Genomic DNA, 72,089 nt, shown 5'->3' with positions numbered 1-72,089 from the left:
CTAACAGGTAATGATGGGAATAAAATATTTGGAATAAGAAAAACCAGAATAAAAAAAGGATAAAAGAGAAATCTAGTAAATGAGAAAGATGAAGAAAACTTGTTACAATCATAATAAAATAAATAAATATAATAAATATAAAAATATATTTTAATATTTGAAATTCACACCGAAATGTTGGTAATATTAAAATTCTTTGAAATTCAAAACTGGAAAAATTTCAATAGAAAACAATTATTTTTATAAGTCAATATAATTCTACAAACTCTTAGATTTTCAAGTTTTATTTGTTAAAATATTATTTGAAAAGTAAATCCAATTTATACCCAGATTTATTGTTCTTTCCTTAAAAGAAATATATAGCAATGCTTATTCAAAATAAATATTTTATTTCTTAATAAAAAAATATTGCAAACATTATAATTATCTTACACATGTAAAAAAAAAGGTCTATTATTTATTATAAAAATACATCACGTTTGAATCGTATCCAACTATTTTTATTTTAAAAATGTAAAATAAAAAACTTAAAAATTTGTTTTTCCTATCATAAAATACACGGGTTCTTTACCTGGTTGGTTTAAAACCCAATGTTATTGCTTATTCAATTTCCATATCATTTTAAACATATACATTTTCTTAGAATGATGTGATCTGTTGAAATATTATTAAGTGTTGTGTTATGGATTAATTTACTTGACAATATATGATGTGTTTTATCTCATTCAAATTTTGGGAAAATGTGCAAAATGAATCGAATTATGTTACAATTTTTTTTTGAACTAGAAAACTAAATAAATATTTTCATTTATTTTATGCGCAATTCTCGAATCCAACCCAATCTAACCTGTAAATGAATGGGTTGATTCGATTTAGTTTTGGTATTAAAACTACAAATTGGAGAATAAATCCAACCCATTAAAATTTAAATTGGTTGGATAATAGGTTATGCCAAATCAGGTACAACCCAATCGGTATACGCCCCTAATAAAAGTAAAAGAATTTTTTGAACATGGCAAATAGTTTTCATTAGCTTTTTATTCAATACATATTATTCTCGTCCATACATGATGACTATATGGTAATATTACATTATTTATTTGCAAATTTAGGATCCTAAATCATAACTACTATCTACGGAAGATGGTAAGAAAGCACACCAACACAAACTATTAACACATCGTCCGTACTCTTTAAACTTATCACACTATTGTCGACAATCACCGTCAAATTGGCATTTTGGCTGCCAATCAAGTTCCCTACCTTCCGATTTCAGATACATATCTGCACACTCAAGCATTATATGTGGATATAAGATCAGTCTTGTATGTGTAAGGTAAATGATTTAAAGCATAAATATGTTTTAAGTAAACATTACATGAGGATGAGAAAGCAAATAATATTGACTATATTAATCTACAAATATCAAACCTTATGCAATGATGAAGAAAACCAATAAGAATACCATTGTCACATTAATAATCCTTTGAAACTCCATCTTGCACATATAACATATTATTCTGTATGGAGGTCTGTTTATAAAGACTTAACTTAAGACCAAATTTTGACCATAATAAATATTTAATTTAATTCTTTAAATATAAATATAAAATAGTTTAATTAAACAAAAGAATACTTTACATTCTTTCTTTATATTTGAGATATCTCACCTTTTCATAGTTAGAACAAGGTTGGTCTTGACTGGGATGTTTAGCTACATAAGGTTTGAAAAAGTTAAATAAATTGGTCATTTGAAAGTAAATTTAGTTGAATTTGATCTATATATAATTCGATTAAAAATACTCCAAGTGTGGAATTCTATGATAAGCAAGAAGAAATTCTCCATGAGCCTTGTCTATAATTGTTTTATGCAGGATAATCCCAATGTGGATTGGCATCATTTGGTGTGCCACAATATTGCTAGGCCGCGTGCCAAAGTAATCTTATGATTGGTTTTTCATGGCCGTATGTCAACTAAAGATAGGCTTAGCAAAATGGGAATGTTGCAGGATTCGAGATGTGAACTATGTGGCACTACTACTGAAACTTTGGATCACATTATGTTTAAGTGTAGGCACTCCGTTATAATCTGGACAACTATGTTACCGTGGATGCAAATGATTGATACTAAGAACATTGATCTCCAATGGATCAAGAGATATACTCATCGCAATGGATGGAAGCAAGGCTTGTTCAAGGCTGTTGCAGCAGGGACTTTATATGGCATTTGGTCACAAAGGAATAAGTTCATTTTTTAGAAAGATACTTATATTTATATGCTGATAGAATTACAAAGAGTATAGTGGATGCTATTGTGTATAGAGGTTGGATGGATCCCAACTATAGAAGTAAACTAGCTATGTTGTTAATGTAATTAGGTTGTTTTTATTGTCTTTGGCTCTGGCCATAACTCTTTGTAATTTGTTCTTTTGAAATATAATTCTTTTATTTAAAAAAAAAAGAAAATGAGATTTTATGTGTGTTTGAAACAAGAGGCAGGGGCCTCTACTTATAGGAAATATTTGTGATTTTGTGGGGAAAATATCAGACCATTTGGTTGATTCAAACAAAAGTTGTGTCACTTTGATTCTTGATAAAAAAATGAGAAATGTATGGTATCAATGGTACATGCAATGCTTTAATCAAGACTTAGGGTGATTCTTCTGCACATTAGGGTGTTGCTTGTTGGTTTTGGATTACTTTTAGTGCAGATCAAACAAATTAGAGATTCAATTGTTAGAATATAGGATAAGTATTTCCTTTATCGTTTCCTCAGGGATTGATGCGATATTACCACCGTTCTACAGTTTACTGTATTTTGAGTTAAGGTTGAGTAAAAGTTTGGTGACATAAAATGTAAAGAGCGTGAAAAAGTAAATAAAGACAATAAAATAGGGTTTGAAAACGATTTGAGAAAACTGTGCCAAGATTAGTGTTCATTAGTTTGCTTCATATGTATTCTAATAATCATGTATATGAACCTATTAATGATTAATACAACCATGTATCCTCTCGACACCGTTTATCTCTAAAGCAATATCGTGATTATTATCATATTAACCGTCAGATGATCTCTCATGCCGACAATCAACATGATAATCTTAAAAGCTTGATACAAGTGATTATCAACTACAAAATCTATCTCTAGAGTTTGTTTATTGATAGATGAATATCCTTTAGGTCAAGATTTAAAACATATCTCTCAATAGTGATCCAAAACAACAAATATAACATAAATAACAAGATATTCACCATATATTAATCATCAACCAAGTTCATATACAAAAGATCAAAGAAAATACATATTTACAAACTAACTACCTCTAATCTTGACACAAGATGAAACTTAGCTCTCCATAGTCATGGAAGCTTCAACAACAAGCAACAAAACAATATTTGGTAGCATCAAACTCAAAGAAAGATGAAGGAAGATGCTTTGAAATCTTGAAGATTCACTTGAAAATGGTTTTTTCTCTTCTCCTTTCTCTTGCCCTAACTTGTTGTAAAAAGTGTGTTGTTATAAAAGTAGGTAAGAACCCCAAAATATCATTCTAAAGTGCCTAAACACAAGTGACCAAAAAGTAGGTCCGCTAAGAGGACATCCCAAAATATCTGTTTTGTCTTCAGGTTCCACTAAGTGGACTCAACTTTGGATTTCGCCTCTGCCAAGCCTCGCTTCAAGCGGGGTGATGAAACTTTGGATGCATAAGCGCGCTTATGGTTCGCTTAGCGGACCTTCTGATACAATTCTTCTTCTTTGAGTCTCCAAACCTCCTTCCAAGCTTATTCCATCAAAGTCTTTCATTCCAAGCTTGCCAAAATAATCCATACCTATAAAAAAAGTAAATAAAAGTCATAAAACCCAACTTATGTACAATCAAAACAAAATGTTATTTATTTACATACTATTACTAAAAGGAATCAAACTTGGTGAAAGAGTTAAGAAATACCACAAAATCTATGAACAAAATATGCACAAATAGGATTCTAACATCAATGCAAGAGTTGTTGGTGATTAAAGTCACTTTTCCAAAATGGAAGTGTGATTTTTATGCTTGAAATGGAAAGAATCAACAGTTAATGATCAAATCTCTTGGGTAATGCTTCATTAGCTTGTGTAAACTTTTGATTATGGATAGATTTGGAGGTTTAGAGGTCTGCAAATCAAAATTATAAGGTATGATATGAGGATTGGATCATAAGGTTTCTAAAAGAATGACCTAAAATTCAAGAATGGAAGTCCATCTTCATCTCTTCAAATCTCCAAGCTCACAAATGCTCTGGAGGAGTTCTAGTACTTTTTAGAAAGCCCTAAACATCCTCTATGTAATACGGTGAACTGACTTTATCGAAAATGTCGCGGTTAAGCATGAGTCGTCATCGACTTTTATTTTATCCAATTGGAAAGGCTAAAAGAACAGGAAAAGACCTTTCAAAGATTTTGAGTTCGGGGGGTAAGTTATACAAAGGGAAGGTTTAAAGCACCCTTTGTATCCATGGTTATCCATGGGCTCTTAATTGCTTAGCTCACTTGTTTGTAAAAATGTTTGATTTGTTGGAAAAGATTTTCGAAGAAGAACTTTAGCTTGTAAATAAGCGTAGTCTTTTTGAATTTGATTTAAAAAGAGTGAGAAAAGAGTTTTGAATTTAGAGCAAGCAATTAGTAGCAACTATCCTAAGTTTTGAAAAATCGTTCTTTTAGCTTTTCGGACGAAAGGGTCTATCCATACCATAAGAGGGCAGGAAGTCTTTCAGTTGGATATTGAAGGGTCATCGAGTTATCGTTCGCCATAAGACTGTCCCATGCCATAAAGAGGGCAGGTAGTCTAAGGGAAGGATAGAATAGTCATTTAATATCTTTAGGCATCACGCGAGGATACCTTAGCAATGGGGACAAATCATCATCGACCGAGGCAGCATCGAGGGACAAAATTGATGATGAATGAACTGAGGGCAACATTTGCTTTAGGTATTCTCGGAATCAAGGGACTTGACTATTTTAAAGCATAATTCGTAAGGCAACAAGGCAGCAATTAATAAGGCAACAGGAAACAGGAGGGATTACCCTAAAGGTGTGTGGGTGCAACAATCACGTGAATTCAGTTCGATTATTAGTTATCCTAATTCTGTTAAAGGCTTGCGCTTCCTAAGATTACTAACCACGCAGTTTTAAAATAAGCAAAAAGTAAAGGCAGAAATTAAAAGTCCTACGCTATTACAATAAACACCTGCGGGGATGGGGGAAATTAACAGACGAAAAAAATAAGAAGGATCAATAATAAGTTTTAAACATTGAATGCCTTGATTCCCTCGAACCTTCGATTGACCCTGAAAATTAAAATGAAAATAATAGGGCTAAGTGTAAGAGGGATTCATTAACAGATGAAGTAAAACCTAATTGAACCTATAAGGCAAAGATTAAAAATAAAATGATGTTTAAAACCTAATTGAACCTATAAGGCAAAGATTAAAAATAAAATGATGTTTAAAAAATAACATGATATTTAAATAAGAAGGGAATCAGAACCTAGCTTTTTGATTAGTATGGCGCGTAATCGGAGAATCTTGATTAATCCTGAAAATTTGAACAAAGACAGAAAAAGGTTAGCGCATTGACTGATCTAAACCCTAATTGATCACAAACCCTAAAGGTTTACAAACCCTAAAGGTTTTTTAAGAAAACTTATTGTGACCCAAAAGGTTTATAAGGCTAAAAATGCGTTAATGGACACCACCTACCAACAAACAAACCTAAGGCCGTTCAGGATTGATAAATGCCTCGAGGTTAACAAATATTTAAAATTAATTGATTGAAAGTATATATAAAAATAATAATTTTCTTATATAAAAAAATAATATAATTATTATTTTTTAATGTTTATGAGAAAAATCGAGTGTCGATTAAATTAATAATTATGTGAAATTATTATAGTAATAAAAACATTTAAGTAAAAACAAAAGGAAATAAATAAAGGTTTAAAACACAAAATAAAATAAAAAGAAAAGTAAATAAAGAAACTTAGTTGGGCAATGATCCGGTGTGGGAATCCTTTGAAGGTCCACCATGGGCCAACGCATTCTAAGCTCTCAGATCCGGAAGCATGGAGATCTGGTAGTGAGATCGTGGGGGTGTACGGTGAGGCTCCTAAGCGTGAGGCACACAGGATCTGCTGAAAGAAAATTCATAAAAAACACAAGCAAGGGCCAGGGATCGAACCCTGGACCCTTCGGTCACTGAAACACGCGCGTTCCACACATGCTGCGTTAGTTTATTTATATTAATATGACTTCGAAATAATATATACAAAAATGTAAAGCACAGGTTATTTGGGCAAACCGAGTCAAACTGGGGCCTATTGTAGTGGCGCGTTCACCAATGAGGAAAGGAGAGAGAGTAATGCTTTGCTGACCATCCAATAAAAACAAGTGAAGAAGCCACGCGTGAAAGTCCATGTTTCAACATCACTATTCATCTTCTCTCCCATGTTTCCTACGAAATCACTTGCAATTTTTGCTGCAGCCATACCTGCGGATTCCCCATGGTTTCATAGCTTTTTCTTTTGTCAATTGAAACCTGCAAAATAACGATCATACAAAACAAAAGACGACCGAGATTACATAAATAAGGTCCCCTGAGTAGATTGGTGGGGTTAGTTTGGCCAGAAACCTCGTGCATCATTAAAAACGAACACCTCCATTGTTGGTGCCCTAACAATGGTGTAATTCGGTTCGGCCCTTAAAACTCCATGCCAGTGGTTCAAAGCTCTTCTATTCAGCACCAGGAACTCATACAAATGATCAAATTGAACTGAAACGCGTTATATAGTTAGATGCGAAAAACAGAAATATTTATGAACATGATGATCATGGGATGAATGCTTCAAGTCCTTGCGCATGCTGCAACTCATAACCACTTACTCTTCCTCACCTTCAGAATGGAATAGAATCAATTTTCGGCTTGGAGACTGATTGGAGCGATGGATATGAAAATTCACCTATTCTTGAATATTTTGAACTTGGAAACTCTAGTCTTCCTTGGCCAATTTTCGTCCCCTATTATGCTGCTAATGTTGAGTATATATAATAGACCAATTTAGGTTAACACATGGGCTTGGACTCTTGCTTGCTTGGAAAGAAAATTTTGTGTAAAAAAGCAACTAAATCTTTCTATTTTTGCCCTAATATTGTATCTCTCTCTTTCCAATCCATTCAATCACGAAATTAGATCAATATCATGATGTTTGGATGATTGGATTTGATTGGGAAAGAAATATTTTGATTAAAATTAATTTTCTATGTTTTATAATGTTTTATTATCACTTAAATGAATTAAAATCCAAATAAATAATAATAAATATTATAAAAATAAAATAATTAATTAAAAGGTACTTTAAAGGCCTATGATCATGTTTAGAATCCAAAAATTGGGCCCAAAGATTCAAATTATCAAAATCCATCACTTTCTCTTTTGTGCATTTTCTCAAAATCGCCCAACTTGTACAAGCCTCAACTCATTCAATTTTGATAGTATGAAGATGATCTAAGACTTTTTGGAAAGCCCAAGATGTCCTCTATAAGCTCCTTTTGGTTTCATCTCAATTGAGTCCACCATGTTCAAGTTATAAGCTTTTGAAAAAGATGACTTTTTGTTGACCTTTTGGAGGACCTGTAATGTATTGGCTCATATCTCTCAAATGGTGCATTTTTAGACTTGGCATGTGAGAGGAAAAGTTGTAGAGAATTCAATTTCCTTCAAAATGAGCTTTGGACGGGAAATTTTTGATGTTCCATGTGGAAGTTATGGCTGATCAAAGTTCAGTTGACTTTCTCCTATACAAACCCTAATTTAGAAACTTTTTGAATTGTTGATTTTTGATCTTTCCTTGATGAAACATGATCAATTCTTGATCAAATGGTGAATGATACTTCAATATGAGGATCTTGACAAAAAAATCAGGAGTTTTGACTTTACTTTGACCACAGTTGACTTTTAGGTTAAATTAGTCGACTGTTGATTTTCTGAACAATTGAGTGACCAATCCTTTGAATTGAAATGTGAAATATATTGAGCCACATAGGATGCCTTGGATCCATTGATTCACTGATTTTCCTTTGAACAACCCAAACCCTAGTTTCTGAGCCTTATTTAGGAGAGTGTGTCTTGGAGCTTTGTGTATTGACTTGAATTTGAATAGGAGAAATAGTATGGGCAAATTTTGGGGTATGCCACTCTACAAATTTCATGTTTGGTGTTTCTTCAAAATCTTAAGAAATCTTGATGATAAGTGGCCTTAAAGATGCTTACTTTTGAAGAATAAAGCTGTCTCTTTGTAAAAATTTCCAAGTGTTGAAAAAGTCAACAACTTTGAAACTTCATAACTTAAAAACCACTGATTTGTGAAAAAATATTCACATTGACAAATTTGTAGATCTTAACTTTTTATTCTAATGAGACTTTTGAGCTCAAAATTTGGCCAAATATTGAAGAAGTTACGATCATTTAAAGTTTAGTGAAAAACATGTATTTCTTCATGAAAAAGTCAAAACCCTAATTGTTGACTTTTTTATTCTTGATTGATTTTATTAATTTTCTTGGTCAAATGACTTCAATAATCATATATTCATGATTTTGATCTTCAAAAGTCCATGGTTGACCAAATTCCTCAAAAGTCAAAGATGATCCTGAACAATTAACTTTTTCCAAATGAATTGCACTCTTCTAAGTATCAATTGAATTAAGATCTTACAAGCAAATGGATATTATGAGTGGATTATAATGAGGCATTGGAGATCCTTGAATCATTATTTGATCAATGGAACCATGCTTTGACCAAAAGTTAACTTCCTAGAGTATTAGGTCAAAAACCTTAATTGTGCACCAGATGAATTTGAAAGTTATTGATCTTGAATTGAACCACACTTGGGATTGGATATTGATGAGGGGAATCACTTGAGAATATTTGTCCATCTTGGAAAATACCCTCTGAAGACTTTCAACTGACAATAGTATGTGGTCGATATTCAAAGTTGTTAGGGAGAATAGTGATCATTGTATTTTGATGTAACCTTTCCCTTAAGTTACCATTTTCTAAACTTTGTAATGCTCCATGGAGTCATGCCATTCACAAACTAACATTCCATTAATAAAATTTGAGCCTTATCTCAATTTATTGGAATTCTTATCTTTTATTCTATCTTGTAAAATGCTTTTAAAATTAAAGGTTTGAAACAAAGTTAATATCGCGTTTTCAAAAGATAATTGACAAAATGTTTGCTTTAAATTCATGAATGCGAAAGGAAATGTTGATCTTTTTCCCCAAGGAAGTTGACCCTTGAAGTGTGAAACCAAGTATTGATGAATGTTATCCCCCGTGAAGGAGCTAAGTATTGATGCAAGTGCCTCCGACTAAATACAGGTTTTCTTCTCGGAATGTATCCTTTCAACAGGTTTTCTTCTCGGAATGAATCCTTTTGCAATTAAAGATTAATTTGAGAGTGACCTCTCTTTCTCTTATACCTTTTACAGAAAATGCTACGACGATTGGCTAAGTACCTGGTTATACTCTGGTGTTGTTATTTCCACTGTTGTCATCTCTGTTATATATGTGTCTGTTTTGTTAGGATATGCATAACATTCATTCATACATTCATATTTTCTCTATATACATGCACATGTTTGCATTTTCTAATACGAAAAACTCTTATGCTTATCCTCTGAGTGATGTCTTTACTCCCTCCATTTGAGCGTCAACTTTAGGTAGAAATATTCGTATCCTTGTGTTTCCCCAATAAGTTTGTTCCTCATGGGAAGATTTTGTTTTAGCTTATTCATCTATCTCTGGATATGATGAGTCCCCATTTGAGATTTTCTTCATTGGCAAATGTCTTATTTGGAAGTCTCTCTCCAGCTCAGTCTTGGATTGAACTTTGTCTTCAGCAGATATGATTATTTGGATCTCTCTAGGCAGTGAATCTTGGACTGAAAATGCATTTATTTTGCACGATTAGAGACTTTGCTTCAACAAGAACCTGTTTATGGTTCCCCAAAAAGTTGGATTTATCCCCTATAGTAGTTATTGCGGATACTTTCAGATTTATTATTAGACAGCAAGTGGTGCTCTCTTTATTTGAGAAGCTTGTATGTCCCAGAATTTCCTCTTGGATGAAGATGACAGTCTCAATGAAGCGGTCTATTAATTCCCAGTGAAGAAGCTTATTTTCCCCAATGGATGGTTAATCTCTTCAAAATGATAGAGATAGTTCGTGGTGAAGCTTGTTATTTATCCCCGATTAATGGTTAATCTCTTCAAAGATGATGGAGATAGTTCGTCGCAAAGACCTCACAACAAATGTTTACCTTTTAAGGAGTTTGTCTGTTGCCCTTTCTAAGTAAAAGACTTAGTCAAAGAGGAAGTAGAATCTTGATATATGGAAGCTTATTTTGGAAGTTGTATCATCTTCGGCTTATGCCATCACCTGTTTGATGGTAGATGATATACCTTTTCCCCTATGAAGTTTTTCCATACCACTGTTATGGTAGTAGATGGATTGTTCTCCCTATAATCTCACCTCATCTTCGGCTTAGCCTACCTCTGTTATGGTAGTAAGTGAATTGCTTTTTCCTTATATCACCTTCAACTTAGTCTATCGCTCGTTCGATAATAGGCGATATATCTTGTAACTTTGAAGTTCTTCCACCTTTGACTTAGCCTATCACTATTATGGCAGTAGATGGATTGTTCTTCTTGGAATCTCACTTTGTCTTCGACTTAGCCTACCACTATTATTGGTAGTAGATGACTTATTTTTCCATATATCATCTTCGGCTAGTCTATCACTCGTTACATAGTAGATGATATATCTTGTAACCTTGGAGTCTGTCACCTTCGACTTAGGCTATCATTTGATAGTATGTGATCTTCCCCCAATAGAGTCATAATTTTCCCCAATGGAGTTATGATCTCTCTAATATTTTGTTTCTTCTCCAATGAATCTGGTCCCTTTTCTTCTGTTCTGAAGAAAGGATGTTCTTTGTTGCCATTCCCCGTGAAAGTCGGAGTCTTGCATTCATATCATATCATGCATACCTATGGTCTCTTAGGGCCCAAATTGTGTTTTATTTTGTATTTAAGTCCCTCATATCACGTTTAGACAAAGATTTTAATCTTCACCTCCCCGGATAAAAGAAACTTAAATAGGGGCAACTACCATACATTAATTTTTGACCCTAAGATCCCAGTTCATTTGTATTGAATCTAAAATAGTGTGATCATCATCATCATCATTCACTTCATATAAAATAATCCATGCATCATTCGCTAACCTTAAAATATACAAAAAATATATTTGCTTGTTTGCTTGTTTCACAAGATAGGTGATTGATCAAGAAAGCTCAAGCAATTAGGGTTTTGTGATTCACAAATGGACTCAAGCCTCTCACGTGATCAAGTGATTTCCCTCACCAATATTCAAGCTCAAGAATTCTTCTAAATCAATATCATCAACCTTCAAATTCATCTGATATACCAATTAGAGTTTTGACATAATTCTCTAGGAAAGTTGATTTTTGGTCAAGGCATGGTCTTGTGGCTCAAAACATGATTCAAGTATCTCAAATACTTCATTGTAGCCCACTTATATCATTAATTTGTCTAGAAGAACTTGATTCAATTGGTATTGAAGATAATGCAATTCAATTGGTAAAAGTCAAATGTGCAATGATCAACTTTGACTTTTGGAAATTTTGGTCAACTATGGACTTCTAAGGTCAAGAATCATGGAAATATGATTACTTAAGAAATTTGATCAAGTTTAATCAAGAAGATTAATCAAAATTTTCAAAAGTCAAGATTAGGGTTTTGAGAACTTTTCAAGTACTCAACTTTGGAAGCTCGTAACTTCTTCACCAAGTCACCATTTTTCATGCTCCAACTTTGTCCTTGAGGAGGAATTCTAATAAAATGCAAGAATTTTGAGTTATGAAGTCATGAAGTTGGTGTCTCAATTGCCAAAACTTAGGCTTTGTTTGTGAGTTTAGAGGGGAAGGGAAGGGAGGACTTTAAAAAATAGGAAGTATTGGGTGAAAAGAATATAAAGATTTTGGTTGGGAGGATTTTGGAGGGTTAGCTTTTATTTACAACACCAAAAACCCCCTAATTTAGGGGAACTTAAATTTTGTTATGAATGAGGGTTTTGAAGGGGTTTTGGAGGACTTACATAAATTTTCCAAATATGTTTTATGTTGTTATAGTATTCTAAAAATTAAAAATATAGTAATGATAAACATTATTTTATCATTCTATACAAAATCATTTTTTTTATATATCAAATATTTTCCTATATTTTTAAAAAAATCATTTTCGGAAGCCTTCCCCTCCCCTCCAAACTCGCAAACAAAGTCTTAGGCTATGTTTGGGAGTTTGGAGAGGAGGGGAGGGAAAGGCTTCCGAAAATGATTTTTTTTTTAAAATATAAGAAAATATTTCACATTTTTTGAAAAATTGATTTTGTATAGAATGATAAAAGAGTGTATATCATTACTATATTTTTAATTTTTCGAATACTATAACAACATAAAAGATGTTTTGAAAATTTATGTAAGCCCTCCAATACCCTCTAAAGTTCTCATTCAATATAAATTTTGAGTTCCCACATATTATGGGGTTTTTGGTGTTATGAATAAAAGCAAACCCTCTCAACCAAAATCATTCAATTATTTCCACTCAATCCTTCTATTTTTTCAAGGCCCTCCCCTCCCCTCTCCTCCAAACTCCTAAATATTTTTTCAATTTTTAACAATGATCCCTTGTGAATTCAAGAAAACATCAAGCATAAAAGTTTTAAAGAATGTTTTGGACTTTCCAAAAAGTAATAGAACTCATTCATAGCATACTTGAGCTACAAGATTCGAAAAAATGAAGTTGAGGTTTCAAACTTGAATTATAGGTCATTTGCAAGACATGAACTTGAACAAATCTTCGACCAAAACTGTATATCTCTTGATTACATGTCACATTACTTACAAATCTCCCTCTAATCAGAAGATTACACAAACTTTTGAGCCATTATCCAAGTGATTAAGCTTTTGTTCACAATATCATTCCATTTTTGACATAAAGATGACACCTCCATTTCCATAAAGAGGCTTTAATCACAACAACTTTGATCTTGAGCCCCTACATTGTTTGTTTTGATCACACCCCAAAATTAAAGTAACAAGCTACCTCCTACATCTCAGAAGAGCCTCCACGATGTTTAGAAAGCATGCATGTTAAGCTCTTGGAACCATAACTTTCAAATTGCTTCTCCATGAAGCAAGCCAAGTCAACTTGAGCTTGGGGACATACTTTTGCTCTGATTTTTCTCCCACAAATAAAAAATTGTGCCTATAAATAGATGCCCCTGCCTCTGAATTCAAACACACAAGAAATCACAAAGTCACTCCCACTTGAAAGCTAAAAAATTTCATTTTGCATAAACTTGTGAATTTCAAGTTTTAACCAAGTTTCCTGTAAAATCAACATTCAAACACCTTATATACACTACATAGAAGCTATTCAAACCATTGTATTTCATTTGTAACAGCCACACCATCATCCTCCATTCTCACTTTTGGTCATTTGCAACTTGGTACGGGTAGAGCAATTCAAGCACTCTCGAGGCAAGCAAACAATTCCATTAGCTTCACCTAAGTCCTAGGAAGGTGTTAGGAGCATCAAATAATTTTTGGAAGTGCTCTAACACCATAATCAATTCTCACTTTAGAGGTAAGTTGCTCTAACTTCAAACTCCATGTTAAGAGTATCATTTTGAGTAATTCTCGATTCTATGTTGTTAAGCGTCATGTGAGGATCAAAAGCCCTCAGTTAACTTTCATTTATTCATCATGATCATCATTTAATTTTGTTTTGAAATTCTAGGGTTCATAGTGTTTTTCTGCAAATTAGTGAGTTACAATTATAACTAATTGATGTTTGATACATGGTTAGATTCGTGACTAAAAATTGAACAAATTTCATGTTTACAGTTTTGCATTTTATTGAGTTTTGAATAAAATCGTATTTGAGAAACCATGGTTGTCCAAGGTTGAAGATGAAATCTAAAATTGAGTTTTTGGACTTTGTTTATATTATATTTATTTTGAAGCATTTATATATAGGATGAGGGTGTAGCACCGATGGTCAAGTAATGTGTTTGTATGCGTGAGGTCCGGGGTTCGATCCCCCCCAAACCTTTTTCATGTTATTTCTTTTTTTAGGATTGTAAATATGTTTTGTTATTTTTTTCTTTTTAAATGGACTTAGTTATCACCATTGACTGTGACCCAGTGGTTAACCTTTTCATCTGTGAAGCATAGGGCGTGGGTTCAAATCCCCTTGCCACCAAAACCATTTTTTAATCACTAGTTTATTTTATTTTATTTTACAAACTTCAATTATTTATTTAACTTATCAAACTAATTTATTTTTGCTTGATTTTTTGTACACTCTTTATTTGTGTTGTATATTTTAAGAATACATTTTAAAATCCCAAAAATATTATTTATTTAGTCATCTTTTAATTAAATCAAAATAATAGCTTTTTATACCTTTTAAAGGTCTTTTAATCAAATATTTTTAAAAGGGTTCCTTCACCAAATTGGTTGTTTATACTTATGTGATTCCCTTAGGGTTGAGTTTAGCCTCTTTTGAGGAAGATACCATGATCCCCATTAGTTTTCACTTAGGGTTTAGTTTTTCCCAAGTGAATGGATTTAGTTTGTACCTAAAACCCTAATCTTTGATCCGTGATCTTTTCCTTTGATCTTGATGCAACACCATGTTAATATTAACTTATTCATCATTGCCATGATCATACATTGTTTATCCACATGTACTGATTGATCCATATACTTGTATTGTATACCTTCATTATATACTTTTACTTGATATATACATTGTTGATTAACCACACATACATGATATATTTGCCCATCCATACTCATCCATTTGATCATTACATCATATTCACACATACATGATATGATCGGCATTGAGGTATGCTATCTTATTCCATAACTTTTATACTTGAGTTTGTTTGTATACTTTGATATCTTTGTTTATACCTAACATACTTTGATTGTATCCATGATACACATACTATGTCTAACCCACCACTTGAGATGCTTACCTTAATGATTGCTTGAGATGCATGACTCCTCATTGTTATTGAAATCCAAAGGAATGGGATAATATTGACTAAAATTGTCAAGGTAGTCACTCTCTCTCCCTTCTCTTTTACTTTGTGCTCTGTATTGTTAAAGCTTATCACTTCCCCTGTTTTAAAAATGGTTTTTTTTACTATTAAAGCTCAACCACCACTCTTGTAACTTATCCTTGCCTTGTATGGTTAAAGCTTGACACCTTTTAAAAACTTGCTTCGTATAGTTAAAGCCTAGCATTTTAAAAACCTATTGTGTATTGTTAAAGCTTAACACCCAAAAAGACATTTGCCGCTTAGGCTTTTTATTTTCCTTTTTAGGGGAACTACAAATGCTCTGACTTCCCTATTGCACTTAAGGGGTATGTAGGCACAAGATGCGATATTTTACCGAGCACACACAATAAAATTCTTTTCTCACCATCACACTCTATTTCACAAAACAAAAACAATAAATAATAGCATATATTTTCAAAGAGGTTCCTGCAGATTACTACAGTTGTAAGGGGTGTTAATACGTTCCCCTTGCATAACCAACCCCCGAACCTAAGATCTTTGTTTATTTTATTAGTTTTGATTTTACAAAATTCCTTGGGTTTTGTTTCGCTCTTTTTCCCATTTCCTTTGAAAATAATAAAGCGCGGTGGCGACTTTAACTAAAATATGAGCTGGGTCAATCCAATGGCCTCAATCTCAATTTTTCACCACTACATCAGTCATCTTAAAGTTTTTGGATCAATGTGTTTTAGACATGTTCTTGGACAAATGAGGAAGAAGCTAGATGATCAAAGTCAGACCATGATGCTCATAGGTTATCATTTGACTGATGCATATAAGTTGTACTAACCAAATAATGATAAGATGGTGATTAGTAAAAATGTTCTTGTGGACGAAAGCAAAGGGTGGAATTAGATTCAGGAGTCAGGTCGACATATGTAAGAGATAGTCCCAACTTGGCTTGAAGAAGAAGAAGACCAACAAGCTGAAGTCATAACCAATCGAAATGAAAACCACCTAAGCAGAATGTTAGAAGATCGATTGAAGTAATAAATGAGTCGACATAGCTAGATGGATGTGAGAGATTTCCAGATCAAGCACTCAATAAAGATGGTGACTTAATAGGAAAAGTGACGATGATGATTGAATCAGAACCAATCGATTTGCATCAAGCCATGAGTGATTCAAATTGGTTAATAGCCATGGAAGAATAACTCAAGGCAATCGAGAAGATTAAGACATGAGAGCTTATCAAGAAAGCTAGCAAGAAGCCAATTGATGTGAAATGGGTTTACAAGTTGAAACGAAGGTAAATGGTGAAATTGCCAAACATAAGGCAAGACTAGTGGCGAGAGGTCTTATACAAAAACTTGGTATTAATTCCAGCGGAACCTGTACACCTGTTATAAGGTTGGAGACAATCATAATTGTTGTCTCAACTACAACATACATAGGGTGGTAGATACATCAATTGGATGTAAAGTCGGCATTTTTGAATGGACCTTTGGAAGAAGAGGTCTATATCATTCAACCACCAGGATTTGAAGTCAAAGTGCAGGTGTCAAAGGTGTGCAGATTAAGGAAGGCTCTATATGGTATGAAGCAAGCCCTAAGGGCTTGGAATAAGAGAATATATAGCTTCTAGTTCGAATCAGGTTTCATAAAGTGTGTCTCTGAACATGGAGTGTATATCAACGAAGCAGACAAGGTCATTCGAATAATTTTATGCATGCTTGTAGATGATTTGTTAATTACAGGTACAGATGAAGCATAGATAAAAATAGTCAAGTCGAAATTAATGCAAGAGTTTGAAATGTCTGACCTAGGGAACTTGTCATATTTCTTAGGAAAGGAGTTTAAAGACACGAATGAAGGAGTGTTCTTGCACCAGAAGAAGTATGCTTAAGATATCTTGATAACGTTCAAGATGAGCAACTGTAATGCAACTGTCACTCTATTAGAGACAACAGAAAAGTTGAGGAAATATATAAATGATGAGTTTGTAAGTGCAACACTGTACAAGCAAATCATTGGGTCCTTGAGGTATCTATGAAATATAAGGGCAAACATTTGTCAAAGTTTTGGATTACTAAAAAGATTCATGGAGAAACCCCAAGAATGTCATCTCATTACATTTAAGAGGGTGTTGAGATACATAAAGGGTATACTTGATCATGGTGTGCTGATGCCAAGATAGAAGAAGACAAACACATATGCAGAGGTATATGGATACACTGATTCAGATTTCAATGGAGATCAAGACGAGAAAAAGCGCATTACAGTCTACATATTCATGATAGGAGGCACTCCAATCTCTTTGAGCTCAGGGAAACAAAGCATTGTGGCTTTGTATCATGTGAAAATGAGTACGTGGCTACATCGTATGGAACATGTCAAGCAATATGGATATATATGATGCTAGAAGAAACCAAAAATCATGGAACCTAAGAAAATAAAATTGTTTGTCGATTACAAGTCAGCTATCGACCTAGCCAGTCATCCTATGTGTCATGGTATAAGTAAACACATAGAGAGGATGTATCATTTTCTCATGGATCAAGTAAATAAATGAAAATTTGACCTTGAACATTGGAAGACAAAATGACAACTACCTGATATACTCATCAAACCCCCGAAGAAAGTCAGGTTTGATGAGTTAAAGAGAAATGTTGGGATGAGAAATATCAAAAACATGAATTAATGGAGTTAGAAGTTGTAATTCATTGTTTTGTAGAAAAGACTGTATTCGACCTAGTCAAAATGTAATTTGTATGTTTGAGGCTTTGACTACATGTTTTTGGCTTGAACCATAATTGCCTATAAATAGGCATGTAATTGTAATTTCAATATATAATTTTCGTAGTTAACTGTTTTTACAATAACTTTAATAAAATTCATTTTCTCTCAATATAGTTTCACACTCATTCTTTCTTTCCATTCTTCTTCAATCTTCGTGAAACCCTAATTGTTACATCTGTTCCAACATTAATTACTATAGTCAATATTCAACTCTTGCATCTTGACTAACTCCCCCTGTTCTTATGACCGATTAGACCTCTTCTAAAATAATATTGCCTTTATCTCAGTCGTCAATATTCAACTCTTTAATACCACACAATTTTTTATCATTTAAAATTCTAATTGATTACATTACATCATTTAAATCTATTTCCTTCCTCAAAGAAATAGAATTATCCACTAATCCATTAATATAATTGTAGATTGTAGTGTGTAAATGTTTAATTAATTTCACAAATTCTTATATCATGAAAAATTAAATATTTTTTACCTACAAAATTACAGTAATACTGAGTACATCTTTATTTATTTTGTCTATAATTTCAATAATGAATTTATTCCATTTTAGTACCAAAAAAGAACACAAAAAAAAAGTTACTGCTCACTTGACATGTCAAAGCTGTGAAGAACCAAACCCTACTCTAACCCCCTCCTTCACCGTTCTTCTGGCGAACAATGACGACACGTATAGCGCCGGGCGTCGGTGCAAATCTACTCGGCCAACACTCCGCCGAGAGAAACCAAGACGCCACTGCTTACGTCGGCAACCTCGACCCTCAGGTTCATCTCCACTCCTTTCTCTAACCAAATTCGTTTTCCATCCCTTTCCCGCTTCACATCTCTTTTTCTTCTTTGCAGATATCAGAGGAATTGCTGTGGGAGCTTTTTGTTCAAGCTGGTCCCGTAGGTACTATCTATTCTATCATCACATGTTCATTTTAGGGTAATTGAATACACATAGATTTAATTTAACTCGTTATTCTCTTTTTTCTTTTATTTGATTCAGTTAATGTGTATGTTCCAAAGGATAGAGTGACTAACCAGCATCAAGGTTATGGATTTGTTGAATTCCGAAGTGAAGAAGATGCTGATTATGTATGTATTGTTGTTTATTATTGATATTTATATGCCCCTTTTACAAACCTAATTGCTTGTTGTTGCTTACTGATTCTTCTTTTGCAGGCTATCAAGGTACTTAACATGATTAAACTTTATGGAAAACCAATTCGTGTAAATAAGGTATATTTATATAATTTATAACCTTATTATAACGACACTGTCTTTACTTCTTTGTGTGTGTTGGGGTATTTAAGTATGATGAAACCGACTAATGTAGGGATATATTTATGTGTTTGGTTCTGATTTGAATGGAATAAATTATTTTATTTCATTCTATTCTATATTTATATATTGTCAGAGATATAGCTTAGTCGTTCTATAAAATGTGTGCACATGGTATTTGTTATAACTTAGAAGTTGGTAGTGTGATTAGAATTTGATGCTTAATCAATCAGATTCAATACATTCAGAAAGAGAACCCTACTTTTCATTTCTCTCTTTCTATCAACTCTGACAAAGATAAATAAGGATACAAAGTGAGTAATAAATTGATTCACGATGGCCAATAATCTCAATTACTATTGCTCTTTGGAGGGAATGGGAGTTCGTGTATCTGGGGAGTTAATCTTAGAGATTTTTAGACTGGGTTATCTTTTTGTGCCGTTTTGCTTGTACTAAAAATAGATACCCTCATTCCTCAGAGGATGGAATCATTGTTATTGCTAATGATTTTTATGCGTACAAAGTTCTAACTACCGAGCAATATGCTGATATTCATCTTTTATTTTCATAATTCTTATTGTATGTCATTCAGGATGTCCTTTTTACAATTGAATATTTCATTCTTCACAAAGTAATTAATTTTTCATGCTTACAATATTTTTGTGTGAACTCTGTACTACTCTGTTCAAGTTCTGCCGTATACATATCTTATACTGTTGCCCTTGTTATTTGCGAAGGAGGTATTTGAGTGTCTATGCTACTTGGTTATAGAGTACTGATTTACTATTTTTTTGGTTTTAGGCATCCCAAGATAAAAAAAGTTTGGATGTCGGGGCAAACCTTTTCATTGGCAATCTGGATCCTGTAAGTTACCAAATATGCAAGTTTTTCTTTGAATTTTTCATCTGTGCTAGGCTTTGAGATGTAACAAGACTTTTAATGTTTCTGTTGCAGGATGTGGATGAGAAGCTCTTGTATGATACTTTCAGTGCATTTGGAGTTATTGTTACTAATCCAAAGGTTTTACTCTTCTAATTTATTTCATCACACTTGATAGTGTAACGGTTGTGTCATTTAAGTAAAAGTATCCTGCTAGCAGCAGTACTGCTAGCAGCAATAGCTAATGCTTTTCACACATTGCCAGATTCTTTAATTCACACTATAGGCATCAATATCTTGTGTATGAAGCGAATTTAGCAAGAAAACCTTGTTGGTTTTCTGAGAATATAGAATTTACATGATATAGGCTGACTGAAACTACCCTAGGAGGAAAAAAAATGAAAGAATGAAGAAATTATTTCCGGACCTATGTTAGGTAGGCTATCAGGATGCATTATTACAATTCGGAAAGTACAATCAAATCAAATTACAAAGTTTACCAAGCTAATTCTTATCACTTATTTCTCTCCAATACTTCCCTCAAACTGGTAGTCAGTATTAATCATTCTTGGCTTGCCCTTACAAGAATTTAAACCCAGGTTTTGATAAGGTTTTTCAAGAGTATATCCTCCTTCTGATTTCCTTTTGGAATGTAGATGTTCTTATACACGTGAATCAATTTCATGTTTGATAAAACTCCTATCAATTTTGATATGCTTCATTAAGTCACTGGACAGGTTTAGGAACAGGGTTTATTGCTGATTTTCTCTCAATGTATAGCTTTATATCATATATTTTTCGCTATAGGAAGTCCGATCTTATAGGAGTCTCAATTTAAAATGATTCAAAGACTCGATGTTCTATTACCCTGGACTCGGCTTCAAAATTGCTCCTTGCTTGAATGATTGTTTTTAGTTTTTACTCTTTAGCGACCCCATTTAACAAGGTTTCCACATTCCATTGTGAACTACCTATCTTCAGTTAATCCAGTTAATCAGCTTTGGCAATCAGTGTCTCTTGTTATGCTTAAATTGAGTTTTCCTTCTTGGATTCCCTTGAGCTTTATGGTCAGCTGTAATTAAATTCCTTTTAGTAAGAAACTGAAAAAAAGAAGCTTATTACTCAATTTACGCTGTATAGGTAAAGTTGGGACTTTTAAGTATATGTCAATTTTCTGTCATTATTCTACTGGACATGCATCCGCCATGTTCTTGGAGATTGCTCTAGTCCATCCTAATGGGGATTTCTTTGGTTGGCAACCTTCTTTACTATACCATTTATGGGCGTTACTGTATTTTGAACAAATCCTTTAAAAATGAATTCTCCTTTTTTCATTTTCTGACATACAGAATTTCATGATAGGTTGTAGCTGCCTAAATCAGAGTAAAGAATGATATGACATGAATCCTAACCTAGGGGAGTTAGCAATCATATATTTTGGAGATAACAATTCATATACAACTAGTCTAATATCTAGTGCTATGCTGTATGGATGAACACATTAAAATAGTGAAAATCTAAATTACATAAATATATCATCTTAGATACTACCTCCTTTATAGTATAATATTTCTTAAGGTTAAAATTTTCAATCATGATATTTCTGACATAATACAGTCACTTGATTGCAGATTCACAAGATTATATTTCTTAAATATACATATTAGCACTAACATAAAGTTGTCAATTTAAAAAATTAGTATTCTTAAGCAAACTCACGTATAAGAAGTTCTACTACAATAATTCTTCTGTTGGAAACTTAACAGGCAAATCTATCAAATAAATTAGCATTTTAGACAATAAGAGAAGTAAGTATAGAAACTCAAATATATTTTCTTTCGATTCAATACATCAGTTCCGTCCTGCTTTCAGAAAGTTAATCCTCTTCTGAACATTGTTCTTGTTAAAAGTTCAAAAACCATATATATGAACTGTTCCAGGTCAAGACATTTGTCAGTCTGCACATGAATATTGAATATTCCCCCCCAAAAACATCAATATCTAATCGGTTCTTGATACATCATATAAACAATATACAGCGGAGGCAATAAACTTCTCAAAATAACTGGGGAAGGGGCAAGTTATCATTAATAACATCGGCACTAATGGTCATATTTACAAATTGTCCCTGGTGGGATTTGTATCATATCCCTTGAGGTTACAAAGTCAACCTCTTACCACTGAATTGACACCTCTTGAACTTAAAACTTCTTAATGTCAGATTGAGGTGATAACAGCTTCATTCATTAGCTGTTTGGGTGCGCGCGCACACACATAATCAATATGGTGAGGCCATGCCAAAACTAAAGGGAGTGAGGTTTAGCCACCACCATAAGAAACAAAATATTCAATTGTTCCCGTTCACAAAGACCAACTGTTAACATAGGGCACAGTGGGGCTTACGATTGGAATTATATATTTATTATTATTATTATCCATTCCCATCTAAATTTCCAGTAGTTATTAGGGAGGATGCTTATGGTGCTAGCCTGCCTCGCGCTGTTTGTTAGTTTGTAATTATCCCTTATTAATAAAATCTATTTGCTACAAATATCTCAGTTATGGGTTTAAGGATACATACATCCTGTCTTCTTGAAAAAGGCATAATTTCTTTTCTTGTTCATTCTCATATGCCGACACTCAGGAGAGACTATATCAGTAGACTGAAGTTAGCAAACCACAATTTTTAAGGCTACCAATAAATGTGTACATGTTTGTATTGAATTGGAGTTTGCCTTGGGGAAGAGTTGTTGATGATGGCTGTTGCCCCTGCAAGGCTGCAACCCTTACTAATCTTCCTTGTAGTTTAGAAAATTTTGTATTAAGGATGCCATCTTACATCAAGATCCATTAGGCAATTTAAATTCATTTGACCATTCACCACTAATATTTGTTTTTCTAACAGTAAGACTATATACCTCATTCAGAGACCAAACTTGAAACGTATTTTTTATCTTAGCTCTTACTTCTTAGGAGTTAACAAATTTTAACTCCCAAACGTCTGAATTGGTTCCAAATATTCAACTTGGAAACTGATTTCCATTACCTTGTTGGCAGTTTTCTCCTTAAGGTGTGACTTCAGCAACATTTATTTCCTCATTAAATATTAAAATTTGATTAATTGTACCAGTTATGAACTTATGATATAATACTATAATTAGATATAAATAGCATGCTTACAAATAATATAGTTACATATTTATAATACAGTTTTCCCAAATTTGTGAAATTTTAAGTAGTTTTCATAAATATAATTTTCCACTTCATCAATCAGGTCTTTATTTGCCCTAAGCAAAGGTCAAAATTCCCCTCTTCATTGGGGAAATTACTCCTAACCCAATTTAGCTAACAATCAGGATAGAATAAAGAGATTACAGTAGTCAAGTTGCAATATTTATAGCTAAAAGCATTAAAAGTTACTTACTGCTTAGATTCTCTCTACTTTTTGTTTGTTTAAAAAGATCTAGTCTAGTATCAGGCGGATGACTGCTCTTTGAGCACTTCTGCACATTTTTTAGGCATTATATACCCTGATTAATTGCATTATCACAAAATAATAATCTCAGATATATCACATCTATAATCATCTTGCCCTTTAAACACCTGAGGTAGGTCCACAAATTTTGGCTAAGTGTGTTATCTGATGGATGGAATATTTATATATTGGATGATTCTACTTTCAATTTTAATTGTGTTTATGTTCCTACTCTTCAGATCATGAGAGATCCCGACACAGGAAATTCCCGAGGCTTTGGCTTCATAAGCTATGATTCATTTGAGGCATCTGATTCAGCTATTGAGGTATGACTTGGTTTTTGAATCATATGTAGAAATGTTGTGAGGTCAACCTTTCGTTCTTTTGTTATACTCATTGTTATACAGCATGAATGGATTATAAATTGAAGCTGACTTACAGGAGTATATAACACTTGGCAACAAACCAATATATGGATACATGGGTTACAACCTTGTATCCAATCATTACCTCATAAATTATAAATTTTAAATTATTTCCACACCCATAAAGTTTTATATTTGACTTCAATATGAGGGTTTCATGATTCCAATGGCTTCATTTGATCAATGGCAACTTTCGTATATTTCTTGTCTTCAATTCAAATGATAATGAATTGTTTCTCTATTTGATAGGCAATGAATGGACAGTATCTTTGCAATCGACAAATTACAGTGTCATACGCTTATAAGAAAGACACTAAAGGTGAAAGGCACGGTACTCCCGCAGGTGAGCCCGTTTCTTGCAACTCTATTTTTGGGATCAGTTAAAGTCTTATGTTTTCACTACTATCTTGGCTATCTTCTCATATTTCTTGTATGATGCAGAAAGAGTTTTGGCTGCAAGTAATCCAACTGCACAAAAGAGCAGGCCTCATACTTTATTTGCTAGTGGGCCACCAACACTTCCCAATGCTCCTCAAGCTAACGGTACCATTCCTGCTCCAATGCCACCCCGCCCCTTCGCTAATGGCGTTGCCCCACCTCCTATTCCTGTCATCCACCCACCACCTCCTCAAGCCGCAGCCTTTCAGCCTATGCAGATGCCACCACCTGGACAACAAGTATGGCATCAACAGCAGCAAGGCCAACCAATGATGCAACATGGAATGCCTCCTCCAATGCAGCATTTCAGACCACCTCATGCAATGCAGATGCCACCGCCACCACCTCAGCAAGGTATTCAGGGACCTCCAAGGCCTCTTCCACCACCGTCAGTAATGGCAGGCCAGCAACAGTCTGTTTGGAGACCACCACCACCACCTCAGCAACAGGGTGGACATCCTATGGGATATCCTCAGTCCTCAATGCCGCCACCACCACCTCCCAATCATCATGGAATGCGACCACCTTCAGGTTAAAGAAATGTAATTCCTATTAGAATGTTCCTGACCACCATCATCTGGAATTTTGCCTGTTGTTAGTTTTAGTGCGTTATATTTCTAACTACAGTGGTGCAAATTGATCGTAATATTAAAGTCCGTGATAGTCAAAATCATTTCCAACAAAAAAGACATTTTGAGTTATTGCATCTTGATATCTTTCTTTATTTTACAGTTTCATTACAATTTTCATCATGAATTTGTTTAACCTGTTTAGCGTTTACACTTTCTAAGGAGGTTTAAGTATTTTCAACATTTTAAAGAAGATAAAGTTTTGTATTAAAGTACAAATAATATCAAGAATAAAAGTATACTAGTTGACTTCAAAAATGAAATAAATCATGTGATACCCGTGATAGCTTGTCAAAGACCCCTTTTGGACATGATCATGTGATATCTGTAAAATGGAACATAACCTCCTATGTAGAGCGCTCAACTGCATTTTTTTTTCATGAAGATCGTGATGGATATAATGTAGTTTATTTTTATTAGAATAAATTTAGATTAAGAAAGAAACATCTCATGCAATATCAAGAAAATTCAGTTGACACCTATTGAACGAACCCAAAATTTCCGGACAACATAACAAGCAAAAAGTAAGAGTATGATCACCATTCACACTCTTACAAGTTCTTACTTAAACCAAAAAAATAATAACCATAACAAAAACTTAACAAAATTAAAAAATATCAAGAATCTCTGTAATGAAATTATTACAAAGTGGACAATTTCCCTTAGCAACCATAAGCTCCCTGGAACACATCCTACAAAAACTATGACCACAAGCTGCCATAGCAGAACCCTTATGCTTCACCATGCAAATACAACAACTTTGTTCCAAGGCACTTCCTCCATTTTCATCATCTTCATCTTCTTCATCATCATAATAATCTTCATCATCACTTAATACATACCTCGCCCCTTCCAACCCCATTTCTCTATCAGTCTCCTCTAACAAATCCATCAACGACATCATCGGTTGTCCTGTCCCACCCTCCTCTTGTTCCTCCGAAGCAGCTTCTGCCGCTTCCTGAGCAGCCACAGCCTCTCTAGCCGATAATGCCCTACCCGTCTTCTTGGTTTCATCATCATCATCATCCTCGTCATCGTCGAAGCTGTCTCGAAAAGTCACCACACGGCCTTTTCGAAAAGGCTCCGACGATGGCATGTTGACGGAATTCTTACGTGAAAGTTGCGGTCGGAGATGTCCTCCTCCACTGATGGGATTCTCAGGGGAATCTGGCGTGAAACGAGTTGAACTCTTGCGAGTGAATTGTGGTCTGGAAACTGGAGCGTTGGATTCTTCTGGCGGAACGAGGTCGTCCACTTGGTGAGTTGTCGTCATGTCTGAGTCGTGGTGAGTTTGGATTCGGACTGAGTCGTGACGACCGAGCTGGGAAAAGGTTCTGCTGTTTGGATTTTGGATGGGAATGTCTGAGGTTGGAATGTGAATTGATGATGTCCAAGCCGAGCCTGCGCGCTTCAGCCGAAGCTTGTCTTTAAAGGCTTTCCAAGATCTTAAAAATCAATAAAAATGAAGTATTAGTATTATTTTTCTACAACATATTTTGAGTTTCATGTTGCATGGTTGAAAATACGTTAGTTAGACGAAATCACAAGTGTTGGTGTCAGTGTCTAACACAGACTCTTTTTCCAGAGGCGTCAGTGCTATAGAGTGTTTGAGATACCTTCGATCTTTTTTGTTGGTTTGGTCTTCTTTGATGATGTCAAAGAGGGTTCGGCTTTTAGGAGATGGTTCGGCTGGCGTTATTGAACCGGGTCTTTTTTGATTGGCTAATATGTCATTAAGTGTCAAACCGGCTAGCTTCTCTCGTCGGCTATCTGTACCTGTCATTTCTTAATAAAGTCTTCTTTTCCGGCGACCTGCAAATATTCAAAACACAGCATTGTCTTCTCATAACCTCTAAATTATAACATTGATGTTCCAAATGTACAAATACAAGCAAACAAGAACAAAAATATATACATCGAGTCCCCGAACGGATTGAGCTAGAGGTGACAATCAAAAGCTATTTATATCACCACTTTCATCCAATGTTTCTTTATTTAGTTCTGCAAAAACATGAAAAAAATGATGAATTTAATAGAAAAAAGAGTGTAAAGATCTCACATTGATAATAGAAGGATAATATATGAGTTTGCTAGATGAGTTTGTCACCTTCTATTCTTCTTCTTCTTCAAATCATATTCTACTATGAATTTGCTAATTTTAATTAGACGTGAGAGTTGGAGTAAGAGAAAGTGGAGATTATAGAAAAGATGGTTGAATTTTGGGCAATGTAACGAATTTTATGGGGAATCACATCTATCCAATGTTTGCGGGGAGGTCTTGAAATCTCCTAAAATAATTGAGTGAGAAGAAATATAACAAATCATACTACTATTGCTAGTGATGCACATGTTGCATGCAAGTACATGCATAATAATTGTGGTATAAAAAATGAAAATTGATTAATTTACATAAAAATATCAAATATAGATGATTAATTATATACACATTTACTCTCCTCTAATTATATGTATAACTATCCTTTTTAATATTTTATTTTATTCTCAAATTTGTCAATTTTCTTTCATTTTGAAAATTAAACATATTTTTAATTAATTTGGATCCTGATTAAGTTAATTACAATGTTAATTAAATGATTAAAATATACAAAATAATAATGTAGATAAAGAAAATGTTATGTTATGGAATCAAAATTAAGCGTATGTTGATGAAGAGGAATCCTGAACTAGTGTTGTTGATCAGCAATATCGTGGTGCGAGGGTGGACTTGTAAGGTTAGCACATCAATACCTAGTCAGTTGATTATTGTATTAAAAATGGAGATTCGAAAAAGCACCTTGAATTTCGTGTGAGATTGTTTTTATACCTTAGATCATTTAAAGTGGATTGACAATGATTTGGGTCTTAGGGCCTGTGACCAGTCCAGAATAGTTGCCTCTAAGATTTGCTGGACAGTTATTAGTCGAGGAAGTCTTAGCAGTCGTGGTCGGCCTTTAAGGATGTTGTCCGCTTTGAGTCAGAAGTGGAAACGCTTATGGTCAGTTGCAAAAGTAATAATGACAAGTGCATTAAATGACTTCACATCATTGAAAGGTTTTGTTGCTCCTTTTTGACATGCAATTTGAAGTGACTAGTTAGGATATGACGAGCTTATATTGCACTTGAGTTTGAAAGTTTTAAGATAGGTTTGAATCTAGAGAGAAAGTGTTTGCGAATGAAAAAACACGCAATAGGTTTTTCTCAAGGATTGTGAAAATTATAAATTAAATACTTATAAAGAGAGAAAGGCAAAAGACTTAAATAGGTGCCTGAGTTTGGGAATAAAAATATGAAAAATTAATCACATAATTTGAGTCAGGATCCAATCATAGGATTTGAATCGGATAAAAGAGTGATTTGAATCAAAGTGATAAAATGAGAATTAACATGCATAATTTGAATCATGTGATTTGAATCAAGAAATTATAAGATTCAAATCACACAAACAAAATTGAATTCTAATCATTTTAAATAATTAATTCGAATCAGCTTAATAATGATTCACATCAAGGAGTTGTGATTCAAAACACACATACCCTTGATTCAAATCATGTTATTTTTACACCAAAATTCAAATTTACTTTTTAACCAGGATCAAGATCCTCTCCTGTTTTTTTTCCCTCCTGTCCCTTTTGCCTTAATTTTAGCCATCTGATTTATCTAATGAATGAGAAGAAAAAGTTTGTATTAAATAATTGAAAAGATCAGACCATTAAATTTAATCCAATGGTCTTGAATCACACTGCAGAGATGAGCAGCAGGTAAATGGCAGGAGGCAATCTGTTTCCTTTTAACCATGGTTAGAGAATTCTAACTTTTGACATAAGTCATACATTGTTGACTTTTGATCAATTGTTAAAAAATATTGTACTATATTTTAACTAAAGAGTGAATGAGGGATAGCCGCGAGATAAATCTACTACGATAAACGATAAAAGCCATAAATCAATAATATCTAAAATACAATTAAAATATCAAAACACATGTGAAATTCACTATTATCAATGGAGAAATTTTATAAGTGAGTATGAAAATTGGACGCAAGGCAAGGGCAGAGGAAAAAGTGTTTTTTATGAAATATTATGTGTTATCAAATGAATACAATGCCTCATTTATAGTAGAACATTTAAATAAACGAGAAAACTTTGGAAGTCCCGGATCTTTTCCATAATTAATTAGGCTATGACCATAATCGATAATGACCTAGAAAATAAGGAAAGATTTGCGAGACCAAAAGCATAATCGATTATTAGGTCTCCATAATCGATTACCGAGAGAATTTCTCCTCATAATCGATTAGACAAGGGCCATAACATACTATAGGCCAAGTTTCGCTACATAATAGATTATAACAACATCCTAATCAATTATGATTTAATTTAAAATGTTTTTATCCAAAGTGATTTTCATGAGTTTTTGAAAATAGTTAACAATTAATAAAGGTGTTTAGCAAGTCTATGTATGATTTTAGTACTCCGAGAGTAACATAATCAAAATACAAATAGCGAACATTTAGCAAATATGTATGTTTGTTGACGTTGTTCTTTAGCATTTGATTCATATAGAAAATTTCTTTGCCAACCTCCCAACTCTCTAGCCCACCTCTGGTGAAAAACCCAAACTACCCCTGACTTCGGAAATGCATTTCCGAAATGTAAGAAAAAGGTGTTTTCGGAGATGCATCTCAGAAAGCGCCTTTTTTTTTGAAAATTTTAACTTATTTCGGAAATGCATTTCCGAAAACACATTTTCGGAAGTTCATTTCCGAAATACTGCGCGTTTTGCAGATTAAGCAAAACAGCCCCCTCCCCCAAATCATTTACCCTAATCTTCTTCAAACTCAACCCCAAAGAGATTTTTGTGCAAACCAGTTCCAAGCTACCTCAAAGGCTCCATCTACTTGCTCTATTACATTCTAAAGTCCTCCAATCTATTCAATAGGTAAGCATTTTGATTTTAAGATCTATGATTAAAATGTATATTAGGATGTTTACAAATAGCAAAAAAATGTATTAGGTTAGGTTTATAGTGATATTTAGGATGTTTAGAATGTGTATACATAGGTTTGAATTTTGATTTTGGGGTCTGCCATTGAAGGTTGCAGAAAAGCTCTGCGCAGGGGTGTTTCGGAAGTTCATTTCCGAAAACACCTCCATCCCAGTTTCGGAAAAGAACTTCCGAACTGTATCAGAAGTGCATTTTTTTTGTTTTTTCATTTGTCTCGCATATTAATCGATTTCGATTGTTTACAGGAACATGTCAGGCAACCAGACAGCACGCATCAGACAGGGCAGGGAGTCCCAAACTGCGTCGGCTAGACGCGAGCGGGCGGCGGCGCAGCTGGCGTCGACCCAGGGACGGGGCCGGGGACGCCGTGTGCGCGTTCCACAGGACTTGGTGGAGAGTTCATCTGCTTTAGGCTCTAGGAGTAGGCTGGCTCGGGTATCTTCTTCCCGCCAGCGAGAGGAGGAGGATGAGGATGAGGAGGAGGTGATACCGGATGTTGACCCTCCAGTCGGGGAGGAGGAGGAGCAGGAGGAGCAGGAGGTGGATAGCTATCCGGGAGGGCCTTTTGACACTTCCCTGCTGATTCACTACCAGGATCACGTCGCTCGGCGGATCTGGGAGGGAGAGGTATTTTTTTTAACTTAGCCGTTTATTTGTCACCATTTTTTATAATTTTACCGTTTATTTCTCGCTTATTTGTTTTTTTTTTTGTAACAGGAGAGAGAGCCATTGAAAATGGTGAACCACTCCAGGAAGATTTTCGGTCTGTTTAAACCAGCAGCTCAGTGGTTTAACGACCATGTGCGAGGTTCAGGGCTTAGCGGGCTCTGCATGACCGGGTACACCACCATCAGCACCGGCATGCAGGGGGCATTTGTGGAGCGCTGGCACAAGGAGACGTCTTCTTTCCACTTGCCGGTGGGGGAGTTGACGATCACCTTGCATGACGTCCAGTGTCTTCTCCACCTGCCCATCAGGGGGTGGCTGTTGATTATATATTTTTTGTTATCGGATTGTATCTTTAGCACACTATTTTTATTTTTTTCGGTTTGTATATATTATTTTCATCGGATTAGTATTTTTTTTTGTTTATTTATCATATTAGTATTTTCAGTTTATCTATTGCTTATTTTATTTGACGTTTACGTTTAATTAAAATGCGAGACTGTTTTAGATAAAACATAAAAAAAAAAACACAGTTTCTGCATAATTCGGAAATGAACTTCCGAAACCCCCCAAAATCTGAACAAAGGTGTTTTCGGAAGTTCATCTCCGCAGACACCCCCCATGAGGTGTTTTCGGAGATGCACTTCCGAATTAAGGAAATTTTAAAAAAAAAAAAGCGCTTCGGAAGTTCATTTCCGAAGCAGGGGTATTTTGGGATTTTCGCTGGGGGTGACCCCCATAGGGAGGTGGCCAAAGAAATTTTCTTCATATAAGTCAAACATAAAAAATTTCCTGTTTTTTATTTAATTCAATCTTTTTTCTTCATTTGATGATGTTTATGACATCTTTCTTTGATCCCATTTATCATCACCAAATCCCGTTATGCACATAGAACCACAAGAGTGATATCGACATAAATCAAGCTTTTGCACATTTCTTTGAAATATAATTAAAAGACTCCAAAAAATACATTATTAGATGTAAAAGTTTTTAAAACTAATGTAAAATATTATAAAATATATATAAGGATTGAATGTCATCAAATATTTTACACGGTCTTATATTCTCCGATATTTGAACCTTTGCCACTTTGATTTTAACCAATTTTTTTAAGGTTAAAAAATAGTCATATAGTGGATATATACATCATTTAAAACTAACTCAGAGACCTAAAAAATTGATTGTTAGAGTGCATTTTCATTTTCACATAAATATAAGTAGAAATTATTCTTGATAGCAATTTAAATCAATGTTCTAGAAAATTGATTTCAAAGAAGATATGCATAATTCATTCAAAATAAAGGAAACGAGTACATGAATTTATCATTTAAAATTTCCCTCTTAATGTATGAAACTCATGATGTTGTGGTTTGATCACTAAAAATAAGATTGTCTTTTTATTGGTTTTGAAAAAAAAAAAATTATTGCAATAAATATACATCCTAGTCTTACATGAGAATATCAAAAATATCCATGGTGATTGGTGAATTGATGTTCGTGCATGAACCCATGACTTGTTGATTAATACCAAAAAAGAAGAAAAAAAATGGTCCCTTTATCTCCTTGACTTGTCTGGCTCTTGCCCAACCAACTAAAAAGTCTAAAGCAATATGATGATCCAAAACCTAATGCATTACCAGAAACTGAAAATTCATCAACCTAAGCTGGCTTGTAGTAAAGAAGCATTGCGTAGGAAGCACAAAGCAGTAATGAAATTCAAACACAGGGGACCATTCTCATAAGTCTATAAACTCCAAAACCACCTACTTTCATATCCATAAATAAATACTATATTTATTCCATATCTTTGGTACAATAAATTTCTTGTATATTGATTAAAAAAACATTATGTTTAATTATCTATTTTTTTAAAAAAACTTTAGGTTTTGGAGTAATATGAATTGCATTGGAAAAATGAATAGATTAATTCATAACACTTTGATACAATTATTTGAATGCACTAAAAATTTGGATCAATAGACAAAAAAAAACAATCAAAATAAAGTACATAAAATAACATAATAATCTATCAAAATTGAAAATAAACCCACAACAAAATATAAGAATAAGAAGATAAAATATAAGAAACACTAAATATTTTTATCCAGTTTGATCAAACAATTATACTAAAAGAGAATTATAAATGATTACAAATTAGTTATAAAAATATAATTACTCAAGGTTTCAAGAACAAATCTATTTTCTACTTAAGTGTTTCTCAACAACACAATATGCGCCTCAACCTGAAGCAATGTACTTTTGGGGTAAGGGCAGGCAAATTATTAAGTTTTTATTTGATCGAACGAGGGATACAAGCAAATCCGAACAAATGTGAAGTGATTCAAATGAACTCATCGACTTCGAAGAAACGAAGAAGGAGGTTTAGAGGCTAAATTGAATGTTGACTTCTTTGAATAAATTTATTTCAAAGTCTGTACAATACGCTTTACCTTTTTACCGACTGTAGATGTAAAAGACTATTTTTGAGAGGACAACTAATTACGAAGAAGCATTTAAATATTTGAAAAAAAGGTTGACCACAACCCCAGTACTTACCAACCATCTCTGGGGTAAGTCTTTTATATATACTTAGTTGTTTTCGAAGAAGCTGTAAGCGTTATTTTGATTAAAAAATATGAAGCCTACCAGAGACCAGTGTACTTCATCTCTAAAGCCTTGGAAGGGGCGGAAACACAACATCAGAAGATCGAAAAGATAGCCTTAGTGTTAGTAACAATATCGTGCAAGCTGGGATGATACTTCCTTGCTCATTCCATAATAGTCCGGACATATTTGTCTCTAAAACAAGTGCTTTATCGACTAGATTTGGTTGCGTGTGTGAGGAAATGGGCCATTGAGTTGTTCGAGTTTAAAGTGTCCTTAAAAGAAAGGAAAGCCCTGAAATCCCAATTGTTTGCTGACTTCCTAGCTGAAATGACTCTTGTACCTCCATAGCCAAATCGTACATGGGTAGTTTTCATGAAAGGATCATCCATCAATAAAGGAAGTGGTGCAGTTGTGATCTTAGAAAACAATTTTGGTTTAGTAGTGGAAGTTCCAGTAAGGTTTGAGTTTCCGACCACCAACAACCAAGCCTAATATGAGGTTGTCATTGTCAGGATCACACTCGCTGGAGAAATCGGGGCCAAATGCATTAAGATATAAACATACTCCCAATTAGCTCTTTTCCAAATGAGAGGAGAAGCCCAGGTGAAGGACCCTTTGCTTCAGAAATACCTCAAGCTAGATGCTAGAAAGCTAGAAGAATTCAAAGAGTTTGAGATTAATCATGTGCCTCAGTAGGAAAACATCTGAACCAATCTCCTATTTAGGTTAGCCAACGCTAGAAACCCTGGAATTAACCACTCTTTCATTTAGGAAATCAGAAGAAAAAATCAAGCGTAAAAAAAAGGGGAAATCGGTGGCAACTTTGATTAACACGACTCCAACCTCCTAGATGATCCCGATTCAACAATATATCGAGTTTGCAATCCTTATGACAAATCCATCTGAAGCAACACTGGTTAAAATAAGGTAAAAGGGTACACCGTGGTCGGAGGAACTTTATACAAAAGAGGCCTATCCACGCCATTGTTGAGGTGCTTGGGAAAAACAGAGGCCGATTACGCCATCTATGAATTGTATGAAGGAATTGTTAGCTAACACCCGGGGGCAAGAGCATTGGCTAAAAAAGTTTTGAGAACGAGGTACTACTGGCGAACCATGGTCTAGGACACCCAGAAGTATGTGAAAACTGTGATCAGTGTCAAAGGCACGTCGATGTCTTCAACAACGCGACCATCGAGCTACACATATTAATGTCTCTTTGGCCATTTATGCGGTGGGTAATAGATATCATTGGCCCATTCACTGTAGCACCGAGGCAACTCATGTATCTTATCTTTGCGGTAGATTATCATTGCAGCAAACGTCAAAAAATTATTTAAGAAGAATGTACTATCAAATTTTGAATTTCCCGAGGTCGTTGTCACAGACAATGGAACACAATTCATAGAAAAAGACTAATCAAGATACATTTTGTGTCGTTAGAGCATCCACAAACAAACATACAGGTCGAGGCTCCTAATCGAGTGGTAGTAAGAGGCTTGAAGCAGAGGTTGGAAGAAGCCAAAGGCAATTAGGCAGATGAAATACCACATTTCTTGCGGGCTTACCGTATTACACCATAATCCACCACGGGATAAATTTTTTTCATTTAATGTATAGGATAGAAGTTGTTATCCTGGTAGAAATTGAAGAGCTGAGATAAAGGACAACAAATTCATTGCTTGTAAAAAGAAACGCAAAAGCTATCAGAGAAGAAATTTACCTTTCGGAAGAAAAGAGAATGGTAGTCTCCTTCACCAACGACGTTGTTAAACAAAGCACAACTTTGGGATACAACCACAGTGTCTATCCCCGAGAATTCCACATCGTAGATTTTGTGCTTCGGAGGACAAACATCAAAAAGAAAAATGCTCAGGATGGAAAGCTAACTGCTAATTGGGAAGGCCCCTAACACGTGCAAGCTAGCACTAGAAGAGGGGCACATCTCTTACAATCCCTCGAAGGAGAGTAGATACCAAGGACATGGAATGCCGCTAAGTTGAAAAGGTATTATAGTTAATGATTTATTTTAATTTGAATCTGGTATAAATTTGAATCTGTGTCTGTTATTATTCCCCTATGACGATCTTTAAAGTCTCTCATCTTGCAGGACAAAAAATATATAAATTCCACACATTCTTGCGTATATGATATAGACTAAACACATTCTTGAGTATCTGATACGGCTTAAAATGCATTCCATGCATTCATGCATATATGATACAGACTAAATACATTATTGTGTATCTAATACAACTTAAAATGCATTACGTACATCAATGTGTAATTGGAACATCCCTCCCCTTTGGGTCTAGCCAATCTAAAGGCGTTATTTGGTGGAGCCCTAAGACTTCCACCTTGATTTGAGTCAAACCTCTGGGTCAGAGACGCGGATCCTTCACTTGGACGAGGAACAATCCTCTCTGACACGGAGCACGGGTCAAAGGTACAACCACATCTCAATAGATACGAGCCCCACTATTGGGCGAAGCGACATCCAGAAATTCTAAACACAGTGTATCGACATAATAAGCCAATTATAACAAAACGAACAACGAAACAAAAGTCATTTGATATATCAAATTACAGGTTACATAAGGATTATGTTAAAGAGCAGGTATCGTGAAAATCTCAAAGGCCAGACACTAGGGACTCCATTTTGTCTAAAATATTATTAAAGACACCATTTTTTGGTCATCATCAAAAATATTTTGCAATTGGTTACTCAAGGTGACTAGTTCTTCTTAGAGAATCTTTAGATCCTTAGTCTGACAAATTTTATTCTCCTCAAGTTCGGATATGAGGCTCTAGGCCACGGATGATAGGACCTCTGACTCGAGGTTTTTCTATAGAACCCTCTAGTCCTTCTCTACAAACAGCTTCTCAAGTTCTGTCATGCAATTAGCCAAGACAACAGGGGATCCATATTATTTCAATTCATTCATGAAAGAAGAAACTTCGATCAAGCGAGTATGTAACACAAAACAATTCCTCTCCAAGATAATCATATTAGCATTAGCCATATCATCGCGAGCCTTCGAATCCTCTTCCTCTCCAAAAAAGGAACAGGGGAACAAAAGATCCATATGAACGACTGCTAGCTGGTTCAAAAGAGGGAGAGGATACAGTGTGCTCAATAGATTAATTTTTCTTTGAAAACAAATTTGATGAAGAAGATGAAGATCAATGAAAATTCAAAATATATTTTAGCGATTTTTTTTTAATTCTGTCATAAAATTAGATCTAAGTCACGTGACATTCCACGTCAGTACTACATTATCTTATTTATTTTTTTGAATTATGATAATAAAATGAACGCGAATTTAATTTATGAGAAAAAAAAAATATTGAAGATAATATAGCATATTATTTGATGTTTTTTTATGAGAGATGGGTAAATGTTCCAAAATAGTTCAAGTAAAAGTGAAAAAAAAAAATCTTACTCCCTCCGTCTCATAATAAATGTCCTATTTGAGCAATGCGCGGGTTTTAAGAAAATGATTGGATGTGTTGGTTTTAGTAAAAAAGTTAATGTCATTTACTAGAATACCCCTATTAATAGTAGTTGAATAACGTGAAAGTTACTAAATAGGGGTATAATAGTGGAAAAATAATAATGATTGATGCGTTGAAATTGTAAATGGACAATTAATTTGAGACAAGGAAAAAATGCAAATGGGACACTTATTATGAGACGGAGGGAGTAAATGGTTTGTTTTTGTACAAGAGACTACAGCTAGATTGGTCCCATATTACATAGACAAAAACACCATTAATCCCAAAATCATTAACTTTTTTACTTTTGACTTTGAGTTCAATTTTTCAAAATCAGGTTACCGTTTGAATTCTCCCCAATTAATCCAATGTTCCTTTTTTCAAGAAAGACACAAGTGATTTCAAATAGTAGTAACACCAATCTCTTATTGAAATGATAAAAGCTAATTTGCTTTACTCATTTTTTAGCTGTAGTCTAGCTGTAAATTAGTACTCCTATCAAGCACACCCTTTCCTTCTATAGAAGAACCTTCTAGTCTTCTACTGCATGCCAATCCAAACAACATGTGTCATATGGGATATGCATAGCATAGCGTTAGAGTTGGGATTCAACTTTCTCGATACATGAGCTAATCCCTCAAAACCCTGGAATTGATAGTGACATTTGCTCCACATTTCCATGCCCCAGCTGGATCCAATTACTACTACTACTTCTATTCTACCAATGTGATTGTGACGTAACTTCTTTTCCTTCATCATTTCCTTTCCCTTTTGAGTTGTCACTTTTTACTAGTAATTCCATCTCAAAACTCACTCCTAAGTCCTAACCTCTCTATCTACCAACTCGTTCTATAAATTAACTCACTACTACAGTTGGACAGAGTCATCAAATAAAAAAATTTATAAATTATATTAAAAGTGATTCACATTATATATATTTAATTAAAAAACATCAGCTCATATATATAATATTTAATATGATATTTTCTCTAATCCTCGTATATATACATAATAATACTCATTCACATTAGTGTACATGGTTAATTACTTATAAATAAATACTTTGACTCATGTTGCCATCACCAGCCGTTAGATCTCATCATCAAACCGATGATCACTGACCACACAACATTAGATTTTTTTTCTTGAACCCTATTCAACCACCATACACAATCACGTAGACAATCCCTACTTCCCCAATCTGCTACACTCAGCTCTACCAAAACCCACCCTACGATTCACCAAATCAAATTCCACCCATAGATTCTGCTGATGAAAATTCCCAATAATGTTACTCGCCGCACCTAATTTATCGGAGCTTCCAATCCCAACACAGTGGACCCCACCACCCACGTCAGCAAGTACTCTTTCCTTCGGAATCACAACCTCCACGCCTCTTTCAAATTCAAACACCATCTCCCCTATCAACCGTCCGATTTCAACCGCATTTTTACTATCGAAACACATGTCAGCAACTCCGCCGTACACGTAGTCTTTCTTCATTCTGGACCCCACTGCTCTAACTACACCTGCCCGCACTTTATCATAAGCCTCCCCAACTAAATAAGTGAACTCGGATCCGGAGTCAATCATGGTTTGACCCGAGCCGCCAGCGTCCGCGCGGAAAACCGCCGGGGATATGCTCAGTTTCTTCCCGCCGATGCTTATTCCTTGCAACGGGATGGTGTAGGCCAAGGGATCGAGGTTTGGCATGCGTTGACGTTCGGAGAAAATCGACATTTTGATGTACTTGAATAGTTTCGAATTCGGGTTGTTACCGATGTAGAAGGATCCGGATGGGGTTAATCCGGGTCGGGTTTGACGAGTGGGTACACAGTAGGAGAATTTACTGATTCTCGATTGGTGAGCGAAGGATAACCGTCCGAGGTTCATTCCTAAAATACCCCTTGGATCGGTAGATTCTGTAGCGCAGCCGAGGATGAGAGGAGGGGTAGAAACGGAACGAGAGAATGTGAATTTTTCTCTGGCGAGATTACCCTCAGCGTAAGTGCCGTCTGCGTAAAAGTATGAGTAATGGCAGAGGCGATTCTGGTCACATGAAGTTGGGAGGGTAAAATCGGGAATTCGTGGTTTACAGAGAGGGTGAGTACAAGGGAGGTTAGAGAAAGTGGAGGAGAGAGAAGGATCAAACGACGCCGTTGGAGGTGCTTTTTTGTGACACTGAATCCATGAGAGTTGGCTACCTGTGTCGAGCACCATTGGTTGAACCTGCGGTGGTGTACCAATGGGGAGGTTAACGATGAGAGCCATGGAGTATTTGAAGGAGAATTTGTAGTTATAAGAAGGTGCTTTGATTTGCGTGTTGTTAGTGTTGTTGTTGCGTTTTGAAGATGAGAATAGTTGAGATGTGTAGAGCATTTTTGAGGCAGTGTTTGTAGGGAGAGAGAGTGATGTTAGAGGAAAAGAAACTGAGAGTGAGTTTGTTTGAAGAGATGGGTTAATGGAGGAGGAGAAGAGAAAGAAGAAGAGAAAGAGAAACATGTTACAACGTTGTTGCGACATTAACAAAGCCATTGGAAAGAGTAAAGAGTGTGTTTTTGAAGGGATGAGGTTTTGGTTTGTGTTGTGTTGGGTTTGGTTGTATTTATATAGGTGAAAAAGGGGGGAGTGAGTGAGTAGTAGGAAGAAAGAAACAAGTGGAAATGGGGCGGAAAGAAAAGAGAGGAACAGAAAAAGGCCAAAAGAAGACGCGTTTTGTTCGGTTGGGGTGGGGGTGGATCATATTATTCTTTGGCAAAGACATAAACTTAGATCTCTATACACATCTTGTGATTGTATCCAATTAAATCTGGAAGGTGTGACTTAGTTAATGATTTTGTGTTTCATTTATGTGAATGGCCATGTGTCGTATGATTGTGTCTTCTTCTCTACATCTCCATTCTTTATAATATAGGTAGATTTACTTCTTCACATTTGCCTTCTTTATAATATAGATGGATTTTTTTTTGATCAAATAATATAGATGGATTTAAAATAGTTTTATTAGAGTATTATGTAATTGATGATATATGATATTAATATGGGAAAATTGTGAAGTCTATCTTTAGTTACACTTTGAAGCATTTAGATTTGATTTTAAATTTGATTTGATTTTAGATGTCTAAAATGATGGCTTATTAAGAGGAGCGTGCATATTTAATTAATAGCAAAACATAATTTAGAAAGACAATAGATATTCACATAAAATTTTAATTTTAATTTTAAGATATTTAACATATGTATTATCTCACTTATAAAATATTTAACATTTACTTTTATCACTAATATAAAATTATTTTACATGTTTTATTTAAATATATTTCAACATAAATTATTTTACAATTAGATTAATATGAACATTGAAGATTTAAATTCGAGCTCACATAAAACATATGGCTCGATCTCAATATCGAAGGCTCCTCACATCAGCACATGTTAGATCAGCACATGTTAGATCGTAGATGCAAGGATCCCTTATACAAAAAGAAGAAATTAATTGACATCCGCTAGTGGGTCTATAACCAACTTCATGCTAACTTGATTTAAATCAGATAAAACACTAATATCCAATATGATCATCCTAACAAAAAAAAAAGGAAACTTGGCTGCTTCCACATCCCTGCTCGTCATATAGGGTAAAACCACTCGCAATCCACATTCATGTCCTCACTCATTATGATAGAGGCATTATCAACTATATTCTACAATCATATGCCATAAGAGGGACCTCACAATTTCTATAAAAAGAGAGCTATGCATGAATCCAAATGATCTCATTCTTATTCAAAAATAAAAGTTCTAACAACAATGCATAGTTAGAAGAACTCTTACACTCCCTTACTCTCTCGTAACCATATATTATATACTCTTATTCATAGCCCATAGTTAACAGGATCCCTTAACTGGAATTCAGCAAGAACATTTTGTACCCACCTTGTGACGAATAATAATTGTCCCTCGACTACATAAATAATTAATGAAACTATAGAGATGACGCAAATAAAAACACTTTACAAAAATAAGGCTTTAGCTATAATTCAAGCCATCGTGTACGAGTTGCAACACCAGGAAAAACCCTACAAATGCAAGTATAGGAAAACATTTGTGTGTTAATGATGACTTAGAGTATCTTTCGCCTCTGAGAAATTCAAATTGCCCCACCTTGAACCTTTCAATGGAAAAGATACCACATGAATAAAATGTCAATTAACACACAAATAGAGATTAAACAAGTGTCATAACCACTTAAGTGAAACTCCTTACAGGAAATCTAAAGGAGAAAGAACTTTGGTGGTACATGAGCTTACCTTGATACTCAGTCAATGGAAAGTAGTGCATCATTTTTTGGGATGTAAGCATCAAAAGATCAGCAACCAACTTATCCAATGTCCACAATGGAAATTCTAAGACCCTAAAGAACTACCTAATCCCATTTAACGAGGGTATTATTGGAGTTTTTTATCCTAATTAAGTGATTCTCGTGAAAACATTTCAAAATAGACAAAAGGTTGGGAATTTCAATGAGACCATGGTGTTGAAGTCAACCGACACTATGTAAGAATTGATTATATGAATGGAAAGCTACAATAACGGTGAAGACAAAAATGTCGTAAAAATAATTAGAGACACCAAGGAGATGGATGGAATAGCTCCCAAAGGCAATGAGAAGGATAATTGAAGAATAAGTTAATATATAGGCCTGAAAACACAACATCTTGTGATTTCCCAATAATTAGGTTGAACATTTGGAAGATGGGGATACTAAAAAAGATCTTACCTATAAAGTTGATAGACAAGCAAACGAAACCAATGGGCCAGATAGACCCTGACAAAAACTTATTATGTGCCTATCAACAAGTAAAACTACACCACATGGATAATATTTCTAGTAAAAAAGGGAAATAGAAAGGTTGGTATAACGAGGATATTTGAAGAAATATCTCAAATGATCCTAGAGAGAAGCAGGCTCATCAAAAGATCGAGACACACAAACAAGGTTGAGGTCGCCCAAAAGAGAAGACATAGACTGATGTGAAAAGAAGGACTATCATTAACCTATACACATCATTAATACCATAACACACGATTTATTAATAGGTTGATAATTATTTATAGTTAAAAAGGGAGATATGAAGGCTATTATAACGAGGATATTTGATGAAATATCATGAAGGATATTGGCTAGAAGCAGGCTCATCCAAAGATTAAGACAAATTTATAAGGTTGAGGTGGCCCCTATGAAAAGGTGTAGACTAATGTAACAAAAAGGATGCTCATTAACCTAGACAAACTATCAATTACATAACAGGAGATTTCTTAAGAGGCATGTGCATCTAGTTTATTAAGAAGAAGGTAAATCACATGCAAACTTTGCTTAGTGAATTAACATTTCTCTAAACCTTAGACCTAAACCTCACATTCTCGACAAGGGAATAAGAATGACTCATTCTCCCACATAGATGGCTTGATAGTGATAAAAGTGTGGATCTTCAAATGGGAATTAAAAAGGGTCGTCATTGACCCCGACGACTCACCATGTATTATATTTGGACGCATTTGAAGGAACTATACTACCTCTAGAATAACTTCATCCATATTGAAAATTATTGGCGGTGTTCTCAAGAGAGCATACCATTGTAAGAGGGAACACTATCCTAAATACCACATTTAAACAAGGTGGGTATTGCAAGACAGTGAAGGTATGGTGTCTTATGGTAAACACCCATTTTCTTCATACAACATCATAATCAACACACATATCTTAAATGTGTTAGAAGCGGCCATGTCCAATTTATATCTGACATTAACATTCCGTTTAGATAACGGTGAATTCGACATAATAAGATGAGATCAACAAGTCTCCAAAAGGAGTTATCACAATAACATGAATCTAAAACCTACAAGTAGTATGAGCTCATTTCATTCTCTTATGTCCAACTCCTAAAATGTTAATTTCGCAGGGGGTATGGACGAATTTGATATATGGGAACATTTTGGGTAACTAAAAGTAGCCCCTTATAAAAAATATAAATGAAATATGGATAAGAGACGAATCCCATAAAAGCATTAACCTAGGAGAAACCCTTAAAGAAAAGGAAGAAATGCATATCACAACATTGTTAAGGAAGTGAAACTCTCTGCTTGAAAGATATCTGACATGTCTTAAATATAATAAAAACATATTAAGTCATAAGTTCGACGTCATATCGACCGTGAAACCACAATTCCTTAGATTATAATGTGTGTTTTATTAGATACACATATCCATATCGATTGTAATCATCTGTAGATATGATGAAGCGCTGAAAACCTTCTCCAGCTGGCGTGTTAAGTGGTCCACATACATCAATGTGTATAAGGGTCAAAAGATCACCAATCTTTTCAAATTTTCTTGTTAATGGGGTTTTTGTCATATTTCCATAAGCAAGATTCACATGACTCAAATGATTCGTAATAAAAAGATTCCAAGAATCCATATATTACGGAGTTTGTTAATATTTCTCATTTATGTGGCCTAAACAATAATGCCAAATGCAAGTGAGACTAATTTTTTGATTTAATCCTTTCTAGAATTAATATTATATATTGTGTCTCGATATCAAGTACATAAATATATTTTATATTAATTTTGACTATTTATATATATATATATATATATATATATATATATATATATATATATATATATATATATATATATATATATATATATATAATATTCTAACATTAAATAACGAATCCACAAATAGCACCGGTCAGAACCCGAAGTTCATGAATCGTCCAAAACAGACATTTTTGTTGTTTTTCGGCTTCCAGATTTTTGACAATCTGGAAACGTGTTTTTTTTCTCTTCATCAACAAAGGTTTTAACGCATACTTCAACAATTTTCATAGTAATAGTTGCATATGTCACCCTTTGACATGAAACCATTATGATTCCTACATGAAAAGTTGACCACTTTAGTATTATCAAACATTGTTTGTAGCAAGATGATTATAAAGTCATTTGATTAGGTATCCAACAAGTCATGTGAAGTGACATGAGTAGCCTATATGAGATTTGTCCCTGCTACATATACATCAGTAATATCTACGAGTCCATTGATGGAGTATGATTGTAAAATGTGTGATCATGCTTAAATAAGTCAATAAGGGAAACTTAACTTATTTGTTGTTACTGAGTATACCCGATTATCAGTGAATGTAATATTGGACTATACAAGAATGACATCAACTATGTTTTATGTGCAATATATAAGGGAAAATATGCATGTGATCATTATCACAATTTTTTTTGTAACTTAGTTATTATTGACGTGTAGACACTGTTTCCCCTATTCATAATATTAAATAAATAATTTAATATTATTGTCAACATTATCAGAACCTACATAGTTATTTACATAAGGACAAATAAGTGAGAGATTAAATAAATAAATAAATGTATTAGTGATTCAATGGTGCGTCATTACGATGCAATAACTCTAACTAGATAAATATGTTACACTATAAATTACAATGTGTATAATTAATTTTATAAATAAAATCTTTATACTTAAATGATAATACACGTATTTTCAAAACCCTAACTACACTATGATTACAAATTCAAGTTCTCTCTAGTGCTTCACTTCATTCATAACTAACATAATAGATAGGAGATTTATTTGTTGAAAATTTTATTTGTACGTACTAAATAGAGATGTTATCGTGCGATGTTCATATCAATCAATTTAATCAAATGTTTTATGTTACAAGAGATAAGTAATCTATCTATATCTTATAACTATTTGAAAAGATCCATCAAAATGACATGTTTATAAATTTATCTGCTGCCTTTATGTGTGATTTCCTTCCATGTATCATCCATCCTTAGAGGCCACGAAATGCTGCTCAAATTGTTCAACTTTATTAAAAAAAAAAATACAACATTAAAAGTAAAATAAAATTTCTTTAATAAAATAAAGATATAATTAAATAAAATAATTATTTTGAATATTATGATCTTGCATGCTTTTTCGTTCCGAGGGAGTTATGCTCTCGGCCTCTCATTAACTATTTTGTCAAATTTCTTAACACTACATGAAAAATGCAATGTATCTGCACCTGCTTTTAATCAGTTAGAAACGGCGTGACATTTAATATTATTTTGGATAATCAGATATTTGTTGCTACATACATGTAAGTTTAATTTATAAATTCTGATGCGGTTTGTCGTTTTTTCTGTGTTATTTAAACATTTAAATACTGTATATGAAATTATATATTTTAATACTTATGTTTTATCTTTATAATTTATATATATTTTAAAAATACATGTAAAATGATACCATATTTTAGAGTTTAATGAATATTCACTGATAGAGTAAAATAATTTACACTGTAATCTAATAAAAAATTAACAATTTATCATGTCATTAATAAAATTTAAAAAAAAAGTGATATGGCGGAATATATAATTATTAATTAATAGTATAAAACTATTTTACAGCCTCAGCCTCTTTTCTCCAAATTTTATACTAAAATTTTGGTGTCAAAATATCATTACTTATTATAATAATTGTATAGTAAATATATATTTTAAATTAAAATGTTTTTTTTATTATATGGAAGTTATTAATTTTCATGCACTAAGTATGAAATAGATTAATTTTCTGGCATTAAGGATCATTATTTGTCTTTGTTTTTTGAATTTTAAAAATGGTATTTTCATAACCAAAAAAAAATGGTATTTTTAAAACAATATTTTATATATTTTTTAATATATGTTTTTGAGAGCACAAATTTATAAAAAAGATAGTATTTTTAAATCTCAAGTTGATTTAATGAAGATGACTTAATATCTAGAATGTGTCTCTCTCTATATTTTAAATAGGAAGATATCAACAATTCATATTTGGGTTAGTGTTGACACCGTTTACTCTTTTGGAACCTACTATAATGAATGTTTGAATTAGAAAATTATGTATTGTCATTTGTTTTCTAAAAGTAATGATAACGTGATTAATTAATGAAATAAACATTGTAAAATCAAATTCACTCAAAAGTTCAATGTGTCCTTGTCTAATAAATTTTGATTAATTAAAGAAAAGATAGACTAATCACGCGCGGAGCATGTAAAGCAATAGTAGACTTTTGTCAACTAGAGACATTGACATGTAATGCTATATAGTACACATAAATGCAAAGCAAGCTAGCAATAAAATGAGGGGCTATTCTTTTTGAATGGCGAAATGAATCTGTTTACAAATTTAATTCAATTGTCATAAATTAATCTTATTAAAATGAACATAATAATAATAATAATAATAATAATAATAATAATAATAATAATAATAATAATAATAATAATAATAATAATAATAATGTGTGTACATTTATGATATAACTTATTCGGGATGATTTTCAGATATTTGTATTATCAAAAGTTAAATTGATTATGTCTCCAGAATTGATTCTACTTGAAATTAGAATTTGTAGTTTCTATCTTTAAAATTGAGTCTAGATAATTTTTACACTACAGTTTATTGTTTAACTCACATTTACATAAATATATTCAAATATTAATCAATTATACTAAACTCAAATATATTAAAATCAATTTTATCAAAGTCAATTATACTGTAATCAATTCTGTTAACTATAATTCCGAAAACATCCTTACACAGTTTAGCATTTAGTTTTCTTTCAAGTGTTATTCAAAATAATTATTCATCTTCACCCTTTTTTTTTTCTTTCCAAAATTTCAAATCTAAAAAGTTACAACAAGAAGAAAATTTTCCTAAACAGTTTATCAATTTTGTTCTTCTCAATTTCATCCCAAATCAAATTGAAACAATAAAAAAAAACTCATATACATACGAAACTTCAACAAGTTTAAGATGGAGGTGAATCCAAAAACATTTAAAATATGATCCCAAAACTATATCATAACCAACAGTGTTGAACCATTGAACCAACAGTGTTTCAAGAAAACCTAAAACTAACATATCCTTTATTACTAACAAAAAGGAATAAAAATCAAAGAAATAAAATATGAAAAGAAAATGGTAAATCTAGAGTTTTGGAATTCAAATAGCAAAAGAAATTATTTGGGTCTTTTTCAAAAGTAAAATACTTCTAATTTGAGTTTAGAAATTGAATGAAAGAAAAGTTCTGTTTGGTAAAACTAACTGATAGCTGATAAGTTAATTTGAGTATTTAGTAAATTAGCTGTTACACTAGCTGATAAATACAAAATGATACAAAAGGACATTCTCATTAAAAAATTTGTGATTTATTTATCTTATCATATTATATTATTATATTATTAAATTAATTTATATTTAATAAAAATAAATATATTAATACACACTTACATAACAATTTTAATATATGTGAAAAATTTAAGAAACATCAAAATATTTTAAATTAGTATATAAATTATATAAATAAATTTAACAAAATACATGAAATTTGAATTCAATTAAATTAATGATAAAAATAAGTTTATTATTTAATATTATACCATAAAAATATAACAAAAATTTAATTTTTTTTGTCTCAATTAATCTCATTGATTCTTCGATTACGTTTCACTAATTTGAGAATTATCAACACCATTTCAAAATTTATTGAATACTTTAGATGTTATTAAAAACATTAAATATTGAATCATAATATATATCGAAGGGTAAGATAGATTTTTTTTTTTAAATAATAAGGGTATAAATGAAAGGAAAAATCACAAGTTAAAAGCTACAAGCTCAAAAACTACTTTAAATAGTTTTTCAAAAAAAAAAAACAAAAGCTAGTAAAAAAGCTAAAAACTAAAAGTTAAAAACAGTTACCAAACAAAGCTTTTTTATTTATATGAGCTGAAAAACTAAAAGTTCTTTTTTATTTTTACGTTATTTAGATTTTTGTGTATTTCAATGAATTAAAGATAAAGAGAAAAATAGATGAATGTTCAAAATTAAATTTTTGAGTTTTAAAAAAAAGATATATTTAATTGAGAGGATGATCAAGAATTTTTATAGATTTATGTTCAATTAAAAAGAAAATGAAAAAAAAATTCTGTTTTTTTTTTGTTATTATTTATATTAATTGATACTTTAATATTTCAATGAGTTGGTTTTTTATTTTTCACTCCCTCTTTTTCTATTATAAGTTATTTTGAATTTTTAAATAATATTATAATTAATTTTACAATACTAATAAATTATTAATATTTTTTTGTTTATCACCATCGGTTTAATTCGGTTCGAGAGTCAGTTCTGACATCAAGTAGTTACAGAACCAACAGTTGCGAGAAATCGAATCATAATTCTCTCTATCAAGTCTAGCGCCAATCACCACTGAACTTATTAATAATGATTTAAATTATTAATGTTATTTTTTCTATTATACTCCTGCATAGTATTTATTATCCTTTGTTGTTTCAATTATATCTTTCTCGTATTATTAATTAAGAATAACTTTGTAAAACTGTTCATAATAGTACATTTTAAAAAATATTTCATAATTTTATAATAATTTATATTATTTATTTTAAAATGATTTAATAACCTACTGTTGAAAGTCAAAACTAGGTAAACCAAACCTATATTTATTGATACTAAATGCCATCAATAATTGTAGTCCTGAATATATATGCATGTTGATATTTGTCGCGAAACCCAATGACAATGGTTAGTACTAGTAAGATTTTATTGTAATCAAGAATATAGTGTACTACACAGCTGGTGCCAAGCTTTAAAAAAGAAGAAGAAGAAGCTATTTATGATTGGTGATATATAGGGGAGGTGTTCAAAAATCAAAACTGGTTGATATAATAATGACACAACTTTGAGTGCTAACCCTACATTCACAGATTTTTTTTCAATTTGGTCTACGGTCAAATAAGCGCACGGTCAAGAAAACAACTGTATATTTTTGTTTCAAATTTCAATTATTACTCGTTTCCTAACTTTATGTTTAAAGTCTTGAGATATTTAGAAGCAATTAAGTAAAAAGGTATGCCTCCTTCAAAATAAAGTTATTTAATAGTGTGTTTCAGATTACTTTATTTTAATTTAAGAGTGAATATGTTAAGGGTTCCTATAAATATTTTAGGTTTAAATAGTTTTTTGGTCTCTTTAAGTTAGCGTGTTTTTGAATTTAGTCTCTGTATCTTTTTTTGGTCTGAATCCTTATATCTCATTTTCGCGTTGCGTTAGTCCCTGGGGTTAGAATTCTGTTAAAAAAAAGCTGACTGGGCTAACATTGTTGATGTGAAAATGATTTATATTTATTTTTTAGCTTAATACATGGAAGCCTAGTGATGTGGCCATTATAAGAAGGACGAAATCAAAAAGGGCTCATTTTCTCATCTTCATCCTATCTTCTTCCTATCTTCTTACAGATTTCCTCATCTTCTCAAATTTTGAATGGCAACATCGAGCATAGGTAATTACACTGAGTCTCAAATTCCAGTTTGTGGTTGCAATTAATCAATGAGGATGTTCATCTCAAATTCAATCAAAAACCCTAAAAGAAGAATATGGAAATGTTCAAATTTGGGATTAGGTTGCAAGCTATTCATATGGGATGATGAACTTGAACGCAACACATCAACTGAACCCAGAAAATTAATTGGATGCAATTTCTCAGAGGTAGTTCAGGAACTAGGTTGCATCATTAAAGAAATTGAAGCTAGGAAAAAAGAGAAGATGAAATTGAAGTTGGAAAGCGAAAGGAAGAAGGCCAAATTGCTCAAGCTTTTGTTGACTCTTTCATGGTGTGTGTTCCTTGTTTACCAGAAATGGTAGTGAGATTCAAGTTGTTTGTTGTCTGTAAAGCCTATGTTAGTCTTTAACCTGAAAAATCTACCCCCGTAATGAACAATCACAGTGAACTCCATGACTTACAGGTTTCACAACAGATAATGAACAACAGTAACTCACCTATAGAACGAAGAACAAATAACGAAGAGCAAAGAACTGAAGCGATTGTGTTACTTGATCATGAAGTCAAGCATTTCTCCATCTTCATTCGCCCGTCTCCTCCAACCCAGACATAGAGATTCTAATTTCATCCAACATACATAACCCTAATTTACAGGGACTAAAAGCAAATGTACATTTTGAATATTTGACATATTTGGTGGGAAACTAATAGATATACATGTGTGCAACGTATTAAGCTAAAAAATAAATATAAATCATTTCCACATCAGCAACGTTAGCCCAGTCAGCTTTTTTTAACAGAATTCTAACCCCAAGGACTAACGCCAACGTGAAAATGAGATATAAGGATTCAGACAAAAAAAAAGATACATGGACTAAATTCAAAAACACGCTAACTTACAGGGACCAAGGGACTATTTAAGCCAATATTTTATAATTGAATTTTAATTTTAAACAATGATCTTTTAAAGTTTTTCTATTTTTAAATTTAGTCTCTTTTGTTAAATGTCCCTAACGAAATTTGATGTAAACTGACATACAGGATAATTTTGTAATACGTGGTTAAGCTGACAAATGAATTAGATTGAGAATTATTTTTTAAAAGAGTTTGTTTTGTCTTATTCTGTAAAACACGTTAACCTAAATTTCTTCTTCTTTTTCTTCCCCAATTTCATTCTTCTTCCTCCCTATTATCGTTCTTCTTCTTCCCTATAAATCAATAAATCAAGCATTCGAATTAAAACGCAGGCGTTTCAATGTCGTCTTCCATTTCAAGGCCTATCAAATATGTTTCATTTCACTCCACTTCTGTGAGTAATCGTCGAAGGAGATTTTGTGTGCGTCATAATCGTATGGTGTCCTTCCATTGCAAGAATGAAGCTAACAAATGAAGGCTTTTCTGGAGATGTCCACATTGGCAGGTTAATATCTTTTCAATCTCCAATGTTTTTTGATTTCTTCATGATTGCAGAGTCATGCTTTATTCTTAGCGATACATGCATGTTTGACTATGGTTGCAGAGTCATGAAACTTGTAATTTATTCATATGGGATGAAGACTTGGAAGAAGGAAAAGATGTTGAAGAAGCTGTAATGAAGATGGGAGGAAGACGAAGGACTTGGAAACTATTGAATTTTGGAAGGAGTTGTATGAAAATCCAAAGAAGAAGATCAGGAAACTGGAGAAGAACTTGAAGTCAGAGGCATTTTGTCATACCCCAAAATTTGCCCATAATATTTTCATATATTTTGATCCACCTGACTTTCAAATGCTCAAGCACTGAGGAGTGGGCACACTTAATCCTCTCCTAAGCAATCAACCCACAATTAGGGTTTTGCTTCTCTCAAGGTCAAATCAAGTTCTAAGACCTCAGATGGATTCCATGGCCTCTCATATGCTTTAAAGGATCACCATGTCAGTTTTCAAGCTCTAATTCACAAGATTGCTCAGTCAAATGCTCAAAAAGTCAACAGTCGACAAGTTTGACCTAAAGGTCAACCATGGTCAACATACAGTCAAAACTCCCGATTTTTGGTCAACATCAATATTTTGAAGTCACATTCATCATTTGATCAAGGGTTGATCATGATTCACCAAGCAAAGCTCAGAAATCATCAAAACTTGAAGTTGCTAAGTTAGGGTTTCTAGGAGAAAGTCAACCTAACTTTGATTGATCATATCTCTCTCATACTTTATCAAAAATTCCCCAATCAAATCATTCTCAAGGAAATTCAATTATCTACAACTTTGATGTTGGGCTCAAGACCAAGAAATGCACCATTTGAGAGATATGAGTCAAAACATTACATGTCCTTCTAGAAGCTCGCAACAAGTTGTTTTTTGCCAGGAGCCATATCATCAAGATAAAATTCTCAAATACAAAATTGGCCCAAATTAATTATACCATTGCACTTAGAGGGTAATTTATAATCGAACCACGCTTTTATTTGATATTTATGTGTTGTATTGTGTGAGATGGTGGATTGCAGCGACTTGGCTACCATTGAGTTCGTAGAAAAACTGAAGCTGAAGCGTAGGCAAGAAACTCAGGCCCAATGAGGGAGATGAACAGTATTGGGCGCGAGTTTATTTTCAAATTTTTTTAATACGGATTGATTTCTTAATAATAATTGTGTTTGGATTATTTATCTGCAAACGAAAATAGAACAATTGGCCAGGCGAAGCGCTAGTGACTCTTGGGACAAGGGTTCGAACCCCACGCGAGTCGAATGATTTTTTTTAATTGTATGTTACAGTTTGCTTGCAGATTCGATGCAGCTCTCTCACATGCTGCCACGATGCACCTCCAGCCTGGGCCGTATGATCTCTATCCAAACCGATCTAATGCCTAAAGAGTTGTGTCCTACCATGCTCCATCAGGGATTTGGAACATTACATCCAACGCCCCAGCCATGTTTTTAATTTCTCCTTTTTCTTTTCTTTTCCGTTTTTTATTATTTATTTAATTTGTTTTTTTCTTTTTTTTATTATTTTATTTTATTCAAACCAAATTCACCACTTAACCATTAAAATTAGGACTATTAAGATTAATTTTTATTATTTAATTAGGTTAGATAATTAGATGATTAATATTTAATTTTAGGATAATTAGATAGTTAATTTAATTTAATTTAGGTTTAAAATTAAATAATTAATTTAGTTTTAGCTTAAGTAAATTAATTAGGGTTAGCTTTTTAATTAATTAGGATTAGGATAAATATTTAGGTTTTAATTTAATTACAATAATTAATTTTAGGTTTAACCTTTAAACTTCACAAACCATAGATAACCATAGAAAACCTTTAGGTAGGTGTTGCCCGTTAACTGTAGGTATAGGTATTTCAACCCTGTAGGTTTATTTTACCCATTAGGTTTTTTTACCCACTAGGTTTTCTCCCTTAGGTAGATGTTGTTTATTCTCACGAATTAGGGTTAGGTTTTTTAGGCTAATATTTATTTTTAGGCTAATTAATTTAATTTTAGGTTTGTTAATTTTAACCATTAATTTTATTTTTAGGTTTGTTCCCTATAAAAGCATCTAACCCTTATTTTCTTTCAAGGCGTAATTTCTCTTCTCATCTCATATTCCTTTGATTATCGAATGCCCTCTATTTAATTTTTCCCTCTTATTTTCTGCTTTTATTTAATTTGCCTTTATTTAATTTTTTTTGCCTTTTATTCAATTATTTAATTTCCTGTCATTTAAAATTCTAGAAGGTGTATAGGTCGCAAAGGGTTTTTTTTTTGTAATAACTTAGGACTCTTTAATTTCTACCTTTAATTTCCGCACATTATAACTGCTATTAACTGCGTGGTTAGTAAAGTAGGAAGTGATAGCGATTAATTGAATCTAGTTCGCCTAATAAAAGATAAAATATCGGAATCTAATTCACGTGATTGTTGTACCCACTCACCTTTAGGGTAACTCTTCTTATGCTGTCTTTCGATTCAATAGTCAAGTCCCTTCGAGCGTAGGGATACCTTAGCCTGCTGCCTTCGATTCAAATGATCATAGTCCCTCCGATAAAAGATCATAGTCCCTCCGATAAAAGATCATAGTCCCTTCGAGTTGCCTACGATTAAAAATGATCTTGTCCCTCGATGTTGCCTCGATAAATGATGACCGTCCCTTCGAATGCTAAGGTATCTTTACTGGTTGCCTAAAAATGACTATTCCCATCCTTTCCTAAGAGTTCCCACCGTTCTTATGGTATGAATAGCCTTATGGCAAACGATGACCCTCGATGACCCGTACATCCAGTGAAAGGACTACCTGCCAAACAATTGGTAGGATAGCCCCTTCAAACGAAAGACTTAAAGAACAAGAAAGACGAACTTAGGGTAGGTAGCGCTTAACTGCTTGCTCATAATCAATTCAAATTACTTTTCACACCTCTTTTCAAAACAATTTCCAAAAGGCTACACTTATTTACAAGTTAAAGTCCTTATTCAAAATATTTTCTAAACACACACTACACTCCTTTTCAAACATTTCAAACATTTCAAACAAAGTGAGCTAAGCAATTAAGAGCCCATGGACAACCATGGATACAAAGGGTGCTAATACCTTCCCTTTGTATAACCTACCCCCCGAACTCAAAATCTTTCAAAGGTATTTCCTGTTCTTTTAGCCTTTCCAATTGGATAAAATAAAAGTCGGTGGCGACTCTTGCTATCCGCAACTTTTAAAAAGTCACTTCTCCCACCGTATTACATATTTGCTGGAAAATTGAAATTGATCTTGTTTGTATTTTCATTTATGCTCAACATGTGTTGACCGGTATTTTTGGTAAACAATCGCTAGTCTTTAGAAATGTACCTTGCAGATCGGCTAGTAAATCCTAGGACAAATTGTGTGGAAATTATTCAACCTGTTTTCGAATGTTCGTGAGTTAAGTATAAGACAAAACTAATAAGTGAAATTACCGACTGAGTCGGAAACATAAATTGTTATGGAGTAAAGGTAAAAAAATAGGGAAGTAATGTAAATGCAAAGAAAATAATGTCAATTGCTTTGATTAAATGAGTAAAAAATGGTGCATAAGATCATATGTTTTCTCACAAACTTGTTTCTCTATTTGACACTGGTAGTTTTTGTTCTAAAGAGTTTTGTATGTAATTTGTGACCCCTGATCCCTACACAAGAACTATCTATATATACTAGTAAAAGCATAACTATTTTTTTTACAATTACGATATGCATGTCCGACACGTATCCTTTTACTTGGTTTTTGGGATGATGGTTGATTTCCACATGTCTTCGATATTCAGAAAATTTTGAATTTTAGTTACTTGATCTTATCCTCTTGTAAGCGGCTTAACTGTCGCAGTCGAAGTTTTAAGTTATCCAACCTTCAAAATCATTCGCCAAGAAAATGCTGAGTCCCCAATCATGAGACAACAGTCTTGACTTCGACTGAGATTGTCCAACTGTACAAACATAAGCGGATTATAGGTAAGTGACTTCAGGTCTTGGCCATGTTCTTTCTCAGAACACATTATTCCACATCGAAACCCAATGTGTTGAAAGTATTAACTTACAAATTGCCCCCAAAAAATGTCATTTTCGACCAAGCCTTTGGTGAAAGAGAAAAATGGATTCTTTTTATCGAAAAACTTTTGACACTGTTCAGGGTAGTGCGCTGATGTCACTGTAATCATGACCACTTTTTCCAAAACGTCACTTTAACACCATTTGTGTACATGAGTCATCATTACTCCATTTTCCCAGGAAAATGTGGCCCACAAAATCTTTAACTTCCCACTTCCCCATTACGTCTCAGAAAAGAAAAGTCACACTTGGTCGGGGCACACCACGTGTTTTCTTTTGAGAATAGGGTAACGATGGTAATTTACTTGGAAACAAATCTCTATAAAATCTCATTAATCTCTTTTACACCATTCTTCTTCTTTTGGCCCTTTGAAACAACTTCAAAGCGAACTTATTCTACAGTCCACCTTTACCTTTTCTGAATTTCTTAGCACCTCCACCATCAATGGCATCGTCAACCAGCCCAACAAACACATTCCCCGTTCCTTTAGCTTTCTCTATGTGGGTGCTCTATTAGTCACATGTTTAAATGAGATTGAATTAGCAAAGTTTAAATCCAGAATGAAGAATGAATTTGAAAAGTCATATGTACGAAAATCGGCCTATTTTCTAGGTATGGAGTTTGTAAACACAAAACATAATTTTTTTTGCACCATAATAAATGTGCTGGTGAAATATTGAAGAAATTCAAGATGAGCAATTGCAACCATGCAATTACTCCCATGGAAACAAATACAATGGTGAAGAAAGATATAAATGATGAACTTGTAAATTCAACTTTGTACATGTATATCATAGGATCACTAAGATATATATGCATCACTAAGATTATATTTTCCAAAGTATTGTCTTAGTGAGTAAATTCTTGGAGAAACCAATAACATCCTCACATACATTAAAGGCACTATAGACTATGAAGTACTCTTGTTAAATCAGAAGAATTCTAGAAGCAAAGCTAACACGTATGACTATTCTAACTCAGATTGGGAGAGGAGATCAAGATGACAGGAAAAGTATACCTGGTTACTTATTCATGATTGGAGAATCCCCAATCTCAAGGAGCTTAAAGAAACAAGGGATAATAGCTTTATCATCTTGTGAAGCAGAGTATGTTGCACCTTATATGTAACTTGCCAAGAATTATGGATGGAGATCCTATTAGAAGAATTAAACATCAATAATATTATAACAATCAAGTTGTTGGTAGATAACAAATCAACAATAAATTTGGACAATCATCCAATGAGCTATGAGATAAGTAAACACATTGAAATAAATTACCATTTTCTTAAAGATCAAGTAAGCAAAGAAAGATTGGAGATTTAATATTGCAAAACAGAGTTACAACTTGAAGATATTCTAACCAAGACATTGAAGAGAACATGCAAGATTTGATGGTCTAAATGAATTGATGGGAATGAGAAGATTAGACAATATGAATTAGGAGGAGTATTGTGTTCAATTCGGTTTTAGAAGTTATAAGGTGGTTAGACAATTATAACTAACTTCATATGTGGTTACTAATGGTTTTACATGTAGTTACTATTAGTAATATATATGATTACTACTAACTATGTATGTGGTTACTAATTATAAGTTAGTTAGTCAGTAGTATGATCTGTAGGGTCATCAATTGGGGATCAACATGATGGAGTGTTTTAATTTCGTTGGGACTTTTCTTTATGAGAGACAAACCACATACTCACCTAAAACTTTAAAGTGATAGGTGGGTGAATTTTCTCACTAATAATTTTTCTAGTCTCCACTTTTTTAATCAATCTGAGACTTTCCTACATTTATTATTCACAATATTTTCAACTCACACTTATTATTCTCAACATGATCTTATATAAATAATGTAACACATATCTGTAATAACTCTCGAGTAGATCAATTAAAAAAACAAAACTCTTTCCTCACTCTAACACTCTCTAATTTCACCTATCCTTTAAGTAGGGATTTGAAAATAATATTAAAGTTAAGCCATTCATAGTTTAAAATTCTAAAATGTAAAAAAAATAAATTAAAGATTTAGTATTTTCATAAGGCTCTCTAAATCTTATTTATAAACTTTTTCTAGTTTACCAAATGGTTTCGATCAAAAGTTGGGCTTAAAAGACATTAAGTAGTCAATAAGAATTAATTGAATGATTAAGTAACCCACAATCCATCATGATTATAGAAGCTTGAGCAATTAGTATTTTTTTTTACTATCAAAACATCTTAATTGGGATTAAGGTTTAACATAGGAGTTGTACTAATGCTTCTAGCTTTTTAACACAACAAAAATCCCTCCAACCAAATAAATACTGTACCAATTATTGTCCGCCGAATAAGAAATGATAAGGGATATTTGTAGCATGCATCAACTATTCATTGTTGTTTGCATTTTATTTAGCCTAATTAAAATTATACCATATGTAAACAAAAATTACACTTTATAAAGTATATGTACATATATACAATCATAAAGGTAACAAGTGGATTATATATAAAATATTTGTGGCATGCATGTTGCGACAGACATCGTCTATTTATTGTATTATCTGAAATTGATGAGGTAGGAACAAATTTTTGTCTCAATTAAAATCCATAGTTTAGCAAAAACCATTTGCTTATTTTGTTATATGTGTAAGGTTTTGTTTTACTTGCATTTAAAATATACTAACAGCTCACACTTCATGTCTCCTAACACGAATGCATGTATTTGAAAATCTACCCGACAAACTTGCATCTATATATCTGCCGTTTTGTAACTACTAAATATTTTTTGGAACATAGTGCTTGTAAGAGACAACATAATAGCTTGGTTTTACATGCTACATTAAGCTTATCGAGATATAGTAACTATTATATACATGTATATCCTAACTTCTCAGGCTGCTTAGAATTTTATTTATTCAATTAACTAATTTAATATAATCATGTTATTTACTTACAAATGTTGATAAGAAATAGGCATCTAATCTTATGTATGCCAACGCCAAACCCACCACTGAAAAGAGTCTCTTGGATTCGGGAAAGACAGAGTTTCATATAACAGGGATGTCATCAGTGGCGGTTCTAGAATATTTTGTAGGTGGGGGCAAAGAAAGTTTTTAAGATAAAATTAAATGTTGATAAAATAATTTAAACTTTTACAAATTACAATTGTTTTTTATGTATATTTGTATTTTTTTGAATGAATTATATTATATTATCAATGTTTTAAAAAAAAAGTAAACACAACTTTTGTATTAAATGGCCATTTTGTACCAAGTATATGAACAGACCCAAGTTCCTAACATATTTTGAATATTGTGATATATATGGGTGATCTACTTCCAAATTGAATATGCACAAAACGAAGAAAATGACACAGAAAAAGCAGATACTACTGTTGTCATAGAGGGCGCTCTAAGCGCGACCTATTGCATCTAGCGCGCTTGGTTGCATAGGCGGGCTAAGCGAGGATCACAAGGCAAGACAAGGACATCTTCGCAACACTCATTATTTTGTTGTCTAAGGACAAACAAATTTTTTCTGCAAGGTGTGGAATGCAAAGATGATCCAGGCTAAACCTATTTCCGTTTGTTTTAATTATTTTCATGATTAAGCGTTAATTTCTGATTTTTTTTTTTGAAAAATTGCTACCAAAAAGGAAGTTTGTCTACAGATGGTTCAAATAATGATCTCAACAGTAAAAAAATGTGTGGAGTCACCAATGATAGGTTTACAACAAAAGGTTAAAGAGCAGGTAGAATGAAAAAAGTTTTGTTATCTTTAAATGCTTCATTCATGATTGGCGCCTAAGTATTTGTGAAATATAGTATGATTATAAATTCTTTGCTTTATGCGAAGTTTGACTTTTCTATTGTCTAGAGAAAACACATTTAAATACGTCAGTAATCGTAATATGAGATGTGTGCAACCTCATGTTTTTTTAAAATAATGAGAGTAGACATGCATGATAATCATCTAGACTTTGAATTAGTCTTGCTAATTACTTGATATATTTGAAAGTCATGGATATGATCAAGATATTATTTGTATCGAGTAAAAAACTACTTGACCTAAAAAGCCTACCTTGTAAGGGTGTGAATCCTTTGACAAACCCCTTTGAGTCGTACAATGAAAAAACTCTTTCAAAGTTTTAACCATTAGCCAAATTTGAAAATAAAAACAATGTTCACTATCTTATCTTAAGGATATGAGAGCACATAAAAGCAAGGGTATTGAAAAAACGAAATTTGGGGAGAAAAAGAAAAGGAAAAAGTTTTCAAAAGAAAAACTCAAATAGTATTGGCACAAGAACAAAAAATAAAAATGCTCGACAAAATCAAAGTCAAATATCAAAAAGTTAAGCATAAAAAAAAAGGTACTAAAGAAAGAGAAATTAGTGAAAAGGAGTACCTTTTGCTCTCTTATCTTTAGGCTTTTGAATCCAAAGAAAAGCCAATATTTTTTGTAAATTCCAGCCACGTTACAATTAAAATAAAGACCTTAGTGATCCATGACTGATGATATAACTTGTGATAATACTTAGATAAGATACACAATACTATTATAGTACATGCATTGTCTGAATTATTGAGAGAAATACTAACCATTGAAAGATACTCATTGATATCACGATTAAGATGAATGATAAACTGTTGATTTAGACATGTTTTAAAAATCGTACATTGGTCAAGTATATTATTCATCTGTATGCTATGGTTAATGGATAATCATGATATTGGTATATGAACTTGCATTTAAAAACAACACAATGCCACCAAAAAATCAAAAACTCTTGGCCCAAGTTAGTCACCCCTGTCAAAAGAAACGTTCATTTTAAACATTTATGAACCATCTGATTAATTTTGTTTGAGGATAAACAAAAAGATAAGTTGGGGAGAGTTTATAAGTTCCTGATTTAAGTTTAATACGTTAAAATTTATTGACTTATTTAACAAACAAATGATGTAAAAACTCCCAATTTATTTATGAAAAGTAAGAAAATACTTGTTTGGGCTTTACTTGTGTGCTTTAATAAAAAAAAGGTGAAAAGAACTAGAAAACTACGATTTAGCATGTTGAAACCATGCTAAAGTAAAACCCTGAGGTAATACAGATTTGAAGTAGGTTTATAACATGAGAATAAGAGAGGAAGCCTGAAGGCGGAAGCGTTGCTCAGGTGATAGGGCAGATCACACTTCAAAGATTAACTTCTCGGAGTTACCTGTGTTTACGCTAACCATGAGTAAGCGTAGCTAAAATATCTTTGTTGGGGTTAGATGTAGTCATTATATTCATATACTAAATAGATCATGGTGTTCTATGTAGTTATACTCATACTTTAATATTGATGACTCTTTAATCTTAATGTATGTTTTAGCTTTGCTACCTAAAAAATATTTTCATGTTGTGGCATGACATCAAAAGGTGCTTGTAATGACTAGATCTAAGTTAGTTATATATTTGATACTAGAACCAAGCGATAGGTTTGTGTTCACTATATGCACGTATTGTAGTATAGATTGGCATGGAGTCTTGTTGCTTTATAATCGTTGGAACTTAATGCTTTGTATTGGTTAATAGTTCGATATATCATCTATTGGGTAGTACACTGATCTCACGACATTGAGACTGAAAGGCAATACAAATGAGAGCAACATGTGGTAATATTAATGGCTGAGCAAAGGAGCATATTACTGACTTATGAGCGTACACGATAAATGTGTAATGATGGAATCTACCCCTAGCAAGTTTTCTCAATATTAACATTGAAATCTCCATTTTGATTTATGTTATGTACTTCAATGAATCATAATCAATACACAACCCTTTATCTACTAAAAATATTAAAAATCTAGTGAACGGTCTTTAAAACCGCTAGTCTCTGTATATGCGATAATTTTATAACTTAATTTTTCTGCAAAACGCATCACCTAATATAGATAAATAAGAGGTAATACCATAGACACCAAAAGAACTTCCTTCAGAGAAAGGCAAAGCAAAGCAAAGCAAAGGGGACCATAAGGTTTGCTGCAAAGTACACCATGGTAGTTGGGGAAACTCTACAACATGGGAATAACATAACTTCCCCCGTGCTGAAATTCCTAGGCGAGAATGAGACTGCCACAATTCTTACAAAGGTCCATTAAGGGGTGTGTCGAAGCCATATTAGTGGGTGAGCCCTCGCTTATAAGCTACAGATGGTTGATTACTATTAACCGATTGGGATGAAGGATAACACATAATTCATTATTAAATAAGACATATGTTAGAGACACTCAAACCTTCATCACGCTCTAGCCAAAATTCTCCACTTAATCCTATATCCCCAGTTATTTCCCTTTAGCGTCAGGTCAACTAAAGTTCTTAATTGTGGGAGTGGACTTCTTCACAAAGTGGATAGAATAATATGTTGAATCTAAAGTCATACTAGAAAGAGTCTGATGCTTCTATTGGAATCGAATTATTTAACGGATTGGTTTTCCAAGATGTATTATCTTAGATAACAAGAATAAGTTATCTAGCTCAACTGTGGTGGATTTTTGCCATCAGTTGGGAATTCAAACAAATTTCTTTTCAATTATCCATCGAGTGCCAATGGATAGGCCGAGTCAGCCTACTAAGTTATCCTCTATGGGATAAAAAATAAGTTAGATGACACCAAAGGTCTATGGGCCGAACAGGTGCATGAGGTATACCCTTCTTTTTTATTCTAATTAATTTGACATTTCTCGCCCAAGGCATATATTTGTACTTAAATATAGTATTTGCAAAGGATATGTGGGTGTATTATACAACCCATTCCGCCACTAAGGAAATGCCATTCAAAATGGTTTATGGTGTAGACATCATGTTATCAATTGAGATTGACACACCCCCATGACTGCGTGAGCATTTCAATGAAGAAGGTAAGACACGCTTGAAGGCGACCCATATTTTTTCTATAAACTAACAAAATATATAACAATCATTAAGCTAACTTAATTGAATTCCTTTGTGCAAATAGAATAAGTAAGGACTTATATACACTTCTCCCATGATCTAAAATTCTAGAGAGATCCCCCATATTCATGAATTTTCAACCAAGCAAATAGCTAATTGTGTTATATTATTATACAACTCATTTCAAGATATACAACTCATTTCCAGAACCTGGAACTCGGTAAACCCGAGATATTATTATAGTTAATTGTGTTATATTTCTTGTCGATTGAATAAGGTGATGACATTTATCTCGCCAATGTATGAACTATCAAAACTTTTTTAATGAATGACAAAGATAAGGTGACACTTTTCCCTTGCAAGGGCATAATTTTCAATGGGTCACCCTATTTTCTTAACTTAATAATGTCATAAATTCTTTATATGTTGCAGATATTGTTGGACCCTTACAAAGGATCCTTTCCACCTTACCATACTATTTTGCTACACCCTTACGAGAGATATTTGCCGCCTTACCAATGTATCTTGTGGAACTCTTACAAGGGATCTTTGCCACGTTATTAGGCTATCATGTTCGACCCTTATATGGGATCCTTGCCACTTTATCCGACTATCTTGCTAGACCCTTATATGAGATCCTTGTTGCCTTACCAGACTATGTTGATGAACCTTTCTAAGAGATCATTGTCACCATATTATACTAACTTGTTGGACTTTAATAAGGGATCCTTGTCACTATATCATGTTATATCGTTGAACCCTTATAAGGGATATGAAGGATATGAACTCCTACAGTGGTAAGTTTTTGGCGTGGGACTAATTTAGTCATATTGTGATTCCCTTGTTGCGCAGTATCGACTAAGGCAACCAAATTTTATTTATAATTAATTCATCGATTGTATACCAAGAACTAGCTCACAAGGTGAGGAATTAGAACAACCAATCGACGAACCAGAGCATTTTATTAGTATAAGACGTTGAATCCACGAATTCCAAATCAAATACAATCTTCCCAAAATTGATCCAATACTAATACCAGCTATGGCTGAAAATCAAAATTGTCCAATCAAGAACTTCGCTTCCTCATCACGAGAAGAGCCACACAACAGCATTTCACCACGTGCTATCGAAGTTTGTACCCGGAAGCTCTGGCGAATTAGTTATGGGAAATTCATTTTGCAAAGTGATAATCCTTTGCATTGAGGGATTATCACACCATTAGTATTACGATTTTGTACTGTTTTCTCTTGGATCATAATCTTGTCGACATAATTGTACTGAGTTACTTTCCAGCTGTCTGTACTCGAAGTCTTCAGTTTAAATTAAAGTATTTTTACAGGTTCTTTATATTATCATTTTTATTTATTTACTATATGCTTGTATTATCAATATGATGTCCCAACCTCTACTCATCTTATTTATATTGTTTGTGCATAGAGTCGTGTCCCATTAAATTTTTGTAAGTCTGGTATGTGAGGATCGTCATTTAGACAGGACTCGATAATCGAAACGATGAAATTTCTCTTAAATTATTTTCTGGTTTTAGCTTTCAAGCTTAATTAAAACGGTTTAACACGAGAGTGAGAACCAACTAAGGTTTAGTCCAATTAGAGTGAGAGGATGAGGAGTGAACCAGATAGTGAAAGCTAAGGAATCCTTGCCTCATCATCAAAAAAATCTTGTTGGATCTTAAGAAGGAATTTTTGCAACTTTATCAAGAAATATTGTTAGATCATGAGAAGGGGTCATTGTCGCATCAGTAGGCTATTATAATTGACCTTGATAAAGAGTCATTTCTGCCTCAACATGTTGTTCACTTAATACCAAACAAGGAAGCATCTCCACCTTAGCAGAAGACTTGGCCTAAGTCCCAATGAGGAACACACCCTAGTACTAAGAATTATATAAGATACATAATCCTAAAAATGTCATAAATAAACTTCCAAAAGGAGTGAACATTTTAAGTAAAAAAAACCCTGAAGGATGTTGTTACTAGTGGGCCTACAAAGGGTGAAAAACACAAATAAAGAATAACATACAAGATTACAACAGGAAAAAGCTTAGGGGTTAGGAGGGTGGACACAAGGGGTTCACCCTCTTTTTGAAATTGCACCTCCTCGTTGATAGGAGGAGTAGCCTCTGGAGAAGGGACATTCCCCTTCTTAGTAGGAGGACCGTTTCATGATCAAGCTCGTCCTCATCGTGTATAAGTTGGCCATCTTTTATGAATTTGAAAAAAGTCAAACTCGCTCAAATGTAGGCCAAGATAGAGGAACGTCATATGTTCCTAGGCCCTCTACCATAACCTATCAGCAACATCGACCACCTCGTCCTTGGAATCTGATAGATTATCCTCCAATTTCTTCTTAAGGAGGGATTCCTCCTTAAAACACTCATTCGTGGTTTTGAGCTCACTATTTATTTGGAAAAACTCTTCGCCAAGTTTCTTGGTGTCTTCATATTTATTTTTGTAATATTTATTCATTTCATTTAAAAAATGTTGTACCTCGTCACGCTCCTTAGATATGGACTTCAGTGATTGTTAGGTCTAAGTGAGTGTTTTCCTTAGTGTGTTTAGTTTGGTCTTCAGGTCCATGACAAACCTATTTGACTGATTGTAAGCGTCAAAAATTAAACTTTCCGTCATAAGACCCCTTAGCATATGCGTCTCTACCAAGTTAGACATCTTCCTGGACCCCAACTAACTCGCCATTTTATGATCATTTTGGAAGTCTCCATAGAAATTGAAGGGGTCATCCATATAAATTTTGTCATCAAAGTACGTATTCTAAACAGAGGAACCATTGTGCTATTTGAAGGATCCTCAGAACTTGTTACCCTTATGGACGATCCATCCTGTTATGTGTCATCACCATCCTCCAAATTGATGGTTATTAAAGGTTGGACATCTTTTCCTTTCTGACCTTGAACCAAAGATGAAGCCCATTCAACCTCCCCATGGTTGAGAATCCTGATAGGCCTAAGAGTAAGGATGGTTGCCCTTTCAACAAGCATATTCTTTCCTTTTAGAAGCATGCCACCAAAGTGGCTTTTAGGGTCTTCAGGCCACTTCTCACCCCACTCATATTTTTTTCTTGTGAAAGGAGAGCTTTCCTTTTAGCAATGTTCATGGGGGTCATTCTCTTGAAACAAGATAAATAAGCATTAGATAAAGACAGTGATTGAACTACAAACACCTAAATAAAGACCAAACTTGCACAAATATTGAATATTTTCCCTCTCCCAGTTGTCATATTGATCAAGCTCAACCATTTTATGTAGCTCATAATGACAAATTCCTCTAAAATCTCAATGACTTCCAGCATTGTAATGGTCATGTAATCACGATTGAAGTCGTTTATCACCACATGGTTGTCCGCTAGTATAGAGGGAATCAGTAGTCGTCGTCTTTCCATATATTTCCATCAATGTACTATCTTACCCCCTCACTGTCACGAACCCGCCTTTCTAGTTTTTTGTAGTTGTTTGAGTTAGGGGTAAAAAAAACCTCCCAACAAAGGCGCCCAGGGTCACCCAACCGTTCTTGGTCCCCGCCTTGGTACCATAAAAAGAAAATAAAATGCATATCGTAGGCGTGACTTCTAGATTGCTACAAATGATCTCGAATGCCCTTATGAAAACACATCAGCTGTGAGATATCTGAGAATGGGCAATATTGATTGTCTAAAGGACCTCAATCTCAAAAATTATAAAAGAAATCAACACTCTAAGCCATATATAACAAGGAGATGCATGTAAAAAAAAAACTCATTTGATCAACATGGTTAACCATGTTAACCTGCTCCTCTTTAGAACAGGGCTCCAAATTGACATATTCCTCATCGCCTGAACAAGATAAGTTTAGGTTCTCGTGGAAGAAATCTAAAAAATGTGTAAGGTTCGTCTAAGAAAAAAAGAACTTTCTTTTAAACACATGTATGCGTTATTTGACATGTATTGTCTGAGTGTCATACACTAATTCAAAGAGTATTAAGAACAAAAACTTTAAAATATTTATTTGAGTTTTATAATACATATCATATAAGTATCATGTAAATGTCAGACATTACGAAATGCATAATCTTAAAGATATTAATGCTCTGTAATTTTCCATTGTCTTGTTATCTCCCTCATCTCTGTATTTCATAAGTTGAGCAAGATAAAATAAAGGCTTAAATGCACCCTTGGTCCCTGTAAGTTAGCGAGTTTTTGATTTTCGTCCATGTAAGTTTTTTTCTGGGTCTGAGTCCCTATATTTCACTTTCGCGTTTGTTTTAGTCTCTAAAATCAAAATCCGCAGGAAAACCTGCAGATTTTCCTGCGGATTTTGGCTTTAGGGACTAAACCGCAAGCAAAAAGTAAGATATAGGGACTCATACCAACAAAAAAAACTTACAGGGACGAAAATCAAAATCTCGCTAACTTACAGGGACCACGGATTTTGGCTTTAGGGACTAAACCGCAAGCAAAAAGTAAGATATAGGGACTCATACCAACAAAAAAAACTTACAGGGACGAAAATCAAAATCTCGCTAACTTACAGGGACCAAAGGTGCATTTAAGCCTAAAATAAATTAAACTTGTTTTCCAAAAGTGGGTGTAAATAGAGTTAAATCACTACATAGAGTTAATGAATAAAAACCATTCAAATTTCATCATGTCATTTCTTGTTAAACCACATGTCCTTCTATAAATGAATATAAAAATCAGGTATAGCAAATGGAAATAAAGCAATGGCCCACACAACTGGCGACATTATAGTTAATATTGGACCTCTTCCCACATGCTAACAAATGGGGGAAGTGAGAGCAAGATATATAGTCATGATTCATGCACACACATTAAGTCATCTTGATCTAGTCAAATCGGTTAAATTTTGAAGTATTTCTTAAGCTAGCCAACTAATAAATACACGGCAGTTAACTAATCCTTAAATATCTTTGGATCATTTTATTTCAAGATTCTTAGACCATTATCTTCAAATCATTTCATTTGATAATTCTTATATAAATTGTGTATGTATATATGAGCTAATGATCATGCTTATATAAATTGGAATTAAAACGTGTGACATAAGTTGTGGTTTTAGGTATTGTGGACCTTGGATCAATCAATGTCCTTAACTTCTTAAAGATATTTTATACTACACTTTAAGATGATTTGATCTATCACCTCATTTGTGTATTTATTATACGTGGGACTCAACCTAGGTAAACAAGACTTGGTCATGCTAGATTAAAAGTTATACATTATAGTTACAAGAAATTTTATTTCAACTGTCTGCAAATTCTAACTCATCGGGCAAAAGGAGTTATTGTTAGGTTAAACGTGATTATCAGACTCTGAACTCTAATATACACAGTTGCGTGTGCGCGATTCTAATTGTTATTATTAGTTCGTTAATCAACTCTAACCAAAGACATTAAGGAAGCAATCAAAGTTGAACAAAATGGTAGCAAATGAAAAGTTGTGCATGTGAATCCAGCTCAAAGTTGAATGATTGTAGTGTTGTACCATAAATATTTTCAGGTTCTCAATGAACTACTGTAGAAGCAATAACCATGATAGGACCCTAATTCATGACAATGGGGTCCATAGTGGCATCAGGTGGCACTAGGTGCTGTTAGGGTATCCATGTGCATTGTTCCATATCTTCCTCAAATCACAGTGGCACTTTACCGAAAGGGTACATGGACTTGTTCCCCCACAACCTTCATTTCGTTTTCTTGTTAGGATTTAATTTGGGTCACTTTAAAACAATGTAGAAAGTGTAGAATAGAATCAAGTGTTTCACATATAGAGAAGCCTAAATAGGAGGAAAAAGATTGATTAGACCTTTGTTTGACAAAAAGTAATATAAAGTGGCATGAATTTTTATCAAAAAAAAAAAACAAATTAGGTATTAGAATTTGACATTAAAAAAATTTTAAGCATATTTTATAAGGTTTTTAATTTGATATTGAAATATTTTTATTACTTGAGATTTACTATATAAATAAAATATAATTCTAGATAAAACATAATGCGAAAGACTTAGAACAAGAGATTATTTCTCTCAAGATCTTATGTTCAAATACACATTTAGATGTTAATAATTCATGTGTTACAAATTTTTTGATTCTGAATGGAAACTCACAAATAAATTGTGTGATGGATCTTCTTCAAATTAGTCAGTTTAGGGCCGAATATCGAATTTTCAAAAAATACTAGTGTCGAAACTTTGTATCAAAATATGATACTTGATTTTGAAAATTAACTTGAGCAAAAAAATTGAATATTGGACTTATGCAATTATTTAAGTTTTTTATTTCTAAAGAATTTAAGCTTGTAAGCTAAAGAAAATGTATCCTAAGTAGGAGGGGTGATAATTTAGTCTAATTTAGTCTATCCATAGTGCATAATCACAAAAATATTTATAATGGATAGGATAAAAATTCGTAAAAATAAATATAGACATAAATTCGAGTAATTATCGACTTTAATGAATGTAGGTATGAACACCTTAATATCTACCACCCTCTAACAATTTAATTTTAAAAATACATTAATTATTATATATTTAATATTAGTGTTCATTTATTTTATAATTTAACGATAAATATTGTGAAATTTTTTTAGTAGTTTAAAAAACTTAAAATGATATGATATTTTATATTTGATATATTTATTTTTATTTGAAATGCGGGTAATTCATTCAGATATGAGTACTTATATATCGATAGGTAGGGATGAAAAAAGGCTCTGACTCGTTGGACATGTCCATTTTGCCTATACTTTAGTGTGTGACGGTCAAAGACTTAGGCTTGCACACTTTAATGTGTTCCCTCCGCCTCACCCCATTTTTTTTTTCGGTTTTTGAGAGCATGTACATTAATATCAATTTTGTATTTTTAGATTTAAAATGTTTAATGCCCGCGGGCCACCCCGGCCTAAATTTCAGTGCGGGATGGAGTATGATTTTAGCCCGACACTCTCAATTTTGTCCGTTTCACTCTGTTTTTTATAAACTTTTTCGAATAGGTCTAAACGAGACTGACATACCTATTTGTCACCTTTATCAATAAGACATAAATACGGGTTATAATATTGGTGTCCAAACAAATATATTTCTCAGTAAGGAGATTTTTTATAATTGCATATCAAAATGAATATTATAGTATCCTACTTAATCTCCATCGATTTTCATCATACTATAAATAAAAAAATATGATGCATACACATTGTTTAGCCCAAAAAATAGTAGGATTAATTATAATTTTGGTCCCCCTATTTTTTCTAATTCACGAAATTGGTCACCTTATTTTAAATTTAAACAATTTTAGTCTCCTGTTTTAAAATTAATGGTATTTTCAATTTTTAATGATAAATTACTTATAAAATATGATAAATCGTCGTATATAAACCTATTATTAAACCTTGTAGATAAAAATATAAATTAAAAAATAAAAAAATCTCATTGTATTTCCTCACATGCTAAAATTGGGAGAGTTTTATATGTTATTTGATATATTGTATTGAAATTGTGTCCAACATATGAGTGTTGATTTTAGAAACTAGCTTAAGAAAGAAATTATTCTAGTATACAACTGGAGTTTAAGCTTGTGAGGTAAAGAAAAAGAATCTTAAAATTTTAAATCAATATGTTATACATGAATAACTATATTTGAGAATTTTTTCACCCACCTCCTAATCTTCTTGCTCACCTCTGGTGAATTTACAACACTACCCCTTGTTTCGGAAGTTCATTTTCGAAAAGGTACTTTTTTTTTTAAAAAAAGGTGTTTTCGGAAATGAACTTCCGAAAACGTGTTTTTTTTAATATAAAATATTGATTTCGGAGATGCATCTCCGAAATAAAGTTACATTTTTAGAAAATGTGGTGTTTCGGAAGTTCATCTCCGAACTCACCCCCTTGGAGGAATTCGGAAATGCACTTCCGAAAAAAGGTCTGGACAGAAGAAAAATAACAAACAAGAACGATTCGCTTTATTTAATCGGATGAAGACGATGGAGGAGACGCTGCAACAGGTTAGAAAGTCCTGATCCTCTAGAAATCCATACCACATTGTAACTTACCAACATAATAAACAACAACAAAAAACTTATGAGCAAACTATACTTACATCATAGTGGTGTAGATCCTTATCAGCCACTCGCAACTGAAAATGATTAGCACGAACTTGAATTTTCCTTCCCAATTTTCCTTCTGAGACGACGGAGCCGACTCTAGAGTAGCCTTCTGTTTAACTTCGGCAGTCAGGCTCTCGATGGAGATCAGAGCCGAACTCAAGGAAGCAATCGGCGCTGCGACAGATGGAACAAACGGCGCTGAAACAGATGGACGAACAACCGGAGCTGCAACAACAGACGGAGGAGAGGTAACCGGGGCCGGAGCATATGACGGAGGAGGTGGATGTCCGGAGGAAGAAGGATTGGAGGTACGTCCACCGCGAGAGCCACGGCCACCACCACCACGGCCTGATCCTGCAGCATTGATGGATGATTGTTGAGAATGTGCAGGAGATGGTTGACTCCGGCGATTTTCGGGATGATTTCCTCCACCGCGGCGAGACATTGTGATGAAAGCAGTAACAAGAGATAGAAAACGTTAAAGCAAAGAAGAAGACTTAGGATCGAAAATGATTTGGGATATTTTGAAAGAAAAATGGGTGAGAAGCTTTTAAATAGGAAAGTGTTTTAGAAGTTAACCGTCTGAGAGTGGTGGGGAGAAGGAAAAGGGAACTTCGAAATTTCAAAAGGTTTTTTATTCTTTTAAATAGGGCGTGGCTGTGGAGCTTCCCAATTTTTGTTACGTAGGCTTTTAAGTAGGAAAGTGTTACCACATTTCTTAGAAGGTAACCGTCTTAGAAGGCTTACGTAGGCGCATGTGTCCACATTTCTTACCTGATCAGGGGACGTCATTACAAAAAAATCAAACAAAGGGGTGCGCTGGGAAAGTCAAAGTTCTATGTTTATAATCCAGAAGATGGATAGTGTTCGCGGCGATGAAATCCAAGAATCTACATATTGAAATCAGAACAATCCAAAAACTAAGATGATAAATCCAATACAAAAACACTGTGCGATACAATCCGAAATCAGAACAAAACAAAACAAAACACGTCAAACAAAACAAAAACACGTTATTCTGCCCGACGAGCGTTACAAAATACACATCAAACAAAATAAAAACACGTTATTCTTCCCGACGAGCGAACTCCTCCGAATGAAGATAATTATACCAATCCTCATCCCACTCAGTATCAGAACCATCAACGTTGATCACGCCTGAAGACTGAGTATGCACGTCCGAGCCATGGACCCCCAGGGGACGAGAAGCAGAACCAGTCAAAACCTTCTTCTTCTCCTTCACCTCCTTCACCTCCTTCTTTGAAGAACCCTTTCTTCCCTTAGCGCCACCCATTCCTGCGTAAAAATGAAGAAAGAAAGGTCCATGAGACCTCCTTTTATAAAAGAAGAAAGGGACACAAACTTCAAAGAAACAGGCACAATAAACAAAGGCGTTAAAAATAAAGTACTTGCAAATTAAAACGGACACTCCCTACCCTCTCTAGAAGACGCAGTCCTGCGTGCTGGTTGATTGTCTGACATGTTCCTGTAAACAATTGAAATCGATTAATATGCGAGACAAAATAAAAAACAAAAAAATTTGAACTTCTGATACATTTCGGAAGTTCATTTCCAAAAACTGGGATGGAGGTGTTTTCGGAAATGAACTTCCGAAACACCCTGCGATGGAGTTTTCTGCAACTTCCATGGCAGACCCCTAAACCAAACTTCAAACCAAATCAAAATGCTTCTAAACAATCTAAATACTACTAACAACCTAACCATATATCATTTATGCAATTAAAACCCTAAATAACATGAATTTGAATAATAGATCTAAAAATTTCAAAACTTACAAAGTGTTAGGATTGAGGGCTTTTGAATGTTGTTTAGCAGTGTGATTGGAGCCTTGATGCAGCTTTGGAATTCTGTTTGCACAAATTTTCGCCTTTGCCACTTTTTGTTTTGATTTAGGGTAAATGATTGGGGGAGGGGGAGTGTTTTGATAAATCTGCAGAAATCGCAGTATTTCGGAAGTGAACTTCCGAAATAATGTTTTCGGAAATGAACTTCCGAAATAAGTCAATTTTTTCAAAAAAATAGACGCTTTCGGAAATGAACTTCTGAAGCAGGAGTATTTTTGGATTTCCGCTGGGGGTGACCCCATAGGAAGGTGGCTAAAGAACTATATTTTACCCGATTATCCAACTCCTCTTTCACTATATTAAC

General features: G+C 33.5%; 3 protein-coding genes across 3 annotated transcripts; 1 reads left to right on the top strand and 2 right to left on the bottom strand.

Annotated features, from left to right (window-relative positions):
* Nucleotides 1-18,570: 18,570 nt before the first annotated feature.
* Nucleotides 18,571-25,193, top strand: LOC131661847 (uncharacterized). Its single transcript, XM_058931486.1, has 9 exons — nt 18,571-18,774; nt 18,853-18,901; nt 19,001-19,089; nt 19,177-19,233; nt 20,077-20,139; nt 20,230-20,295; nt 23,869-23,955; nt 24,304-24,397; nt 24,496-25,193. Exons 1-9 carry the CDS (start codon nt 18,670-18,672, stop codon nt 25,026-25,028), a joined length of 1,143 nt encoding a protein of 380 aa, XP_058787469.1. The 5' UTR covers nt 18,571-18,669; the 3' UTR covers nt 25,029-25,193.
* Nucleotides 25,194-25,603: 410 nt separating this feature from the next.
* On the bottom strand, nt 25,604-27,214 carry LOC131661848 (uncharacterized). The gene is made up of 3 exons (XM_058931487.1): nt 27,037-27,214; nt 26,738-26,933; nt 25,604-26,566 (listed from the first exon to the last, which is right to left on the bottom strand). Exons 2-3 carry the CDS (start codon nt 26,902-26,904, stop codon nt 25,729-25,731), a joined length of 1,005 nt encoding a protein of 334 aa, XP_058787470.1. The 5' UTR covers nt 26,905-26,933; nt 27,037-27,214; the 3' UTR covers nt 25,604-25,728.
* Nucleotides 27,215-37,800: 10,586 nt separating this feature from the next.
* Nucleotides 37,801-39,653, bottom strand: LOC131661846 (aspartic proteinase PCS1-like). The gene has a single exon (XM_058931485.1). The coding sequence runs from the start codon at nt 39,426-39,428 to the stop codon at nt 38,082-38,084; it is 1,347 nt and encodes a 448-aa protein (XP_058787468.1). The 5' UTR covers nt 39,429-39,653; the 3' UTR covers nt 37,801-38,081.
* Nucleotides 39,654-72,089: the final 32,436 nt, after the last annotated feature.

The sequence above is a fragment of the Vicia villosa genome, linkage group LG3 (assembly GCF_029867415.1).
Source record: "Vicia villosa cultivar HV-30 ecotype Madison, WI linkage group LG3, Vvil1.0, whole genome shotgun sequence".
Taxonomy (NCBI): domain Eukaryota; kingdom Viridiplantae; phylum Streptophyta; class Magnoliopsida; order Fabales; family Fabaceae; genus Vicia; species Vicia villosa.
The sequence above is the reverse complement of the archived record's forward strand: the minus strand, read 5'-3'. Positions and strand labels throughout refer to the sequence as shown.

Bases quoted from the DNA above. Each gene is read 5' to 3' on its own strand.
- LOC131661848 (XM_058931487.1), bottom strand. From the start codon at position 26,904: ATGACAGGTACAGATAGCCGACGAGAGAAGCTAGCCGGTTTGACACTT. The intron at 26,567-26,737 runs GTATCTCAAACA...TTGATTTTTAAG, and splicing joins ACCAACAAAAAAGATCGAAG to ATCTTGGAAAGCCTTTAAAG.
- LOC131661846 (XM_058931485.1), bottom strand. From the start codon at position 39,428: ATGGCTTTGTTAATGTCGCAACAACGTTGTAACATGTTTCTCTTTCTC.
- LOC131661847 (XM_058931486.1), top strand. From the start codon at position 18,670: ATGACGACACGTATAGCGCCGGGCGTCGGTGCAAATCTACTCGGCCAA. The intron at 18,902-19,000 runs GTACTATCTATT...TATTTGATTCAG, and splicing joins TGTTCAAGCTGGTCCCGTAG to TTAATGTGTATGTTCCAAAG. The intron at 20,296-23,868 runs GTTTTACTCTTC...CCTACTCTTCAG, and splicing joins TTATTGTTACTAATCCAAAG to ATCATGAGAGATCCCGACAC.